Source organism: Panthera uncia, chromosome E3 (genome assembly GCF_023721935.1).
Source record: "Panthera uncia isolate 11264 chromosome E3, Puncia_PCG_1.0, whole genome shotgun sequence".
NCBI classification, from domain to species: Eukaryota; Metazoa; Chordata; class Mammalia; order Carnivora; family Felidae; genus Panthera; species Panthera uncia.
The window spans coordinates 17,632,847-17,693,897 of record NC_064815.1 but is presented as its reverse complement, the minus strand read 5'-3'; the positions used below and the strand labels follow the sequence as shown (position 1 = coordinate 17,693,897).

Sequence of the window (61,051 nt, the reverse complement as noted above, 5' to 3'; positions counted from 1 at the left end):
AACAGGGCTCGCGCCGCGCCCCCAACAGGGCTCGCGCCGCGCCCCCAGCGGTTAGGGTAGGTCGATCAGTTCCTACGCTCCCGCCTGGCAAGGAGCCCTCAAAGGTCCCGACACTTGAGCCCCTCCCGGAGTAATCGCCCAGGGTCGGCGCGCGGAGATGTGCCTCAGCCCCCGGAACTCTGAGATCCCAGGTTCCCTGGTTATTGTCGTTCAAGCTGCGCAGCAAGCCCAGAGATCGGGATCCAGGGCGAAGACATTCTTGAGAAACCTCGGCCCAGGGCCGGCACCTCGCCAAAGCCGCTGTTGAAAAGGAGGACTGGACTCAACAGGTGACCTCCAAGGAGCCTGCCCAGTCTGACAGGTCCTTTTCTTCACGGAAGTCCCTGGACTTCGACTTCCCCAAGTGTAAATGAATAGGCATCGGGGAAAACCAGAACTGGCCCCAGCTCTGGCACTCACTCGCTGTGTGGCCTCGGATAAGTCACATCCTATATCTAGGCTGGTTCCTTCATCCCACCCTGAAAGGGATTGGACTAGATGTCCTCTGCTGTCCCGTTTTGTTCTTTCTAGTTATGAAGCAGCCTTGATAACAGGCTGTAAAGTTTCTTTTTAATGTTTGACGTGTACCCATATTGTGAGCGATTCACTCTGCTCTCTGTTCATCCACCTTCACTTTCTGTGCCCAGAAGTTCCAGGAATGAAGAGAAAAGTCTGGAAGAGCATCTAGAAATAAAATAGGGACTGTCAAGAGATACTGAAGGGGTGATAGCTTGCAGCTCAAGAGGCGATGCTGAAGAGAGAATGAAATAATCCTCTATACTTTGACCCCCTCATTTTACAGAAGAGAAAACTATGAGTAGCTAAGTCAGCCTAATAGGAAGAACCCAGGCTTTCTAACTTGACTGCATGATCAGCCCCTTTATACATAGTGTCGGCAAACAGAAGGCGTAAATATGTAAAAACAGATAAAGAAATTGTCCACAGAAATAAAAACAATTTAGTTTATAACTTTAATTCAATATTTTTCAATTAATTAGAAACTTCCCACTTTCATTTTCTTAAGATTTGTATCCTGCCTACATTTGGGGTGACCTACAAAGCAGAAACAGAGCAATAAAAAATAAGACCGAAGCACATTATTTCCTCCTCCTGCTTTTCCTTTCTGTCACCATTATCTCCCCAGAGGAGCTTCTCAACTTCTGATGTTCCAAAACCTCCTCTGTAATATTCTTCAGTGGTCATCCACACCCACACAAAGCCAACTAAAGCCAAAAACTAAATGTGACATTTATATGAAATGTCCAGATGAGGCAAATCTTTAGAGACAGAAAGTACATTAGTAGTTGCCTAAAGTGTGTATTTGGGGGGGGGAGGGGGGGAGGGGAGTGGAGATTGAGGGGAAACAAGAAGTGACTCCTAATAAATATGAAGTTTATTTCAGAAATGATGAAAATGTTCTAAAATTATGGTGACAGTCGCACAACTCTGTAAACAGATTAGAAATAACTGAATTGTGCACTGCACTTTAAGTGTACACAGTATGTGAATTCTATCTTGATGAAGCTGTAAGAAAAGAGACTGACCAGGACGCCTGGGTTGCTCAGTCCTTTAAGCATCTGACTTTGGCTCAGGTCATGATCTCAGGGCTCGTGAGTTTGAGCCCCACATCAGGCTCTGTGCGCCCGCTTAGGATCCTCTGTCTCCCTCTGTCTCTCTGCCCCCTTGCCCGCTCTCTCTCGCGCGCGTGCTCTTTTTTCCAAAAATAAACATTAAAAAAGAGAGAAACTGACCAGAAAGCAATAGCAGGGACACCTGGATGGCTCAGTTGCTGGAGCATGCAACTCTTGATCTTGGGGTTGTGAGTTCAAGCCCACACTGGGTGTAGAGATCACTTAAAAATAAAAGCTTCAGAAAGGAAAGAAGGAAGGGAGGGAGGGAGGGAGGAAACGTGTCTTTGCTTCTTCCCTGTGTTCTATGTGTATATATCCCCACATTCTTAGGAGAGCTGAGCGGCTATTCTGGGGTATTTACTTCTGCAGACACTTCCTGAGTCTCAAAGTGTGTCACCCCCCAGGTTGCCTACCTCCTGCTCCAACCACCACTTTACGCTGTGCCTGGCACTGTGCCCGGCTCCGTGTAACGGAAGGAAGCATGCTGATTCCCCTGCTCACAGGACACCTCATTTCCTGCCTACCCTGGATGGAATTGAGATAAAGAAGGGAAGGATATGGGGCATCTGGCTGGCTCAGTCGGTGGAGCATGTGACTCTTGGCCTGAGGTTGTGAGTTCGGGCCCCACATTGGGTGTAAAGATTACTTTAAAAATCTTAAAATAAAAAAAAAAAAGGAGGGGGAAAGAATACACATGGCAGAATAGAGGTGTCTCGGGGGGAGATTGAAGAATTGAGACAAAGAGAAAATCAGAAAGAACAAAAGGGAATGTTGAGCAGGAAAAGAATGTCAATCCTTTGTGATTTTTCCCCCTCCTGGGCTACTTCGAAAGATGGCAGATAGTGTTTGAGTAGCTTTCCTCATGGTTTTGGTTGCCTTCTTCCCAGAGGAGTTCTCGGAGGGAGAATCATGCAGTAGATTGTATCACATCTCCTCCCTTTAAGTCTTTACTAAAAGTTCACCTTCTCAGAGAAGTCTTCCTTGGCCTCCCTATCCAAAACTTCAACGTCTTCCTTGTCCTTGACATTTCCTGTTATACCCCTTTATTTATTTTTTTTAATTTTTTTTAACGTTTATTTATTTTTGAGACAGAGAGAGACAGAGCATGAACAGGGGAGGGGCAGAGAGAGAGGGAGACACAGAATCTGAAACAGGCTCCAGGATCTGAGCTGTCAGCACAGAGCCCGACGCGGGGCTCGAACTCACGGAGCGTGAGATCATGACCTGAGCCGAAGTCGGACGCTTAACCGACCGAGCCACCCAGGCACCCCTATCTTTTTTTTTATTACAGTCTTTGTTACCTGTCTTCCTTAGAATTTAACCTCTATAAAGACAGAAATTTTTGGTTTTTTATTTTAGTTTTTAGCTGTTTTGCTCACAAGTGTATCTACAGTGTCTCGAAGAGCCCAGAGTAAGCACTCAACTCTTATTTATTGAATGAATAAATGGATGACTGAACTACAACATGCTGCTGGGCACTTTTTTTTTTTTTAATGTTTATTTATTTTTTGACAGAGAGAGACAGAGTGTGAGCAGGGGAGGGGCAAAGAAAGAGAGGGAGACACAGAATCCAAAGCAGGCTCCAGGCTCTGAGCTGTCAGCACAGAGCCCAACGCGGGGCTCGAACTCACAAGCTGTGAGATCATGACCTGAGCTGAAGTCAGACGCTTAACTGAGCCACCCAGGCGTCCCATGGGCACTTTTGTAATAAAAAGGGAAAGTCTTAAGAGAGTATGTTTTAAATCTGACAGATTCATAGCTCTGAGGCAAAGACAGAAAGAGGCCTTTTTTTTTTTTTTCTTTCCCATTTGGACCCATCTTAAAAACAAAACAAAACAACAACAAAAAAACACAACTCTGGAGTCAGAGGAGAGAGGTGCAGGATGACATTTGGGTGGTGCAGGATTAGCATGATGAACTCAAAACTTGTAAGTTAACAGTTTCTTTGACTGGATCATCCATGCAGAGATGATGAATGCCAGTCACTTTTCTTTTCTACTATTTTATTTTTAAAAGTAATCTCTACACCCAACATGGGGCTCAAACCCACACCTCGCAATCAAGAGTTGCATCTCCCTCTGACTGAGCCAGCCAGGTGCCCCTCCAGTCACCTTTCTGACTACCAGGACTGGTTTCTGATCCAACACCAGTTCTCAGAATCAGTTTAACGTTTGCAAAATTCCGTAACATTGTGAAGCTTCACTTCCTTCTTCTGCACACTAGGGTAATACCTTCACAGTGGTAAGGATTCGGGGAGATAAAGTATGAAAGTGGCTGTCGGTCCCTGGCATGCAGCAGGTATGTGATTATTGTTTTCCCTCTCTGCCCTTTTTTGGGAAACTACTTTTCTCTCCTGTGATTTTTTTCTTCCTGCAAACACAGGCTTGTTCCTCAAGAGTTTAAAGTTACATTGCCAATTTTTTTCTTTTTAATCTCAAGTTTTCTCTTCAGGTATGTATGTATGTATGTATTTATAAATGTTTATTTTTGAAAGAGAGAGAGACAGAGAGACAGAGAGCGAGTGGCAGAGGGGCAGAGAGAGAGGGAGACACAGAATCCGAAGCAGACTCCAGGCTCTGAGCTGTCAGCACAGAGCCCAATGTGGAGCTTGAACCTATGAACTATGAGATCATCACCTGAGCCGAAGTCAGCTGCTTAACCAACTGAGCCATCCAGGTGCCCCATTCTCTTCAGGTTTTTAAAGAGTTTTGAAGATCTATATTAATTCTAAAAGTATAACTTGGGGCACCTGGGTGGCTCAGTCGGTTAAGCATCCGACTTCAGCTCAGGTCATGATCTCACGGTCTGTGAGTTCGAGCCCCGCGTCGGGCTCTGGGCTGATGGCTCAGAGCCTGGAGTCTGCTTCCGATTCTGTGTCTCCCTCTCTCTCTGCCCCTGCCCCATTCATGCTTTGTCTCTCTCTGTCTCAAAAATAAATAAAAACGTTAAAAAAAAATTTAAAAGTATAACTTTTAATTACTTAGGGAGGCAGTTAAAGAAGGACATGAGAGAAAATTAGTGAAGGGTAGTTGGGTTTGGCATTTGCTTCAGGTACACTACTTGGCATATTACCCAAAACCCCAATAAGAGGAATGCTGAGTTCCTGGATCCTGCCCCAAATCCCTCTTCGGCCTCAGAGTTTTATTTTTGTTTTGCTTTTTAAAATTTGAATTAAAGCACACATAACATTTACCGTCTTAATTTTTTTTAATGTTTGTTTATTTTTGAGAGACAGAGCACAGGCAGGAGAGGAACAGAGAGAGAGGAAGACACAGAATCCGAAGCAGGCTACAGGCTCTAGCTGTCAGCACAGAGCCCAATGTGGGGCTCGAACCCATGAGCCGTGAGATCATGACCTGAACCGATGTCAGACGCCCAACCTGAGCCACCGAGGTGCCCCTACCGTTTTAATATTTTTAATGTACAGTTCAGTGGTGTTCAATATAGCCTCAGATGTTTAGAAGGAGCACAGAGCTAAGCATGAGCCTTAGATTCAGCCCACATGGACTTGAACTCCTGGCTCATCCTGTTACTATGTGGCCTTAGGCAAGTTACTTGGGCATTGGAGCCTCAGCCTTGTCATCTGCAAAGAGACACAGTATTGACTCCACAGCGTTGTGAGGCTGGAAGGAGGCCATGGGTATGAAGCCCTTGGCAGTGCTTGGCTCACAGAGTGCCTCAGTACATGTTAACCATTGTTATTCTAGAGCTTGGAATTCAGAATCAGAATCAGGTTGGGTTTCACTCACAAGGTCACATGGATACAGCTGGGTCCTAGATGTAGCTTCGGCTGAATCCTGAGCAGAGCCACCAGGTCGAGGGGTCTGTGAAGTGCTCCTGGCTTTCAGGACTGAGTAAGGGCTCTGCTCTCTGTTCTCTGGGGCTGCCTCTCCACTCCTCTGCATCACTCAGGGTTGGGGGAGTGGGGGTGCTGCTTCAGACATAGGACTGGACTGAAACTCGGTATCTATTGCTTCTCTGGGGCACTTTCTTACGGCACGTATATCCTCAGATATTACCAAATGCCTGCTATGTGCCAGGCAGTGTGCTAGCTGCTAGGGCAGTGCAAAGATAGATATGATTTGGACCCCTCCCTCAAAGATCTTATAACCTAAGGGGATAATACATGTGTGACTATGCCACTTACCCAGCTGGTAACTATTTCTTGATCATCTACCATGTGTATGTTGTATAACAGGCCCAGAGCGTGGCCTCCAGACATGCTGATGAGATGCATGGGTGGATGGAGCTGGTTACTTGGCTGGTTGTCAGGAAATGTTCCACACAGCAGGAGATCTGGCCAAGGACTTGCTGAATGGAATTTACTAACGGAGAGGGTGTGCGAAGATATGGTCCTCAGGTTCATTTGAGAGGACTTGAGGTCATTAGTCTGGCTGTATGTGAGGGTTCTTGTAGAGCCTTGAGTGGAAAGTTCAAATGGCTATAGGGTCCAAGAAAGAACAGGAAATGCATGGAGGCCGGGTGCTTACTCTTCTGTTGTCTTTACACATGAATGCCTCTTGGCTTACGATCCATTTGTGCACTTTTGATAGAGACACAAGAACCCATTACAGGAAAAACAGTGCAGCTGGTACTCGGGCTCAGAGACAGAGTGTACTTGGGGGTGGAGAGTGAAGCCCAGGGGCACAGTCCTATCTGAAAGGGGAACCCACTTCTCAATCTGAATCACTTGCTTAGTCTAAGAACATAAGCCAACAGTTTCCAGCTCTGCCGACGCATCAAAAGCTAGAAATCTGGTTGTTACTGTTTTTTAAATGAAATTTCCCAGTTTTAAGGTAAATAGCAACTCGAATTTTGTAAAGAAATTGCCCACCAGTTGAAATACGCTTTCAAATTGTAACTACCAGTCTGTAACTTCTAGTCCGGGAACCAAGAGAGAGATCAGGTTAGAAGGATGGGCTGAAGCCAAGTTTTAAGTGGCCTTGAATGTTGTGCTAAAGCGTTTTGATTTGAGCTTACAGACGGTTTTAGTTTTTGACCAAGAAAGTTCTTGGGACAGGGGCGTGGCTTGATGCAAGACCTTGGGGACCGGTGGGGTGTAGAGTGACCTATGAAATAAGAAAGAAGCATTCTGGATGTAAGGTGACTGCAGTAAGGCGCGTTTGCGACAATGAAGTTGAAAGATGGTGGCAGTGGGACTGGAAGGACAGAATGGACAATAAAAAGATGAAGTCTAAAAGGAGAGGATGCGGGCAGCGGAGGGGAGTGGCAGGAGAAAAGATGGCTCCAATGTGACCCACGTCTGCCTGCAGAAAGGGAAGGGCGGGCCAGGTCGGGTGCAGCTTGCTGAGATTACAGAAACCAGCCCGACGCTCCGCTCCACCGCGGAAGGGGTCGGGAGCGCAAGGGCCTAACCAGCACCGCGCAGTGCGGCTCCGCTCCGGGCCCGTCGAGCGCCTGGAACAAGCCGGTTTATGAAACAGGCCGTACAAGCGAGTCGCCTACGAAACGGGGATGATGCCTCCGGCTTCTCCGGGCGGCTGTGGGGATTGTGGAGAAGGCGGACGGGCCGGCACTCGGGAGGGGCGGAATGAGCGGAGGCTTTCTTACCCCGGGCTCTGCAAGGTTCGAGGTCCCTCGGGGGACCAAGCTGCCGGCCCTTCCAGGAGAACCGCCCGCCCGCCTCGTGCCTCCCCCGACCGGCCACCCGGCGGCCGCGTTCAGAGCCGCCGCCTCCCCTCCCGGCCCGGTGCGCCCCTGGGCTTGCGGCATCCGGCCCTCCCCGGCCCAGCGCGCGCGGCGGTCCTTTCCGGAACTCTCCGGGCAGGAGCGCCCGTCGGGGGTCCCCTCTCCGCCCCGAGGCCCCGGCCGAGCGCCGCGAGCCCGGAGCCGGCCTGTGGGATTCCCGGAGTCCGGCCGCGGCCGGAAGTGCGCTTTCCTCCCGCCCCCGGCGGGGCCGCTCTAGCAGCCCCGGGCGCCGGCGTCTCAGTGGGAATAACCCCTTCGGCCCCAGCCGGCCAAAGCCGCGTCTGGCGGCATCCGTCCCCTTCTGCCTGCGAAGCGCTGAGTTGTCTTGTGTTCTCCCCGACAACGGTTGGAGGATTCTCGTGCCCCTATCAAGAGGACAGCGCCCAGCTCGCTGGGTTCATGTGCCCTGGGCGAAGGTGCTGAGCCACCTCGGACAGGTTATTGAACCTCTCTGAGCCTCGGCTTTCCTATCTGTAAAAAAGCACCGTAACTACCTCAAAGGTTTGCTGTAAGGATTCAGTGAACATGTAAACGACCTAGGAGAGGGCCATTCGCATAACAAGTGCTCAGTAAATGTTAGTTGTCATTGTTTCGATTTTTACTACTACCTCTGGAAAACGGACAGGTATTAAGAGGGTCAGTTTTGTGGCACGAGAATGAAGAACATGATAGAAATGATACTAAGAGCTACTATTTATTGAGGGCCTTCTTTGTGCTAGGTTCCTTATACACCTATCTCTATAGCCTTAGGGCAATTCTGTGAAAGCAGTACTATTATTCCCATTTTATGGATGAAATTAGGAAATGGGTGGATGTCAGCGTCACATTTGAACTCAAGGCCCTTCTGACTCCAGAGTGCATGCCTTTCTTCTCCACACTGCAGCTCTGATTTTGGAAACTTTTTCTGGGAATTCTGAACTAAACCATCAAAGCCAATAGTGCTGTCAGACATGGATATCCCATTAGTCCAGAGCTGAGGAGGCTGTGCAAAACCACCTAACTCCTGCAACAGGCTGAAAATAATGAACAGTGCTGGGGTGCCTGAGTGGCTCAGTTGGTTGAGCATCTGACTTCCGCTCAGGTCATAATCTTGCAGTCCGTGAGTTCAAGCCCCGCGTCGGGCTGTGGGCTGACAGCTCGGAGCCTGGAGCCTGCTTCAAATTCTGTGTCTCCCTCTCTCTCTGCCCCTCCCCTGCTCATGCTCTGTCTCTCTCACTCCCAAAAAATGAATAAATGTTTAAAAAAAATAAAAAATAATAATAATAATGAACAGTGCTGCCCCAGTATAGACACTATCCTTGCTTAAAGAAAAGGATCTTGTGACCTTCCAAAGAAGCAAGTTGTAGGCATCCAAAGAAAGGCACTGAGTGTATGTACAAATTTTTTTAAATTTAATTTATTTTTTTATATTTTTAGTCATCTCTACACCCAACTTGGGGCTTGAACTCACAATCCCAAGATCAGGAGTTGCATGCTCTTCTGACTGAGCCAACCAAGTGCCCCTATTTTTTTAAGGATAAAACAAAACCATGTTTTCAGGTGCAAAAACAATTACCAAAGAGCCCAACCTTTGACACAACCTGTGGAAACCTCAGTGGCCAGTCAGACCGGCCATTTCTTCCTGCTTCCACTCTCAGGGTCCCTCTGGGCAGTTTCTAGTGGGCTCCAGCATTTAGTACTAAAGGTCTTTTGAGTTGGTGGAACCCTGGAGAATACAGTTATTTTGTCTTTGTCTTTCATTCCCTAGGGATTTAGCAACTCTGACAGTCATGCAGGAAGGCAGCCCCGGGGGTGGGGGTGGGGTGGGGTGCAGGCATGGAAGCTCTGAGGAAAAGGGCTGGCCGGCCACGGGAGATGAGGAACCAGAGAGTTTCTCACCTCCAGGCCCTTGGCCACGCTGCTCCCTCTACCTGGTTTAAGCTTTGAGCAGGCAGGACATTGTGCATCTTGTATTCTGCACCCTAGAAATGCCAAGAAAGCTTTGAGTTTTCCCAGAGTCATTCTGCAAGTTAGTGGTTTAGTCACAACAGGGCACCGGGTGTCTCACATAACAAACCCAAGGGCAGAATGTGGACTATGGGGCCACCCTGGTCTGATGACCATACACGCTTCCTCCAGTCTTACAACACAGGGTAGATGATTTTTAATCAGATTTCTTTTATGTTTTTCTTTTTCACTTCTTTTTATATTAAAAAAAAATTTTTTTTTTTGAGAGAGAGACAGAGCACGATTTGGGCAGGGGCAGAGAGACAGAGACAGAGTGGGAGACACAGAATCCAAACTAGGCTCCCAGGCTCCAAGCTGTCAGCACAGAGCCCAACACGTGGCTCGCACTCACGAACCATGAGATCATGACCTGAGCCGAAGTCGATGCTTAATCAACTGAGCCACCCAGGCGCCTCAACTTCTTTTTGTATTCTGAAAAAAAAAAATCATATGGTATAAAAAGACAAAAAGGAAAACAGGCTGTCCTCCTGCCTCTGCTTGTCCCCAGCCCCTTCCATCATCCCCTGAGCACTGTGACCAGTTTCTTGTGCGTCTTTCTAAAGATAGTCTATGCATATGCAAGTGTCTCCTTTCAGAAAAACACAAATATGGGGCGCCTGGGTGGTTCCGTTGATTAAGCATCTGACACTTGATCTTGGCCTCTTGATCTTGGCTCGGGTCATGATCTCAGGGTTCATGGACTCGAGTCCAGCATCAGGCTCTGCACTGGCAGAGCAGAGCCTGCTTGGGATTCTATCTCTCTCTCTCTGTCTCTCTCTCTGTCCCTTCCCCACTCACACTGTCTCTGTCTCTTTCAAACTAAATAAATATACGTAATAAAAATCACAAATATGACAACACGTTGTAGTCACTTGCTTTTCCCCCTACTTCTTTCATATAACAACATATCTTGGAGAATGTCTCATGTCAGTTTGTACATATCTGCTTCATTTTTTTTTCCCCCCACGGCTGCTGAGTATTTCATTATATGGATATGCCATAATTTATTTAGTCAACTTCCCTGTTAGTGGACATGTAGGTTATGTTCAGTCTTTTGTGATGGAAACAACACTTTGCTGAATATCACTGTGCACACCATGCCTGTAGGATCTAGAAGTAGACTTGTCAGGTCAAAGGGTGTACGCAATCTGAATTTTGATCAGGGTTGCCAAATTTTCCTTTTCCCAAAGAGGCAGTGCAGATATATGCTCTTACTAATAATGTTTGAGAGTGCCTCTTTCTTCCACACAGTCCATAAGCAAACTATATTTGCAAGCCTCTTAGGTTAAAAAAAGTATTTCATGGTTGTTTGTATTTGCATTATGAGATTTCTTTTGTAACAAACACTGGTAAGAGGGAATTGAAACCTACCACTGGAGGTGTAAAAATTTTTTAAAGTTTATTTATTTATTTTGATAGAGCGAGTAGAGGAGGGACAGAGAAAGAGGGAGAGAGAGAGAGAATCCCCAAGCAGGCTCCGCACTGTCAGCACAGAGCCCAATGTGGGGTTCAAACTCACAAACCATGAGATCGTGACTTGAGCCAAAGTTGGACACTTAATCGACTGAGCGACCCAGGTGCCCTGGAGGTGTAAAATTTTTAAAAAGCACTGTGCACCTTGAATTAATCCTCATCTCCTGATCTGACTTGGAGAAGGAAAAAGAAAATGTGCCAATGAACGCTTTAAGCCACGTGACCCATTGAAGAAAAGACACAAAATCTGGAGACAAATGAAGTCTTAGTTTTCAAAACAAGAGAAACATACTAATAATACAAACCAAAGGCCAGAAAACTTGATGTTTAACTCAACGGGAATCTTAAATCAGACCATTAAACAGATGATTGGTAAGGCGAGGGGAAGAATAAGGGTCTGGAGTCCTAAGGACTGCATTAAATCACAGCTTTTACTAGCAGGGTGACCATGGGCAAGTAATTTCATGTATCTCTGAACTTCTATTTCATCAGCATAAAGTCGAGGGAGAAATAGCCACCGGCGGAGTTATTGCAAAAAGTTTAAAATAACTCACATCAAATGCTTGACACGAGAGATATTCATTAAAATGGAAGGAAGAAGGTCAAATCCAAGCCCTGTGGGGCTACAGGCCCTAGACCCCTGAGCAAAAGGAAGATCACCTGGACACAGAACAGCTGGAAGCAGGCAGAGCTTGATCGCCCCTGTAAAAAGCAGGCTTGTCCAAACCTAGTGGTCAGATCTCAAGGGTGAAAAACCAAACAAACGGCAAAACCTCCACGTATTATCCCCCTTACGATAATGTGAAACAGAGCCATCTTCTTGCCAGTTGTGTATTTCTAGGGCCACGGGGTTTCATTCTTTGTGAATGCCCGCTGGAGCTGGCTAGGAGAAGATAATATTGTGTATCTACCAACCCCCTAAAGCCAAAAGATACATGTCGTAGGTAATCCCTTTACTGGGATTGCTTAAAGTGGGATGTGTGATTTATAGCCGTGCCTTTAATTTTTTTAATGTTTATTCTTTTTTTGGGGGGGGGAGGGTAGAGACAGAGCAGGATCAGGGGAGGGGAGAGAGAGAGGGAGACATAGAATCTGAAGCAGGCTCCAGGCTCTGAACTGTTAGCACAGAGCCGGACTCGGGGCTGGAACTTACAAACTGCGAGATCATGACCTGAGCCACCCAGGCGCCCCGTTAACAGTGGCTTTAAAAGCTGGACTGGCTGAATTTATGAACTTTGCACAACCATGAAATATCTCCTACACCACTGGGGCTTGGTTTCTTCATCTGTCTCTGTGTTGGACTGGATTCAGAATTAGGGGATGGGGTTGAAGATATGGTCCTCTGCATCGCAAAATGTCATTTTGATGAGGACTCACAGAACTTTCTCCTAAGCCTCACATGGACTATGTACCCATATGCTTGGATCTCTAGAAAACTCAGCAAATCTGTAACACTTGTAGCAATAGCCTTATGTCATGTGTTTTCTTACCCACCTGGATTCATGTCATCATTCTCTCCTTTATACTCCCTTTGGCTTTGTTTGTTTGTTTGTTTTTTGTCTTGTTAATGACATTTACTACTTCCGCTACTATCAGTGATCATAGCCAATGTTGAGCAGCTGTGAGTCTTTTTTTTTTTTAAGTTTTTTTTTTTAAGGTTTTTGTTCTGTTTTTTAGAGAGAGAGTGCAGGAGGGGCAGAGTGAGAAGGAGAGAGACAGAATCCTAAGCAGACTCCTCATTGCCAGTATGGAGCCTGAGGGGGAGCTCGAACTCACAAACCATGAGATCATGACCTGAGCCAAAATCAAGAGTCAGAGGCTTAACCAACTGACTGAGCCATCCAGGCACCCCAGGGGCTGTGAGTCTTACTAGATGCCAGGCACCTGTCATAGAATATGTGGCTATCTATAAATGCCTCAGGTCCTTTTCAAAACCAAACAAGGTATAAATAAAGAAACAAACACAACTGCCAGATCCCCTCATCTCCTTTATGGTAGCCACTTAAAAATGTCTTTTTAAATTTTAATTAAACTGGGTTTCACGCCCCACATGGAGCCCAACACGGGCTTGAAGTTATGACCCTGAGATCAGGACCCGAGTTGTGATCAGATGCGCTTAAGGGCGCCTGGGAGGCTGGGTTGGTTAAGTGTCTGACTCTTGATACTGGCTTAGGTCATGATCTCACTGGTGATGGGATCGATCCCCGTGTGGGATCAAGACCCACGTTGGGCTCTGTGCTGACAGCGTGGAGTCTGCTTGGGATTCTCTCTCCCTCTCTCTCTCTCTAAATAAATAAATATAAACTAAAAAAAAAAAAAATCACCCAGGTGCCCCAAAGGTATCTTTTTAATATCTGAGGCCGTATATATTAGAGAAAGGCTGTCCATCTTTGACTTCATGGTCCTCTTTATGGACCTTTATTTGTAAATGAACAAATCTACAAAGCAAAACAAAACCTCTTAGTAATCAGAAGCCATTATTCAAGTGTTAATAACCTTAAAAAACTCACACCCTAAGAGCCTGTGAGGAAAGCAGGGAAGGCTAGAAGGCCACAGAGAACTGCAGTCCCAGAATAGTCTTGCCTCCTTTACACAGTGAAAACAAGAATAGGGACTGAGTGCTCCCTCATGCCGGGCCCTGGTCTAAGGCTTGTCATGTGTTAATGCGTTAATCCTCACACCCACCCTATTATGTAGGAATTGTTTTCTATGGTTATAAGGTTACTAGGTTCACAGACGATGGAAATTTTCTAGATTTCATTTATATGGATTTCAGCAAGGCATGGAATCAAATCTCTTCTCACATCCTTGAGACAAGATAGATATAGTCTGGAAATCCTGCATTTGGAGTCACAACTAATTACAAGATTATGCACCACCAAAGCCAGGGAAATGCTCATAGATTTGACCCACTGTTTCTTTTTCTGGGACTGTCTTTTAAGAAAATGATCGAAATTTCGGAGATATACTCTCAGAGATGTTCACCAAATTTTATTTGTAAGAGCAAAAACTAAAGGCAGTGTAAATATTCGACAACAGGGCAATGACTCAGAAAAATATGGTGTATCTAGCAGGAATCATACAAACAGCCATTAAATTTTTTTTTTTAATTTTTGAACGTTTATTCATTTTTGAGAGACAGAGAGAGACAGAGCGTGAGAGGGGGAGGGACAGAGAGAGAGAGGGACACAGAATCTGAGAATCTGAAGCAGGCTCCAGGCAGGCTCTGAGCTGTCAGCACAGAGCCCGACACGGGGCCCAAACTCATAGACTGTGAGATCATGACCTGAGCCGAAGTCAGATGCTTAACCGACTAAGCTGCCCAGGCACCCCTAGACAGCCATTAAAATTTTGGCTGGGAAGACATTAAAGCACCAAAAACATAGAACTAAGTTTTTAAAAAAAGCTTAGAAAAAATATATAGGAAGGAAATACAGCAAGGGGCAAAAATAATTGAACTGGGAGCAGATGAAAAATGAGTAATTTCGCTTTTTAATATGTTAATTAGTATGGTTATGTTATTTTTTATTTTATTATTTTTTTAAAAGTAGGCTCCTTGCCCAATGTGAGGCTCGAACTCATGACACTGAGATCAAGAGTTGCATGCTCTACTGACTGAGCCAGCCAGGCGCCCCTACTTACATTATTTTTGTTAAAATTTTTTATTTAATGTTTATTCATTTTTGAGAGAGAGAAAGAGAGACAGAGCATGAGCAGGGAAGGGGCAGAGAGAGGGGGAGACACAGAATCCGAAGCAGGCTCCAGGCTCTGAGCTGTCAGCACAGAGCCTGATGCGGGGCTCGAACCCAAGAACCATGAGATCATGACCTGAACCAAAGTCAGACGCTCAACCGACTGAGCCACCCAGGTGCCCTTATATTATTTTTCTAGTACAAAAAAAAAAAAAAAAGTATTTAAGCCAAAGGTGAAAGCTAAAGCTAACTACTGGGGGAAAAAACGAACAGTCAGTATGTACACACACTTCATTCAATCTTCACACTCTTTGGAGCGGTCGTTTCCCTATTTTACAGCTGAGGAAACAGAGATTCGGAGAAGGTCCGGTGATTAGAACAAGGTCTCACAGTTGAATGTGGCAGAAACAAGAATTGAAACAAAGTCTGACTGGCTTTCGAGTTCGTCGGCTTTCACTACCAGGTTTCTCACCATATGGGACAGCTGCCAATCTATGGTACCTTCGGGTGATTTACGGATGGGTGCCCCCTCGGGACAGACGGGCTGCTGAAAGTTTCCTTCTCTGGGCAGGCAGCCTCTACAACATGGCCTTTGGCTTTTGGATGAAGCCAGGGTTGAAATGCGATCATACCTGTCCCCGTCCGGCGCCTTTGTGTACAACGTAACCTGTACCAGCGCCCGGGGCAGCATGCAAGGTGGTGCCCAGGTGCTGGGACAGCCCCGGGAGAAAGGTGGCCCCCCCTGTTCTCCTTCAGGCCCTTTGATTCCACCCAGGGGAGAGTCTCATCTTGGTACTAGGCCTTTATCCCCTCTCAGCTCTCTCTGTGCCTCCGCCTCTGGCACCTTCTCACATACACACAAAAGGAACCCCTTAGGGGCATCAGTTAAGTCTCTGTGGCTCGGGTCATGGTCCCGCAGTTTGTGAGTCCGAGCCCCACACCCGGCTCTGTGCTGACAGTTTAGATCCTCGACCCTGCTTTGGATTCTGTGTCTCCCCCTCTCTCTCTGCCCCTCCCCCCCTCAAAAATAAATAAACCTTACAAAATAAAACAGAAACAATGCAAAAACTGAGTCCCTTAGACCCAAAGTCCTCACCTAATTATGCAACAATATATCAATGGTATTTATTAACATAATTTAATATTGATTGAATTTTGTACTGTAAAATTCACATAACATTTATAATTTCAACCATTTTGAGGTATGCAATTCAGTGACATCTAGTACATTCACACTGATGTGCAACCATCACCTCTATCTAGTTCCAGAACATTCTCATCACCGCAAAGGAAATATTGTACCCATTAAGGTGCCACTCCCCAATCCTCCTTCCCCCCACTCCTGGCAACCATTAATCTGCTTTGTGTCTCCATGGATTCGCCTGTTCTGGATACTTCATAGAAACGGAATCATAAAATATGCAGCCTTGTGTATCTAGTTCCTTTCACTTAGCATAATGTTTTCAAGATTCTTCCGTGTTGTAGGACATATCAGTAATTTATTCCTTTGTATGGCTTAATTCATTGTATGAATAGACACCACATTTTGTTTATCTGTTGGACACTTGGGTTGTTTCCGCTTTTTGGCTATTATGAATGGTGTTGCTATGCGCATTTGTATATAAGTTCTGATGTGGACCTATGTTTTCATTTCTCTTGGGTACAGACGTGGAACTGCTGATAGTTCTACGTTTAACTTTTTGCGGACCACTAAATTGTTTTCCACAGTGGCTGCGCCATTTTCCGTTCCCACTGGCAGTATATGAGGGTTCAATTGCTCCACCTCCTCTCCAACACCGGTTACTCTCAGGTTCCTAGAAAATATTATTATTATGACTGTTCTTGTGGGTGCGAAGTAGGATCTCATTGTGGTTTTGATTTGCATTTCCCTCATAGCCAGCGATGTTGAGCATCTGTTCATGCGCTTGTTGGCCATCTGTAGATCTTCTCTGGAGAATGTGCAAGTTATTTGCCCATTTTTTAATTGAGTTGTTTGTCTTTATTGTTGAGTTGTTACAGTTCTTTATATATGCTGGATATAAGTCCCTTATCAGATACATGGTTTGCTAATGTTTCCTCTCCCATTCTGTTGTTGTCTTCACTTTCTTGATAGTTTCCTTTAATGTACAATATGTTTAAATTTTGGTGAAGTCCAATTTACCTATTTTTTCTTTTGTTGCTTGTATTTTTGGTGTCATATCAAGAAACCATTGTCAAATCCAAAGTCATGAAGATTTACCCCTAAGTTTTCTTCTAAAAGTTTTCCAGTGTTAGGTCTTTGAACCATTTGGAGTTACTTTTGCATTGCATTCATTTTTACACTTACGATTTATAAGGAGCAATTTCCTAGTCATCACACTGACATTGAGTTTCCTTCTCAGATATTTTTCTTTCAGTGAAGGAAAATGCACTGAACAGAGGAAAAATATCAAATAAATAACAGTGCAGGGGGTACCCGGATGTGGCCAAGATGGCGGGTAAAACATAGGAATCCCTGCAGTCAGATTGTGACAAAAGGTGAGGGAGGTTCTCTAGGAGACACTGTAGTTCGGGAAGGAAGGGGTAGGATTTAGCTGGATTTTGAAAAAGGGAAGCCCCAGACCCGGAGTCAGAAAATCCAAGACCTACAGATCCCAAGTTCTCACAGTTGCTCTGTGACTGGAACATGTTAACTGACCTGTCTGAAGTCCGAATGTTCCCTTATGAGTAAAAAAAAAAAAAAAAAAGGGTGAGAATAACTGCCTTGTATCAAGAGAAACAAATTCTTTAATGTGAATGAGAGTACACGTTATAAAACAGTCAATGGGGGTGGATATCAGGGCCGAGACTCACGTTGGCTGGCATTTGAACAGGACCCTGAGGACAGGTGAGACTTGCCCCTGTGGAGAGAGAAGGGGAAGCATTCTAGAGAAGGCTGGGGTGGAGCCTATGACCCAGTGTGTCGGTGGGATCACATTAGAGGGCTCTGAGAAAGGAGGCAGAAAGGCTGGTTTCAGACGGGACCCAACGCTCTGGGGGTTTGGGGCTTCATTTTTCCAGCCACAAGTCTAGGTTCCCTAGGGTGTGGCAATGGTGGAATCAGGCTTCAAGTGTTTGAGAGCTTACTGATTTAAGTGTTGTAACCTTGTGTGACAATATAATCCTCTCCTCCATCTGTCTTCAATCTCCTTTCCCATGCTTAGGCTACAGTAGAGCATCTGTTCCAAGGGTGCTGGAGACCTCTCTGGAAGGTTAGCCCACGTGTCACATATGGGTAGGAAATCATTTGAATTTGATTTAACGTGACTTGGATCAGGACAAACCTGAAAAGGAAATCAACGTGTTGTTTTAACCCCACGATCTCCATTCCAACCTTATACTCAATATTTACCGTTTAAAAAGTGATTTTGAGGGGGGTCTGGCTGGCTCAGTCAAAAGAGTGTGCAACTCTTGATCTCAGGGTCAAGCCCCATGTTGGGTATAGAGATTACTTAAAATAAATAAATAAATAAACTTAAAAAAATAAAAATGCATCCTTAAACAAAATAATATATATTCTGCAAGAATTATAATTATAATAAATAAACAAATAAATAGTAAAAAGTGATTTTTAAAAATTGGAAATCATCAAACAGAACCAAGAATCCAAAGGTAAGCCTTCCTCTTACCCCAGATCCTCAGTCCTCCTGCCCAGAAACCACTATCGTTTATAGGCACATATGTATCCTCCTCAAATAGTCAAACATACACAAAAGCATTTCAGAGAGTAATACCCTTACCATTGAGAACATTTGATCGTGTCATTTTGCAGATGAGATAACTGAGGCCCAGAATTGTGATGACTAGAGCTATTTCAGCTCATACCTTCATGCAGATACTTGGTAACAAAACTGTATACATATATTTATGTGCTTTTATTTTTTATTTATTTAAAAAAATTTTTTAAGCAGGCCCCGTGCCTAACACGGGGCTTGAACTCACAACCCTGAGATCAAGAGTAGCATGCTCTACCGACTGAGCTAGCCAGGTGCCCATATTTACTTTTATTTGTATTTAAATTATATATATCTACATTTACTTACCCAACTATATATGTGGTTTCCTATAGCTTAATCAAAGTTATTGTCAAAATATAAAAATCTATTGGGGCACCTGGGTGGCTCAGTTGGTTAAGTGTCCAACTTTAGCTCAGGTCATTATCTCGAGGTCTGTGGGTTTTGAGCCCCGTGTTGTCTGTGCTCCAGCTCAGAGCCTGGAGCCTGCTTCAGATTCTGTGTCTCCCTCTCTCTCTGCCCCTTCCCCACTCACACTCTGCCTCTCTCTCTCTCAAAAATAAATAAACATTAAAAAACATAAACAAAAATAAAAATATAAAAGTTCTTAATTTTCAAAAATTAAAAAAAACAAACAAAGCCCGCTATTGATCATGAGGCCGGAGGAGAGGCATTCTGAGGGTGAACAAAGCGATGCTTTTCAGAAGAACCGTGGGGGACCAGGTGGGTGGGAAGAAGCCAGGGGGACAGGAGGCTGGAGAACCTGTCAGAAGTCACTGTGGTAATTCAGGGATGAGAACCAGGGGGTGACAGTGGCCTGGGGCAGGGGGGACAGAAGAAGTGGGCAGAGTCAGCAGGGGTGCCGTATGCCTGAGGACCTACTGAGGAACGGGGTTCGCAGGACGGCCCTTCAGACCTTGGGGAGCAGATGACTAGGTATCGTGTAGAGAAATGGAGCTGGTGAATCTGGACAACTGTGACGTGGACAGGGCTGGCAGGCAAATGGAGAGAAAGAGCAAGCCTGCAATGACAGGAACAGGGCTAGCCACTGACACGAATGATTTTTGGTACTGACCACGTTGAGCTGGAGATTTTTGAGGAAGAGAACATAAGGGAAGGTTGTGGCTCTGAGCCTTAGGGACATGGTGGTTAGGAGGCACCAGGAGGGTAGGACTTGATGGGAGCAGCCTTAGGGAGCCGCTGTAGGTTCTTGAGCAGAGGATTGACTGATCCTGGCATCTCAGAGGTAGAAGGGATCTCCTAGCCCTGGGACCCTGCTCTTGTTCCACATTTGAGTTCCACACTCATAAAAAAGCAGCCCCCAGTACACCCTGTGGGCGTGCACATCTCCAGGGAAGAAGCATTTCCTGCTGGCATCTGCCGGAGCCTCCCCTGCCGTCCTACTGAGCAGCCTTCTCAGCTCCACACTCTCAGCCTGAGAGTGGCCCCCTCCGTACAGCAGATGGTTGGAGCCTCTGCTCAAGGCCCCGGGTCGTCCCAAGTTACACACTCCCTGTGTCTCTCAGGACACGGTTTCCAGGCTCCTGATTCTCCTTCCTGCCGGGCAGAGGGCTGTGCGCTCTGACGAGAAAGAAGGAGGCAGCCCTGGCTAGAGTTGATCACCTCTGAATTCTTGTATCATCTCATTTACCCCTCCCGTCCCTTTGGGAACCAAGGCCCATCTTTCTAAGGAAGAAGCCAAATCCCCAAGAGACAAAGTGATTGCCCAAGACCACAATGAGCGGTGAGGACAGAGCAGGGTGGGGACCAGGGTCCGCCTCTAGGACCTCACTGTTCTCACAGCAACTTGGACCTTGGGATACAAGGGCGTGCGTTCAGGGGCCATGTGGAAGGCTACTGAGCCCTGACCGAGAACAACATGGTGGTGGGCTGTCCATGAAAGGCAAAGGGGGGTAGGTATCATCCTCCTCTTTCTAGGAGTTCCCCTGCCAGGAGGGTCTCCTTTCGGGCCGCTGTGCCAGCTGCCTGTAAGTAACAGGACAGCATACTGTCACCTACAGTCAGAGCACCTTTTGCTTTCCTAGGAGCAGGACAAGCAAACTGTTGCTGGAGGAGGACGGCTTGGACTGACCAGGTGTGCTCCACCCTGCAGATTCCTCTCTTCAGCTCCTGGAGCAAGATGAGGGAGAGGACAGCAGGGCTGATTGGTTCCAGACACACCTGAGCCATTCGGAGAGTTGTGGTTAGGGGCCATGTGACCCTAGAGTCAGCATGCTTAGGTGTGAAACCAGCTCTGTCCCTCGTAAGCTATGTGCAAGTGATTTCCTCTATCCTTGGGCTGATAATACTGGTTTCATGAGTTGTGAAGTTTCATGGAGCCCTTGGGATAGGTCTGGCGTGCAGTAAATACTCAATGAACGTAACTACTCAGAGGACATCATCCTTGGATTTATTACTCTAAACCTGGCGGACATAGACCAAGGGGTACAGAATCAGTACCTACAGTCAAATGGGTGTTGGAGCATCCACAATGGATGATCACTGATAAACTGAGACCACCTCTCAGCTTCATGGTTGGAGTCACAATAGGAGCCACAGGGACTGACAAACTAGAAAGCCCGTGGCCTTGTAAGGAAGGAAGCTACTGCCCAGCCAGTTGCTGTCATGTGAAAATTTGGGTCTTGTTGCCATATCTTTGGATTTTCCAAAGAAGTGGGAAATTTGGATTTGTATATGAAATGTACTGATTTTTAAACTTGTTGGGTTTTTTTAAGTCATGTATTTATTTTGAGAGACAGAGCAATTGGTGAGGAGCACAAAAAGAGGGAGAGGGAGAGGGAGAGGGAGAGAGAGGGAGAGGGAGAGGGAGGGAGGGAGAGAGAGAGAGAGAGAGAGAGAGAGAGAGAGAATCCCGAGCAGGCTCCACACCATCAGTGCAGACAGAGACTGACGCAGTGGCTGGAACCCATGAATCGCGAGATCATGACCTGAGCCGAAGTCAAGAGTCGGATGCTCAACCGACTGAGCCACCCAGGTGTCCCTAAAAGTACTAATTTCTAAAAGTGGCAATTAATTTGGTTTAAAAACCGCACACATAACAAAAAGGGTGTAGGCCAATTTAAACTCTTCTGTGAGCCTCCAGGGCACGGCTTTCCCATAAACTCACCGCCCCCCCAGGCCAGGTCAGGCTTCTGCAGCCCTTGGAGGGGAGGAGACGGTAGTGACGGTTGGATCTGCCCCGCAAGCCACTCAGATCCCAAATCCTCCTCTTCTGCACCTGTCTCAGAGCAAAGGTGTCTGAACTATGAATGAGATTGTGCAGCCAGAGCCCAGCTTTGCCCAACTTTGCCACATCTGACCCAGAAACAGCTGGAAGAGATGGGAGGATGACCATCCCACGTGTTGTGTGAATTGAGCACCTAGTACATGTCTGTCACTGTTCCAGGAGTTGGAGAGACAGCAGTGAGTCCAAGAGGCCAGCCCCTCCCCTGGTGGCACGGACATTAAGGTGCGTGCGCACAGGAGGGAGGCACAAGTACAGACAGACGCAAACATGCAAATGTTCCGTCAGGGGTGATGCATGCTGTGCTGCGAGAAACAGAGCAGGGAAAGGGAGACCAGGAGGGGCGAAGGCCCTGAGGTGAGAGTGAGGTGTCTGTCAAAGGTGATGGGAGCCAGAGATAAGATGCAGACATGCCTGAACGGAAGGTGCGTGAAGGAGTCAGCGCTGAGAAGTGAGCAGGGGCAGGGCCCAGTGGGGCTCTCTCTCCTGGTGACCACATTCTCTGAACCCCAGATGTAGGCCCAGAGGAGCTGCCGTCCTCTTTAGTGATTTCTGACATACAGTTTGTTCCCGTGCTCGCTCCCTCACATCCCTGGGCAGATAACCCTGTTCACACTCTCCTGTGAATCTTTTGTGTCTATAACATGCACACTATCAGATGTCTTCTTGAGGGTGGAAAGCCCGATTCTTGTTCGGCTCTGAGATCTCTCCACCTCTATGTTCCCCACAATACAAACGTGTGCAAGTGAAATAATGACCTGATCTTAAGCATGTTACCGCACTTCTCACATCTTAGTTTCTTTTGCTGCAAAATGGGAATAATCATGGACTGTGGTGAGGAGGGAGGAGATGAAGGCTTTAAAACCTGGGAGCCCAGGTAACCTGGGCCTTGGGAGGCCACTAGTGTTCTCAGGTTTTTAAAGGTCTCTCTAGCTATGAGCTATGAAAGGCCCTCCTTGGTCAGGGAATCCCCATTGACTTCCCTCCTGCCACTAGGGCAGCTAAGGGGGAAAGAAGCATGCTAGAAATCCCTCCTGGCTGCGCTTGTCCTTTCAGCCCAAATTCTTGTTGCCATGACTTATGATTTCATTTAAGCCATTTTTAGTCTGTAGGATGTTCCCTCCCACACCACAACCCAGGCTCATCTGAGCCCCATCCTTGGGTCTGAGTCCCAACAAAGGCAGGCCCAGGGGACAAGCAGCCACCAAATCCAAGATAGGGCTTTCTGGGAGTGGCTGGCAGAGTCCCTTGGAGATGGAGAGTGGCCAGCAATCTGGAGACCCCCACTGGCATCTGGGTTCCCCCGAGATTCTCCCGCTAGAGACAGAGAGAGGGGCGTCGCCTCGGCCACCTCCCCGCTCCCCGTCCTCTTTTTTTTTTTCCCAGGCTGCGGGAGGCGAAGGGTTAAATCCCATAGAGCTGATGCTCTGACTCCAGGCTAGAGGGGCCCGGGAAGCTGGGGTCACTTCCTGCTCCGTCCCAGTCACCCTGAACTGGTCCCCGGGTCCTCAGCCTGGGATCACCCCTTGAGAAGGACCCCAGAGTCCTCGGCGTCCAGCCCGCCCCCCGAGGCAGGGCATTCAAGGGGTTAAGTCCCCTGGGGCTGGATTCTGCCTTCCGGCCTTCCCCAGACCCCAGAGCCGTGAGTTGGGGACGCCTGGGTTCCTGGGGGGTGGCCCGGAGGGCCCGGGACGGCCGCCGGGAACAATGGGGCGCGGGAGGCGGGGGCGCGCGGGCCTGCGCCCCCTCCCCGCCCCGGGCGCCGGTGGGGTGGGGGCCGGGCCGGGGCCGCGAGGGGCCGAGGATTCTGGGAAGAGCGCGAGGGTCTGGCTGTGGGGGAGGGGAGGGAGGGCGTGAGCATTCTGGGAAGAGGGAATTGGGCCGCCGGCGGGCCGGGGCGCCGCGGAGCGCCGGAATCCTGGGGGCCCCGCGGGCAGGGGAGGCCGGGATGCCGGTCTCCGGCCCGGGAGCCGGAACAGGGTCGTGGGTACCGGCCCGAGCAGAAGTCCAGGGTCCGGGCTGGTGCGGGCGTTGGGGTGGGGGGGTGCCGGGGCCAGGGCGGCTGCATTCCCGCAGCTGCCTCCATGTCAGGGTCACCCTGGGCCGCTCTCCGCACCTCTGTGAGGCAGCCTCCTGCTTCTCTCCTTCCCTCTCTCCTTCCCTCCGCAGCTTGGCTGGAGCGGGGTCCAAGGCCGGTGCCCTGGGGTCTGGGCCTGGGTGGGCTCTCAGCACTTCTTGTCTCCCTTGGTGTTCCCACTTTCCTACTCCATGGCGGCCTTGGCTTTAACCCTTTCCCTTCTGCTCTGGACAGCTGAGCTTGAATTTCTCGGGACATTCAAGGTACATGAGCTCTTACCTGTCCTAGGCGAGCACAGCAGGCCTCTTCAGAATAGGCAGCCCCCAGCTCAGCGGAGGCTCCCTGCCTCCACCACTCCAAAGACACTTACAGATGGGGGAGGGGGCATCCTCATAGCCTACGTTGCTGCAGAGATGAAGAAATTAATTTACTTCCCAAAATCTAACTCCCATCCCTCCTGCTGCTGTTTGGCAGGGTCCAGCTAGCTCCTGCTTCACTTTGGTTGTCTCCCAGCTGCCTCCTCATGAGTCTTTGCCGCGTCTTCTTGCACCACTGCCCCCATACATGCAGTGCCCATCCCACACAGCCACTTAAAGCCCCGGGCCTCCCCAGGGACTCTGTTCAGGCTCTAAACATTGTGGGAACCTAGAATTTAGCTCCCGTGGCCTTATGCCCTCATCCTGGAATCCTATCACCCTTTTTGGAGTGATAGCTACCTATGTTTTACCTGGAGGCCACTCTGGACTCCTGTTCCTTTGCTGCCATCCCCTTGCAAATTGACCTTTAAAGGCATTAGGCCACCCAGGTTTTCCAGGAACAGGGGCATCTCATTCATCTCACCTTCATTCATTCAACAAAACTTAGCAAGCACCTCTTTATGTGTCAGGCACCGTCCTAGGCATGGGATACGGCACCAACAAAACAGAGCAAATGAAATAGAAGAAGGGGTGCCAGGATGGGCGTGATAATGGCAGGCTTCGGTGGGGAGTACTGTTTTGAGATCACAGGTGCAGACTGTCAGGCCTAGTCACTGGATTCAGCAAGTCACGGAAACCTCTTGGTCCTGGGAGTTTCTCTATCTCATGGCCAGCAGGTTCTGTCTGAGCTGTCTTCACCATCTCCTGCCAGCAGCCCACATTTATGAGTTTCACGTGACTCCCAAGGTCATCTCCCTCTCGGAGGCCAGGGCAAGCCAGACATAGAACCTTGCATTTCTGGTCTTAGTGCTGCCACTTCCCAGTCTGTGACCTTGGAGAAATCTCCCTGCGTGTTGATTTCCTGATCTGTAAAATGGACAACCTGATTCCTGGGGCCCCTAGCGGGCCTGTGGGGAGGATTGGGAGAGATAACAAGGACACCACAGACACCGTGTCAGCTGCTGGGCACCCTCCACACACCTGTCCCTCCTCCCTTTGCCTTTCCACTTCCCTCTCAAGGTCATTCCTGCTGAAGCCCCGATGGCTTTTAACTGCCACCACCGCCCCCCACCCCTCCTCCCCACCCCGGCTGCTCTCCCCCTCCCCGGCTGCTTGACTTTCTTTCTGTGTGGATAACAGATAACGGGAAAATGCCCCAGTGCTTTTGGAGAGCCCCTGTCCCCTCAGGGAAATCTGATTGCCTTTTTTTTTTTTTTTTTTTTTTTTTTTTAACTCTTCAAGTGTTGTGTTCCAGGCACTGTCAGTTCTCTGGGCTCATAAGGAAAGTTTATTGGTCCCAATTAGCAGCCCCATTAAGGAGGAAAATTAGAGTCTTAATGAGCTTCCTCTGATTAGCAAAATAACAGGTTTCCCAGCCTCTGGGCATCAGAGGGGTTGGGTGAGAGCCTCCTTCCCCTGTGGGTGTCAGATACTTCTCTAGCCCCCAGTCTGGGTTCAAAGGGTAATGGCTGATGAGCTTTTAATTACACTCCTAAACTCACCTACTGGCTTAGTTGTGCGCTGAAGATCTGGAGCAGGAGTCAGGCCTGCAGGAGTAGGGGGCCCACGGTGAGAACTGAGAACATGAGAACGGACGCCCAGAAAAATGGGGAGGTGGGAAGCTGAAGTTCACACAAGGAGTAATAAGGCCTGGGGCCGGCGGGTGAAGGAGTGGGGACTTGGGGAGTAAAGAAAAGCAGATGAACTCCATTGTGTGTTCCTCTCTCCACCCCCACCCCCACCCCTGCCCCCACCAGGGTCCCTGGAACACTGGGCAGTCCTGAGCTCTGGGATGGAGCCTGAGGCGGCGCTGTGGGGCCCAGATCTGCAGGGTCCTGAACAGAGCCCCAACGATGCTCACAGAGGTGAGGGGCACAAGAAGGGACTGCGGTCCTGACAAGACAGCGGCCCCAGTTCAGGGAGGGGCCCAGACTCTGGGGGAAACCCAGGGGAGGGAAGAGAGACCCGACCCCGCGTTCTGAAAGGAGATGGGGGCTGGAGACTCCCTTTCTCTCTGTAGGTGCCGAGAGTGGGAACGAAGAGGAGAGCCCTCAGCAGGAAAGTTCTGGGGAGGAGATCATCCTGGGAGATCCAGCTCAGAGTCCAGAATTCAAGGACCCATCAGAGATGCCCCTGGAGAGACCCTCCCAGGATCCCGCAGTCCCCGGGGACCCCCCGACCCCACCGGGTCACCCCAACCCTTTGGACCACCAGACCCCCCTGGACCCCCCCGCCCCCGAGGTAGTCCCTACCCCGTCTGACTGGACCAAGGCCTGTGAGGCCAGCTGGCAGTGGGGGACTCTGACCACGTGGAACAGTCCCCCGGTGGTCCCGGCCAACGAGCCCAGCCTGCGGGAGCTGGTGCAGGGTCGCCCCTCCGGGGCCGAGAAGCCCTACATCTGCAACGAGTGCGGCAAGAGCTTCAGCCAGTGGTCCAAGCTGCTGCGCCACCAGCGCATCCACACGGGCGAGCGGCCCAACACCTGCTCGGAGTGCGGCAAGAGCTTCACGCAGAGCTCGCACCTGGTGCAGCACCAGCGCACGCACACGGGCGAGAAGCCCTACAAGTGCCCCGACTGCGGCAAGTGCTTCAGCTGGAGCTCCAACCTGGTGCAGCACCAGCGCACGCACACGGGCGAGAAGCCCTACAAGTGCACGGAGTGCGAGAAGGCCTTCACCCAGAGCACCAACCTCATCAAGCACCAGCGCTCGCACACGGGCGAGAAGCCGTACAAGTGCGGCGAGTGCCGGCGGGCCTTCTACCGCAGCTCGGACCTCATTCAGCACCAGGCCACGCACACGGGCGAGAAGCCCTACAAGTGCCCCGAGTGCGGCAAGCGCTTCGGCCAGAACCACAACCTCCTCAAGCACCAGAAGATCCACGCCGGCGAGAAGCCCTACCGCTGCACCGAGTGCGGCAAGAGCTTCATCCAGAGCTCGGAGCTGACCCAGCACCAGCGCACGCACACCGGCGAGAAGCCCTACGAGTGCCTGGAGTGCGGCAAGAGCTTCGGCCACAGCTCCACCCTCATCAAGCACCAGCGGACTCACCTGCGCGAGGACCCCTTCAAGTGCCCGGTGTGCGGCAAGACCTTCACGCTGAGCGCCACGCTGCTGCGGCACCAGCGCACGCACACGGGCGAGCGGCCCTACAAGTGCCCCGAGTGCGGCAAGAGCTTCAGCGTCAGCTCCAATCTCATCAACCACCAGCGCATCCACCGCGGCGAACGGCCCTACATCTGCGCCGACTGCGGCAAGAGCTTCATCATGAGCTCCACCCTCATCCGCCACCAGCGCATCCACACGGGCGAGAAGCCCTACAAGTGCTCCGACTGCGGCAAGAGCTTCATCCGCAGCTCCCACCTCATCCAGCACCGACGCACGCACACGGGCGAGAAGCCCTACAAGTGCCCCGAGTGCGGCAAGAGCTTCAGCCAGAGCTCCAACCTCATCACCCATGTCCGCACCCACATGGATGAGAACCTGTTCGTGTGCTCCGACTGCGGGAAGGCCTTCCTGGAGGCGCACGAGCTGGAGCAGCATCGGGTGGTTCACGAGAGGGGCAAGACCCCAGCCCGGAGAGCTCAGGGCGACACCCTGCTGGGGTTGGGCGACCCTGCCCTGCTGACGCCACCCCCCGGAGCCAAACCACACAAGTGTCTTGTCTGCGGAAAGGGATTCAACGACGAGGGCATTTTCATGCAGCATCAGCGCATCCATATTGGAGAAAACCCCTACAAAAATTCAGATGGCCTCATCGCACACCCAGCCCCCAAGGCGCCTCAGTTCCGACCCCCCAGGCTCCCTTTCGGAGGGAATTCCTATCCAGGTGCTGCGGAGGGCAGAGCCGAACCCCCAGGACAGCCCTTTAAAATGCCTGAAGGGCAGGAGAGCTTTGGCCAAAGGCTGGGCCTGCTCTCCTCCAAGTCCTACATTTGTTCCCACTGTGGAGAAAGTTTTCTGGATCGGGCTGTGCTCCTCCAACATCAGCTCACCCACGGCAATGAAAAGCCCTTTCTCTTTCCTGATTATAGGATTGGTCTAGGGGAAGGGGCAGGGCCCAGTCCCTTCCTAAGTGGAAAGCCCTTTAAATGCCCTGAATGCAAAAAAAGCTTTGGCCTCAGCTCTGAGCTGCTGCTGCACCAGAAAGTGCATGCAGGTGGAAAACCCCAGAAGAGTCCAGAGCTGGGGAAGAGCTCTTCTGTCCTCCTGGAGCACCTCAGGAGCCCCCTGGGGGCCAGGCCCTACAGCTGCTCAGATTGTGGGGCCTCCTTTCTCGATCGCCTGGCGCTCGTCCGGCACCAGGAGACCCACACCCAAGAAAAGTCCCCCACCCCCGAGGAGCCCCTTCCAGAGCCAGCCACCCTGCCCACAAGCCAGGAAGATGAGGGAGAGGCCCCCACCCCCACAGGGAGCAGCAGCCATGGGGATGGGGAAAACCCCAAGACCCTCTCGGAAGAAAAGCCCTATTTGTGCCCTGAGTGTGGAGACGGCTTCGCAGAAGTCGCGGCCCTCCTCCTCCATAGGAGCTGCCACCCAGGGGTCACCTTGTGAAATGAGTCTGGAGACCAGGGGCCTCTCTCTCCTGAGAGGAACACTGGCTCTCCCCAGAAGTTATGTGGGGAAAGGAGGAAAACCCTATCAGATTGTAGAGAAACGGAGCATAAAGAACCCTGGGTATAAATAGTGCTTTTACATCAGTAATGAGAAACCCTATAAAATTGTTGGTGGGAACCACTTATAAGAGGCAGTAGAGAAAAACTGTTGGGTTAGAAACCCTATAAATATGTAGGAAAAAAAAAAAGCCCTTTAAGTCTGTAGCAGAAAAACCCTATAAACCATAGTGGATAAAAGCCCTATTAATTGTAGGAAGAGGTCCTAATATGTCTCTAGACAACCCTATAAAACTGTTATCAAAATCCTTGTGAAACTATAGGGTCGGGGAAGTGCAGGGAATCCAATGGCATTGACTCGAGAGGAGTGACCCTCAGAAGGTGTAGAAGAGCCTCCCATGAACTTGTTCCACAGTGTTCTCTCCCCCTGGAGTACGGGAGGGAGCCTCTCTCACCAGAAGACTTGGACAGTGACACTGAGGAAAACGCTCAGCTGGGGACTAGTGTGGGGAGAGGCGAAAAATAAGTGATGCGGAGCCCCCAGACCCTCAGAGAAGAAACGACCCAAGAAACTAGGAAGAGAAAGTCCAGCTTGCCGCACTGAGGGTTCCTTGGGATATGAGGCCAATCTTAGGTGATTGTGTGTTAGAGGAAGAGGCCCGTGGAATTCCTCATCGGGAAGAATCAAAAAATGGGGAAGGAAAAAAAAGTGATGGCGAGCCTTTTTAAAGGCTGAAATTTGGGGTGCATAGAAACTTTAAGAATACTGGGAAGCCACCGCAAAGATTGGGGGGCAGGAGGGAGATTTCTGTTCGTGCTTTGAGGAAAGCAAACCAAGGTGAAGCTGTGGATGGAACCCAGCCAGTTTGGGGCTGCCCAGTCCTCTCTGTTTCCGGGAGCTTGTTAAACTACAAGTGCAAGCAGATCCCAGCTCAGGCCGCCAGGGCTCCCCCCAGCCAGGCAGGATGGGGAACTTCTAGTCTGAGAGGCCTCCGGGGCTGGAGGTTCCCTCCTGCCCATTCTCAGGTCTCACTGTCAGGAGGTTTCTCCTGAAATCTAACTGCTACCAGGTCTCACTTCCTCGAATTCTGTCCTTAGTGGAGAGGGGGAACCGCTGCTAGTCGACCTCCAAAGAATAAAGCCCTTCAGAGACTCAAGGCCTATGTGTGGTTAAATCCTCCCTAGACGTCTCTCCTCCAAGTCAGTGAGAGTCATGTGTGGGTTCTCTGTGGCAACGAGGGACAGCAAGTCGACGGAATAGAGCGCTCATCACCCAGCAACCTGCTTTTAAACCTCACTTATTCATCTGAGCTGCTGGCGAGGCTGCTGGCGGGATGAGCCAGCCTGCACGTAGTGGTGGGGGTCCAAACACCCTCCCAGACTGGGCCATGGGTCCCTGAAGGGCATACGGAGGCCTGGCCACCTTCCTCCCCCTGGTACTTGGAGCTCTCTGAAGTCGTGACGCCCCGGCCTGATCGTGGTCTTGGATGGGGACAGATCCCACCCACTTGGCTCCTCTCCTCCTCAGCCAGCAACCTTCGGAGGGAAATGGGAGGATGAGAAACACATTCCCTGGCCCGACCCATCTCCTGTCTTCACACACCACATAGTTCCACTCTTTCATTAACGCCGCCAGACCCGCTAATGTGACTGTGTGTGGCAGGGGAGAGAGACTGCTGCCCTATAAAATGGTTGAGTGAAAACTCTTCAAACATCTGTAACAAGAACCCCACAGCGTCACCCTGGAGACCCTTAAGGAAAGCGAGGACTCTGTCCAGTGCTGGGTCTAAAAGAAGTGCCCACTGACCCACGCTGGTACCACTAACGCACTGTGGTCCTGGAGTCAGAACTGAGATGCCGGGTGAGGGGGCCCTTCAGGAGTCGCATCCCTGGAGAGGGCAACTGGACTCCTCAAAGCTGTGGAAGAGACCTCTAATTCCATTACCCAAAAGCTCAAAAGGTGAAAGCCCTTCACCCTTCATCTCTCCTGCCCCCAAAGGGATGACCTTGAATTCAAAGGATCAAAATCTAGAACACTGCAAGAGGAAAAACCCAGGCCTGCTGGGGAGAAGGAAAAGGCAGGTCTTGGATGATTGTGGGGAGACCCTTATGCCATTTGTGTAAAGCCCCACCCCACCCAAGTGCCAGGTCAGAAAGCACTACTGAGAGGGGAGAAGGAGCCTGCCTGCCGAATCTCTACTGACAGAAGCGTCAACAAAGGGGGTGTCCCTATGAGACTGAGGAAGAGGAGACCATTCTCCAAGTCAAAGATTTTTTGTTAAGGTGATAGTAGAAAGAAACTTCAGTTGTAGAGACAAACCCCTTGTAAAGCTAGAAGCAGCGCCCCTCGGAAACAGGTCTGAGGAATCTGTCTCCAGGAGAGTCCTGGAGAGCAGCCTTTGGGGCTCAGGGGCCGGTCCCGGGGGGGAGGGGAGGTGGTCAGTATGGTCAAAGGCCAACTGTAGGCCTATTGAGGACTAGGGTGTAGCACACGTAGTAGGATGCTCGCATGTTGTAGGGATGGGTGAGGGCCAGCGGTCTTGGCTCCGGTACTGAATGGATGATGTGGACACGATTAGGTGGGGTCTGGGGTTTCGTAGCAGGAAAGGGGCAGAATCAGAGACCTCTGGGGGGTGACCTGTTCTCTCTTGCCCACCTCCCCAAACGCCTTTACCCAGGTGCTTCCCTCCCAGAGCGAGCTACATCTTAGGAGGAACTAAGCAGGGAGCTGGCTTGGGGAGGTGGCAGTGTCCAGAGTCTCTCTGACCAGAGTAGGCAAAGGTCCAGGGGTCGGTCGTGGCACTTGCCCACCAGAACTTAGTCCGGAAGGCGTGGTGTCCCCAAACCCTTCTGTCCAGCTCCACGCAGGCCTGACTTCAGAAGTGCCCTGGGGGAGGAGCCCAACAGACAGGGTCACAGAGTCACTGGTGAAAGCAAGGGGGGAGAGGGGACATCGATCTGAGCTTAGGGTACAACTTGGAACTGCTATGGCTACGGAGGTCACATGGGAACTCAACAGAAGCAGGAATGAATCCTGAATGGTGGGGAAACTTGAAACCATCACGACCAAGAGGTGGGATCCCATGACACCCGCTCCTCAGGTGAGCAGCCCCCAGACTCTTTTGCCCCCATTAGGGAAGCCCCACTCACCTGACTTGTCTCCATGGAGTGAAGAGAGGCCCCACTTTTGAGTGTTGTGTGTCAATAACAGTGTTGTGTCACCGGTGGTCATGTTGATTAGTTGAAGAGAATAAAGGGAATAAGATTTCCCGGGTGTTTTCTGTCTTCCCTTTCGAGCCTGGAAAGAGCTGAAGGAGCCTGTCCTCTCCCAGAGCCCGGGTCCGTTTGTAACCTCAAAAGCTCAGCCCAGCCCAGGCCACCCTTGCACCCTTCATTCAGATGCCCTCAAATCCCTATCTGGTGCTTGCAGATAGGAGCCTGAGGGTTTGTGGATTTCAAAAATCCATATCCTTGGGAGAAAGGGGGAGAAATGTGCTGAAATGGTGGCAGAGCCAAGCAGGTCTTGGTGCCTGGCTTTGGCACCAGCATGACATGCTGACTCCTGGGTGGCTGCCTGGTGCGTCCGGCACTGGTGGGCTCCCATCCAGCCATGCAGCCCCAGGGGGGCCTCTCTGACCATGGCAACCGCGCTCCTCCCAAGACTGCCACAAGGGAAAGCTCCTAAGCTCTGGTTCCAAAAGCTGGCAGCCACCTCCCCTGGTTCGCCTGGGGCCCGGTCAGCCCTCCTCTGGGCCAGAGCCTCCTAGACCCTGAAGAGACCTGGATGGAGACCTGGCTTGTCCTCTCATCCCCAGGAGGTAGCCCATAAGCCCTCACTGTGTGAAGAGGCTCAGAGAAGGGCAGCCACTTGCCCAAGATCCACAGGATGGCAGCGAGGAAAACCAGAATGACCGGGAGTAGGCTCTGCACCCAACCAAGCCTCTCCTCCCCCAGCGCTGGGCCTGCCTGGGCCTGGCCTGGGCTCCACATTGTCTGGCCAGGTGGGGCTGCTCTAATGAATCCTCAATGCCAGGCTTGCCTCAGTGCTATCTCCTGGGCCTAGGCCTGGCCATGGCTCCCCGAGCAGCCACCTGAGGTCAGCACTTGCTCTAACCTGTAGCCTGCCTCTGTCCCAGCCTGCAGGGAGCCTCCTGCCCCAGCCAAGAAGCTTTCTCTCCACTTTCTCCATGCCTCTCTGACCCTGACTCGCAAGGCAGGCTTACTGTCTCGCCTTCCCTTTCCCCATGTAGAAAACGAGGAGTAGAGTAGTAGGTAAGGGAGGAGGGTGAGGTGAGCAATGAAGGCTCTCCTGGATTCTGTGTTCCCTGCCCTGGTTCCAGCGCAGAGGTCTTCAGTAAAGTGAGGGGATTTCGGGGGAAAGAACAGGCACTGGAGCACAGTGATTGGTTCAGAGACTTAGCAGAAGGGGCTGTGGACCCAGACGTGGTGCCCACCACAACAGAGGGTCAGGAAACTGGCTGGAGGAAGTGACCTGAGGCATGAGAACAGGGGCCAGGGGTGGGTGGGGTGGGGGATAGAGAGTATATAGCAGTTATGTGGCAGGGAGTGGGTGGTTAGATCACAGAGGGGGTAGAGATTAAGGTAAGGTAGAGAACACAGGCCAGGGTATAGAGCATCTTGTCTGAAGAACTTGGGGGTAGAGCACCACTGGGATCTTTAAGGAGATTATAAGGAGAGTGACATGACCTCACCCCCCTCCTGCTCCCCAACAACTGGTGGTGTTTTTCTAGGTCTGGAGCTCAGGAAAGAGAATTGGGCTGGAGGATTGGGTCTTAGCGCTTAGCTGTAGCCAAAACCATGGACGAACACACAGGAAGAGTGGCAGAGAGAGGAGAGGATGTAGCTTAGGGGTGGAGGAACAGGACCCTGTAGCCAATCACACAGTAGCCCCAATTCTGGTTAAAACAGGCACCTTCCCCACTGAGGCCAATATCTGCTCACCCATAAGAGGCCAGCTAAGGTCAGTGTTGGTTCAGGAGGAACTTTGGCCTGCCCATCCCAAGGGCCCAGGGTTTCACAGCCACTGAAGCCACTTGGGGCTACTGGGAGTTGTAAGGGGTCAAACTTCCTGAGTGGAGAGACCTGACCAACCCCAAAGACAGAGTTTCCCAGCACTGGGCAAACTGATTGCAAACCAACATTCATGGGGAATACTCTTTTCCTCCCACCACATCAGTGCTTGCTCCTGCCACTGAAATTCTGGCATCTTTATCCCACACATTGGGCTTGAGCAAGTGGTTTGGTACCTACTTTATTAAAGACTCACAGAGTTTTTACTTCTCAGGGTATGGAGACTGGTCAAGAAGAGACTTTTCAGAAAGTGATGTGTAGTTAGCTTGTATTTACTTAAAAAGCCCGTGTGGAGGGGACTCCTGAGAAAAGCGAGTAGTGCTCACAGAGGATTGGCTGACCCCGACCTCTCCCGGGCGTAGCCCTCTCAGAGCCGGCCCGCGTCTCTATGATGCAATATGCTGCGTTTTTCCCATCCTGGCGTCCGCTGCCCCTAGGCGGCGGACACTTCCTGGAAGGCCCGATGCCATCCCCCGCCGCGGCCCGGGTCTCCGCCAGCGTGCCCACCGCGGCCAGCCCAGCGCCGGAAGTCACTGTGGCCCGCGTCTCCGTCTCCAGTCCGACCTGGTCCAGCCACTGCAGCCCCACCGAGACGCTGGACGCCAGGTGGGGCCCAAAGGCTGACAAGGCCGCGAGCCCCCGCGAAGGCGGGACTGCTGCCAAGCCTGCGGCCACTACCGTCACCCCGCGCCCAACTCCAGCACCCAGCCCAGTCGGCACTGGCCCCGGCGCGAGCCCCGCCACAGCCGCAGCGATGGCCCCAGCCGCAGACCTCACAGCAAGCTGAACCCACAGACGCCAATCGACACACGGTTCCCCAGAACACGGGCAGCAGCCAGAAAAAGTTACAGTGAAGGAAGTCATCCGCCGCGCTGCTCTCCTCTGTCCGCCTGAGGGGAGGGGCGAGTGAAGCCGCTGGGGAGGGATAGCCCGCAGATTGCGTCCAGGTCTGCCTTTGGCCGGTACAACCCTAGAACCGGCTCTCTCCACGGAGGACCTTGTTACCAGATGATTAAGGGACTACATTTCCCAGGATGCAGTACGAGACCCCCGGCATCCCAGCGACCAATTATTGAGAGGGGCGTGGCGAGAGCGTGCAGACAGGGCAGCAGGGACGCCGGGATCGTGGGAGTGCCCTCCTCCGTAGCAGCAGGAGGGGCAGGCCGGTGACAGTGGAGAACGATGCTCTCTCCCTGCAGACATGCTCCTCCCACGAGCCCAGTTTAGGATCCACAAAGGCAATCCAAATGTAACTAGATGCTGGGGGTGGGAAACGCGAGGTTGCTGTGCAGGCCCTTGGGGGGGGCGGGGGGGGGTTACCTGCCAGGCAGGACAGCGCCGGAAGTGTAGCAGCTAAAATCTGGGACCACGTTTAGGGCAGGAAGCCTGGCTACTTGGACTGCATGCAGGCTGAGGGTTGGATGTTTATTCATAACATTAACAGCCTATACAAGACATCTCCAGAGCAGGGCTTGTGGGTCTGAATGGACCCTTGCACCTGTCAGCAGCTCCATCTTCCAGGCCCCTGCCTGCTGCCTTCACAACCATGGGAGTTTGCTTGGGCAGACAGCACAGGTAGCATCATGGGGACAGGCTCAGTCACAGGGTGTTAGATGAAGCTCCTCTACCTGGAATGATCGGAAGTTGGCCCAGCCGCTAGTCTGTCCCTTCCCCTCCTGGGACATAATGCCTCCATGAAGTTAAGGCCACCAGGATGAAAGCAGGGTCAGAGTTTGGGAAGCATGAGGTGGGGTAAGTGGGCTTGGGAGAGAAACAGATTGGTGGGGGGAGGCTGATTAGGATAAAGACGGATGATCTTGGTTCAGCACCCCTGAGATGAGGGCAAGGTGACTGCAACAGCCAGAGTTTCCCAGAAGAGGACAGTGCTCCCGCCCCCCCCCCCTGCCTTACAGGGGGGTACCTCCTTCAGCCCTTAGCATAAGGGTCAGACCAAAGAGCCCAGTGAATCCACAGGAGGGAAGTCCCACCCAAGTGTGGAAAAGTCTCCGTGGGCCCAAGAGTTCAGGAGGTGGGGAAACTGGCCCACCCTTGGTCCTCATTTGTGGGTGTATAAGCAAGCAGGTAGTGAGCCTCCTCTTGAGTGGGAGGTCACAGCCTGGGGGATTTCACCCTTCGGACAGGGATGGGCCCAGGGAGACAGCTGGAGAAGGATTAAGGTCAGCTTCCAGGAAGCTCAGTTGAATGCTCTGGACCCTCAGGCCTCTCACAGCTGACCCTTCCTGCAGGGCAGATGCCCCTTAGGCTGTAGCCCTGTGTGGAAAAGGTATAACTGAGCTTGCCAGATCTCACTCCCACTAGCATGCACTGGGACCCCCAAACCAACTAGGTGGAGAGGGGCTGGGCCCCCAGGGTCCGGAATGGAGGGTAAGGGCCACTGAATGTGGGGCAGGGAGGGAGGGACTGGAGGCACAGCCCCCAGGGTCCATGGGTGTTCCAAAGTCCCCTGAGTTACGGGTTCAGCTGATGTAGACACGGTGGAAGTCGTGGGCACCAAAGGCTGCGTTGCACTTGGGGCACTTCCTCTGGCGGGCCTCATAGCGGCCCCGCACACACTCGAAGCAGAAAACGTGGAAGCACTTGGTAAGGACTGCATCCTTCTTGCGGGTGTTACAGCAGGGGCAGGTCAACCGCGCCTGGGCCAGGCAAAGGCATCAGCTCGGGACAGTCCTGATGGCCCCCAGACCCCAAGCTGACAGCAGGAGGTGGTCCAGGCTAAGCCCACCACACAGCAGACTGCATCTAACTCTCACCATAACCCTGAGAGATGGGGATGGGCACTCTCCGGATGAGGAAACTGAGGCTCAGAGGCCAAGGTCTCAAAACCAGAAAGTAGCAGAATCTGGATTCTAACCCAGGCAGTGGTGGCCAGTGGGCAACATGTTCTCCCCGCCCTGCTCAAAAGCCAATAACCCAAAGGCCCAGCCGGGACTCCCCTGCCTTGGGGCTTTATCTCTTGCCACTCTGGCCTTCTCTGGCAAAAGCCCAATCCTGGCTGAAGCTGACGATCTACCTTCTCTTCATCTGCACCTGCTGGGCATAGCAGTGCCACTAGAAATCTCCCATCTCCACCCTCAACTGGGCCCACCCCTGGTGCTGCCCAGAGATCCTGCTGGGTCCCTGGACTCACTCTTCTCTACCAAGAGTGAAACATCTACCGGCCACCAGGTCTCATGTCCAACTCCAGGAACTCCCTCAACTCAACATTCCCCGACATTCTCCCTCTGCCCCGCTTGAAAGCCCAGGCCAGCCCACACCCCAGCATCACCTCTTCCCTTAGCTGTCAAACCATCCCCATCAAAGTCCATCTTTTCTGGAGAAACCCTCCTCTGCCTCCCCATGGCCTCCCCCAGCTGCCCCTGCCCCTTCAAGGCCAAACTGCAGGCTTCTCTTCCTTTATCATTTAAGCTTTGAGATTCCTAAGGGAAAAGAATGACCCATCCCGTATCATATCACAGACCCTCCCTGGGTGACCACAGTTCTATTTGGCTTCCACCATTGCCTCTGCCTGCAGACAATCCTCCAACCTCATCATCCAGAAAGTCCTTCTGCTTCGAATGCCTTCCCAGCCAGCCTCCCAAAGGCACATTTTCAACATCCCTGAGATACAACACTGTCCACCAACACCTACTCCTTTGAGGTCTTCCTAATCCTACCACATGCCACTAGTTTCTCAAATCAGGAACCCAGGAGCTCTCAGGATCTCCCTCTCCCTCACTCCATGAATCAATCCATCCCTGAGTCCAAGCACTTCTGCCTCCTAAATATCTCCTCACCTCTTCTACTTGTCTCTAACACCCGAGGCTAGCTCCCTACCAGTTTTTGCCTCAATGACTGCAACTGCTTAAGAGATTTCTCTGCCTCTAGTCTTTACCCCCTCTAGCCCAAATCCAGCCATATAACTCTCTGGTTTAAACCCCCTTGATGTCTCCATACTACCTACAGGATAAGCCAAGCGTCTCAACCTGACTCACCACACCCTTCAGGATCGGACACTGTTCAAGACCCTCAGCTTTCCTGCTCATCACAAAACCTACGTTCTGTCTTCCAACTACAGTGTCCAGCAATCTGTGCTCCAGCACACCACTCTCAGTGAAGGACCTCTACCTTTCCCTTTGCTGGAACCCTCTCATCCTCATTACTCACAGTCAACCCTCATTCTTCAGGTTTCCCTTGGAGAACATTCCTTCCAGGAAACCTGCTAACCCCCAGAGCTGCCGTGGGGTTAGCCATCATATCGCTCATCACTCAGAATATTGGCTACTTCCTTCAACAGACGGTCAGTTTCCAGAAATCAGAGACTAGAGCTAGTTCCTAGCCCTCCCACACCTGGCCAGGCACTGTGCCTGGCATGAGCACATGTACATTCGTCAGCTGTTTGATTCTCCACAACTAGGGCCCTGCCCACCTTTTCTATCCAACCTGATTTCTGGGGTCCCCAGGCTATCCACTATAGCCCTCGCCAACTCCCCATCTAAGATTCCTGGGTTGTTGGGGCACAACTCAGCCCCACGGCCCCACCTTGTACTCCTTGATCTCCTCCTGGAGAATTTCATCGGCATCTGCGTAAACCTCCACCTTCCTCTGCTTCTCCAACTTGCGCCGCAGTCGGGAGATGTCCTCCTGGGGCAGGAGAAGGGCTAGGCTAAGTGCAAGGGTCCTCATCTCGAACCACCTGCCCCTAGGCCACATCAGTGACCCTGAACAACCCTGTCCCTACCCCATGCACACACCTGAGCCCTCTTGAGGTTGAAGCTCTCTTTCTCGCGAGCGGCCCGGCTCTCGGCCAGGCAAGGCTGGATCTCTCGCAGCCGCGTCTGTACGTGCTCCAGCTGCACCTTTAGGTCCTCGGCCAGCTGGGCTGCTTCCACAGCCTGGGGTAGGTGGAACAGGTTAAGGGTGGGCTCGCCTGAGCCTGGCGAGTCAGGCATGTGGAGCCATGGTCTACAGATGCCTATGTCCGACATTCCAGTGATTCCTGCTCTTGGGATCAAGTCCAGGATCTTCACTGGAGCTAGTTCTGCCTCCTGACCTCTCCACCTTCACCTCTATCTCTGCAGTTCCTGACACGCTCACTTCCTACCTGCATAACTCTCTCTCGTATCTCTGAACCTCCACAGGGCTCTTCTCTCTTCTCCCCTCAACACCCCCAACATACAGGTTTCTTTCCAGTGGCTCCCTCAGCCCTCAGCTTACATGTTGGTTCTGGAGACCGGCTCCCCCTATTTTTCTTTCACAGCACCTTAGTTTCCTTCACAAGGTTTATTGGAATCTGCAGTAACATATTTTACCTGTGGGATATCTGGCTATCTACCTCCTCAAGACTGAAGTTCCCATTCCCGGTAGGACCCTCTTATTCCAGGTTCTCTCTAGCACTCAGTGCCGGGGGTACATGGCAAGGGGATGAATTATACTGCTTTAATGAATGAATTAAATGTGGGGGGGGGGAAGCACAGTAGGGAAAACAAACTAAAACTAACATTGATCTTAAGCCTTTCCCATGACCTAGACATTCCAGAACTTCAATTCAACTATGTGACAGGAACCAGCATCCCTACTTTACATCTAGCCAACTTAGTGCTCAAGACGCAAGTTCTGGGGATGCCTGGGTGGCTCAGTCAGTTGAGTGTCAGACTCTTGATTTTGGCTCAGGTCACGATCCCAGGGTCATGGGATCGAACCCCACATAAGGCTCCATGCTCAGCATGAAGCCCGCTTAAGATTGTCTCTCTCCCTCTGCCCCTCTCCCCTGCTCACGTGCTCTCTCTTAAAAAAACAAAACAAAACAAAAAAAAAAAAAAACGTGTGTTCTGGAGCCAAGGAGATCCAGGCCCCAATTTCAGGTCCACTCTTTCTTGAGTAAGTCAGTTGCTCTGCCTGAGCTTATATTTCCTAAGTTATGAAAAACAGATAACAAATACCATCTTACGAATGTTATAAGACCAAAATGGAACCCAGCATAGACAGGCCTCAGCACAGGAACTAGAACACAGTAAGTATTGGAGACGTGAGCTGGGCCGGGAGAGGAGGTAGAGCAGGGCTTTAGCTGTGAGCCACCATCCCAGGTTGCTTTCTGCCCTCGGGCCTGGCCTCACCTTCCTTTTGTTGAGCTCCAGGGCCTGGCTGCGCAGCGTCAGCTCCTTCTCTACACCCCCGAGGCTGCCCTGCAAGGCCCGCTCTTTTTCCTCCAGCTTCTGCACAGTCAGCAGCTGGGCATCCACCTGAGGTCAGGGGTGGAGACTCAGTGCTGGGGAGCTGGTGCCTCTCCAGCTCCACCCTACAGCCCAGGGCTGCCATACCTGGGACTTGAGGCCAAGAACTTGCTCGCCCAGCTCATCCTTCTCCTCCCGCAGTAGCTTGTGAATCTGGTTGGCCTTGATCCGTTCTGACATCAACTTAAAGTTGGCATCATCCTTCTCCCGTAACTGCTGTAGCAGCCTCCCATTTTGTTCCTGCATGTCCTCAAAAGCCTGACCCGTCACATCCATCTCCGACAGCAAAGCCTCTTCTTCCTGCAGCAGGTGGACAGGGACAAGATGGAAAACGGAAGATGGACACGATGATCGTGGGGAAACCACAGGAAAAAAGGACTGACCACAGAGTGATCCCAGAGCATCTGCTAGGAGTACCCATCAAGGAGTTAAGGGTATCCCAATATTCAGAAGCAGGGGACCACAAGGGGGTCATACCTGCTTGGTAGCACCCAACTTGCGCTGCAGGTGTTCGATCTGTTCCTCGGCTTGCCGAATGCGCCGCAGGGCATCCTCATCAGCAATTTTCTTGCTCTCTCTTCGGTCCCTCTCCTCCAATTCCCGAATGCGGCCTCGTAGTTCATCGACCTACAGCCACCAGAAAGAGCTAGCTCTCCTCACTGCTTCCTGCTGACCTAGGGCCCTGCTCTAGTCAGAACCCCCCAGGGCAGCCTCTGTGTATGCCCCACAGGCCCTACCTGCCCTCACCTCAGCCTTGGCCTTGCGTTCGGCTGCCATGAGCTGCACCTTATCCCGCTGTTCCTTGGGTGCTGACTTGTACATGTCCAGCAGCAGCTTCATCTCCTTCTGGCTTTCCTGGGCCTTCCTGGAGAAGCACAGGAGGAAGGCTTGGTGACTGGGGCCAGAGGCCACTTTGGCAGGGGTGGAAAGGAGACAAAAACAGGGTCTCACTTGAGCTCTGCTCGGAGACCTTTAAGGAGTTCTGACTCCTTCCTCTTGGCCTCCTCCACCTTGGCCTTCTCCCGATCAGCTCTTGAGAGAGCTGAGGCTACAGATGGGGGTCCCAGGCCAGGCCCTTCCCGCTCCCGAAGCTCCCGTTTGGGCCTGGCCTCAGGTTCTCGGCTCCGGGAGGAGGGGCCCTGGGACCCAGGAGTTAAGGCCTGGGAATCTTCCTCAGAGGGGGCCAGCTCCTCTTTCTTTGCTGAGGAGGCAGCAGTGGTGGCACCAGGCACTGAAGCCACCTCCTTTCTGCTGTCAGGGGCACTGACAGGGCCTGGCCCACCCTCTTCTTTCCCTGGGGTTGGGGCACTGAGGCCAGAGTCCTCTGGGTGGCCCAGGTTCGGAATGGAGTGGGTTGAGCCACTGGCCTGGGCCCGGAGCTGCAAAGATAGAGAACAGGGCTGAGGTGAGACAGTGCTTACTGGGGTCTAGCCAAGGCTTTTCCGAGGCATCCCCTTCCTCACCTTGCCAATCTCAGCCTGCACTTCCCGCAGCTTCCGCTTGTATCGCTGGGCATCCCCCTTTAGCTGGTGGTTGTGGTTTTGGAGGCTGCTGATCAGGTGGCGCATCTCACGGTTGATGGGCCCTGGGGGAGGGTTGGAAAGTAAGGGGTTAGACTGGCCTCTGGGCTAAGAGCCCAACTCCTCAGTGGTGGGAGAAGGGGAGCCAAAGCCATCACTCCCATTGTGAAGGAGAGGGAAACTGAGGCCCTGTACGGAGTGTGACCTTATCAAAGTAATAACCTAGGCTTAGAAGAAAACTCTCGAACCTCCTGTTTATGTTATTTCTGTTAACGTAGACTTTTTTCGGTATTTCCAAATTTCCTTCAAAGGAGCACACGACTGTAACATTCATTGAAGTAAATTAGTCTGCTTCTTTCATATTTTTAAATAGATGTCATCTTCTGAGTTCCATTTCTCTGACCTCCCCATCCAAAACCACAATCTTCTAACACTTCATATCTTTCTCCCCTGCTTTATTTCTCTTGATATATTTGCCACTATCTAATATACACCTTCTATTTTTTACTTTGTTGTCTTCCCCCACTACGCTACTAGGCCACAATAGCAAAGATGCTTTGAATTTTGTTTACTACTATAATCCCAAAGCCTGGAAGAGAGCCAGATTTAATACATCCACAAATGAACGAATACCTCCAAGAGAAAGACACTGTAAGGCCAGATAACCACAGACAGGGCCAACAGCTCATCTTCTGGCTGTGCCTGCTCCATCAGCCACCTCAGCTGGTTGTGACCCTCACTGTGCCCTTGAGCCAGGTGCTATGATCCCTGTTTTGGCCAGGGACAGGAGGCTCTGCAAAAGGAAGGGGCTTAACCCCTTGCATCTGGATAAGCAGTAGCCCCCCACCAGGGACCGGCAATCCCAGATAAGGCCCCACCTCCACCCCGTCTTCACCACATACCCGCCTGCTCGTTGGCCGCCAGGTTCTGTTCAAACTCGATGCGCAGCATCTCGTACTCCTTGCGTACCTGGGCCAGCGTGTCCTCCAGCTGGATAACCTCTGTGCGCAGCTTCTTCTGTAGCCCCAGCTCATCGCTCTGTAGGTTGAGGTGTTAAGGACCCACACAACCCTTTAGCCTCTGGCAAACCCCTCTCTTCTTCCCCCCCACCTCAGGCCTCAGTGGCTTAGGAAGAATTTATTCCCAAGGGATCCCTGGTAGCACACAAGGCCTCCAAAGGCCCTGACCCTAAGTCTGTTCCAGGGCCATACCTCCATGTGCTCAATGTGTCTCAGGTGGGAATTCTTGGTAGCCAGCAGCAGCCCCCGGGCCTCATCAAGCTGGGTCTTCACTTGCAGAGACTCATTATAGAGCAGTGAGAACTGGGCCTGCAACATCCGGTACTCCCCCGTTTCCCGCACCACCTCCTCAGGAAGGCTCCGCAGGGCTACCTAGGAGCAAGGTGCCCAAAAGTGATCAGCAGGAGGATTCAGGGCCCAGCAACTACCTGGCAGGCTCAGGCCCTACCAGGCCTAAATACAGCCCACCTTGAGGCGCTCATTGGTCCGCACAGCCCCCTGAAGCTCGGCCTGTAGCTTCTCCAGCTCTGCCATCCGGCTGTTGGCCAATTCCTGGTTTTCTTCCAACTCTGCATTCAGCATCTCAAACTGTGGAGCGAGAGGGACTATGGCAGGTAGGGCCAGGCCAGAATGCATGCTTCCCTCCCATCCCCACCACACAGGGACAATGATGGATTCTGAAGCCCTAAGGACAGGCCAAACCCAAGCACTTTCCTAAGGGCTCCCAGGTAAGTGGGAGAAAATACTGCACGGTCAGTGCTGGCAACCAAGGCTGACAGGGAGTCAGGGAAGCCTTCCTGAAACACCTGAAGAAAAAGCTGAAATAAAGAGTTCACAGGAAACAGTGACCCTCACAGCACCACAAAATAGCGCAACGACCAAGAAGTCACAGAGCCCGCTCAGTGAGGCCCTTCTTCAGCTACCCAGCTAAGAACGCCAGTCAGCTCCAACATATTTCCATTGGTCTCTTTTCTATGCTTTTTCTTTGAGGCACTTATCGCCACCTTATGTACTACGTACTTATTTGCTCCCTCAACCAGAACCCAAACTCCAAAAAAACCTCTGGTTTCTGTCTATATTGTCCTCTGATATGCCTGCTTCCGAGCAGTCCCTACCATTTAGCATTCAACAGTATTTACTGAATATGTAAACGAATGAGACAAAGCAGCATGAGTACAGGCAAGGGCCTCAGAGACCATGTGGGTGGTCTGTCCTTAATTCTGAGGGAACGTTCATGGGTAAGGTAGATAAAAGGTTACAGGAGGGGCTGCCAAGAATGGCGGCTGCTCACCTTCTGCATGCTGAGTGTGATCTGGCCCCCCTGGAAACCCGAGGAGCTCCCAGACACATAGTAGCCAGAGTTGAGCTGTAGAGAGACAGATAGATGGGAGTGGAGGAGAGAAGCAAGGACTCCAAGTATTTAGCCCTGACTCCATCTGACCCAGCACCCTAGCCCCACCTGCTCCAAGGCCTCCGCCAGATGCTTATTGAGCTTCTGCTCACGCTTGCGCAGCTTCTCGATGTCCCACTGCAGGTCCTCCACCGTCGTCTCCATCTCTAGCACCTTGGTCTCTGCTGATGTCACTTTATCCTGGAGCTCAGAATACTAGACAATGATAGGGAAGATGCTTAGAGCAAGAGACTTGGCTCCCTGAGAACCTGGGTGCCCATCTAACCCAAATCCTGCCCCGGTTTTAATCCCACCTCCAATGAGATGCGGTGGTGCTTCTCCTGTAGCTGGGTGGCCAAGTCCTGCAGTCGCCGGTTCTCACGACCCAGCTCCCGGGTGCGCGCCCGAGCCACCTCACTGGGGGGCTCGCTGTCCCCTGGGAAGGCAGGGCTCGGGTAAGAGCGAAGTCCAAGGCAATGGGGCAAAGTACTAACTCATTCTGTGAGTGCCCATGTGATCCACCAGCTGTCTTGCCAATCTCTCATGACAAAGCCAGGAGTCTTTATCCCCACTGTACAAAGGAGGAAACCAGCTCAGAGAAGAGAGCCATTTACCAAGAACGCCCAGGCTAGAATGACAGGACTAGGGCTGGGAGAAGCCTGTCAACCTGCAAAGCCCAGGCACTTGCTACTATGCCTTGCGGATCAACAACTGCCACCAAAATTTGCGCAAAGTGTTCCAAAGAGGTCTCCAGCTAGAAGGCAGGGGCCCCATAAGCATCGACAACTCCTCCCACCCATCTCTCTAGAGTTCAACCCCAGGAATCAGAGCCAGGGCCCCATCTACAACCCACCCCTTTCCCTGAGAACGTGGCTGATTTATTCCTTGGAGAATTATGGCTGCCTCTGGGCTTGGGGCATTGAGGGGATACAATCAAGATGCAAATGGGGGTAGACACCTGTGTGATGGGGAAGGAAGAACCAACCTCGGCTATATACTCGCTGACAGAGTTCCTCCACCCGGCGTTGTAGGCGGTCTGAGGCCTCTACGACCCGGGACACAGCTGCCTTGGAGAACTCCATCCGGCCCTGCAGCTGGAGCTCCACCTCCTCACTGCTGCTAGCGCCCAGTGCTACCACAAAAGCCAAGGCTGGCTCGCTGAGAGGGGGCCGCGGCTGCACCGGCAGAGGCTCTGCGAGGGATGGACAGACCTTTGTGAGGATAACAGCAGCAATTACCACCACTCCGTACGATGTTCCAGCCTGAGCCCTTCACTCTACGGCTCACTGAATCAACATACGCGATGCCTGTAATACACTGGTATCCCCATCCTCAAAGTGATACAACTTTATTTCAGAGAGATAACTTACTCAAGGCCACAGAGCTCCCAAATCACTCTTCAGGGAAGCCTTCTCCATCTAAATTAGAACCACACACATGTGTGCATACACTGATTCCCTCTCAAGGGCCCCTGTACTTTTTACTCATGGCTTAAAATCACTTCCTCCCCGAGGGCAGGGCCAACGTTTCTTCCTGTCTTTGTTTCTTCTGAGGCTGTACTCAATGTTAATTGATCCAGTTAATTGAACCAGTTAATTGAACCAGTACTCAATGTTAATAGTTTTCAACTAAATGAGTGTGAAACATGACACGCACTATGAACCAAGTCACTCAGATTCCAAAGCCCGGGGCCTGGGGTCTTATCCACTGCACTTTTGCCACCCAAACATGAAATCAGGTGTGTGTGTGTGTGTGTGTGTGTGTGCGCGCGCGCGCATGAGTGAGAAGACCGGCGGGAAATTTGAGAGACTAATGTAAAAGTCCCCTCCATTCCAGGACCTTTCTTAGCTTAACTGAGCTCCCCAGATCCTAGGGCTCCGGTCCTACCCCTCAGCTCTGATGTCCCTGGCTCTGTGACAGGGGTCTCATCACGTGTCAGTCCCTCCTGGGTCCCAGGGGCCTCTGTCCCTGAAGACAGCTCCCCCTGGCTCTCATGGTGTCGGAGAAGGGCTTCCACGGTTTCATCCAGCTGAAGGGAGAAAGCACCAAAAATGTTACAAATCCCTCAGGTGCTTCCCAGCATGATACCCCTTTTCCCAGCAGAGGAGTCTGAGGATTGGCAGCAGGATCAAGGCCAGGTCTTGGAAAGCAGAGGGGCGTCCACCTGGGCCCAGTAGCGATTGACAATGAGAAGTGTGGCATCGTCTGTGGCCTGCCGCTTCTCCAGCTTCTCAATTCGTTCTCGGAGTTCATCTTCACAAGCCTGTCGCTGTTCCAACCGCTCTGCTAGTTTCTTGTTCTTGAACTGCAGAACCTTCAGGTCCATCTCCTCCTACCAAGGAAAACAAAGGGACCAAGGAGAGGGTCAAGCAGGGCCCAAGAAACCAATCACAGAGAGAAAGAAAGGAGAGCAACTGGAATGGAGAAGAGAAAATCCCCAGACTAACCGCTAACAGGATTTAAAGAGGCTCAGACACCCACAGAGAAAGCATCTTGGTTGTGAGTTCTGCTACTACCTGTTTCTAACTCTCAAGTCTTTGACAAGTCATATGCCCCCTGGGAACATGTTTCCCTTATCTGTAAAAGGAAGGCAAAAATCGTGTCCTCCGTTTCCTTCAACAGTGTGTTCTGTAAAGTGAACCGTGCCAAGCTTGGGCAACTGGGAGTAAAATTCTGGACGATTTGGACGCAAAACAGAGATGGGAGTCTGGCAAGTTGTGAGGACTGAGGCAGGAGCCACGAACCGTGGAAGAGATGCCCCCAAGACGAATGGGCTCTATGAGCGTGGTTGTGGTCTTCTCTTCACGGCTCAGCTTCTTCTCTGGGGGCCCTGAGCCCCCGTCGCCGGCGGCGCGTTTGTTGCCGGGTCCAGACATGGCCGCGGAGACGAGGAGCGGCGCAGGGTCTCCCGAGGGACGTCGGGCAGGCGTAGGTGGCACTTCTGTCACCTGCAGAAGACAGAGAGCATAGATGTGGAGGCTGCCAGCGCTCCGCAGCCCCAAGCACCCCAGCACACACCTGCTGGATCTCGCCCCCGCCAGCCCCGGGCCCCTCACCTGCAGCAGGATCAGCCTAGCGCCATCTTGGACTTCACCGGACGTCACCGGCCTCTTCAGCCCAGAGCGCAAGCGCCGCAGGCAATGCCGGATGTGGCGAAACTTCATTTCCTGTTTCTATTGGTCGCGCTTTGTCCCACCTCTAGGGTCCCGTTTGGTTTCTTTCTGAACACCTCCTCTTTCTCTCGGTGATTGGCCAGTAAACAGTTCCCGTGGCAACTGACACCGCACTTACATTCCCTAGTCCTAAAGGCATCGCCTGCCTCAGGTCAGCCACTTTGAAGGGAGGGCGCGGGGGCGGTGCTTGAAACTTATTGCGCATGCGCATTCTCTTCTTACTCATTGGCGAGCGCCCTACACTTCCTCCCTCCCTCCACGAGCTCCCTTAGCAACGGTCGCCGTTGAAACGGAGGGAGACGCCCCCTGCGGATTGGCTGCACCCGGTCTTTCTACGGCGCCGATTGGCTGAGGCGTCGCTAGAGGGCCAGGCCTTGGCAGTCGCTGCCCGAGAACCGGCGTTCCCAGGACCTGGGCGGGACAGAGCCAGTGGTGACCCACGGCAAAGAGGAGCGACGAGATGATCCGTCAGAAGTCCAGCCAATTCCTAGGACTGAAGATGCAGTCGGAGCTTGAACAGCCCTCCGAACTGCAGCGGGAACCCGAGAGGGAACTCACTTCAGTGGATGAGTCCGTCATGCGGATAGCAACAGGTGTGCGGCCTGAGTCCGGCACCGCGGCCTCGGTAGATGCGGATGAAGATCCTGCAGCCAACTTGTTCCCGGTGAGGGCGGGACAGAGTGGTCCGCTCATGAATGTTTGTAAAAGGGCTCCCCGGCAGGGCGCCACCCGCCGTTATGTTTATTAAAGTTCAAGACGTTTCCTGAGTGCCTTGGTGAAGAGGCGGGGGTGTGTAACTCCGACTGTTAAATGCTCATGAATGGTACTTAGGGCCTATCAAAGCCTGGCCTGCCGGCGTTGCTCGTACATAATCTTTAAGATGAGAAGGCAAGTTAGCGGGTTCTTAGGCCAGCTGGAGATCCGCAACAGGTCAGGGACTGGGGCCAGGGACAAGCTCTGCCTGCCCAATCCGCTTTCTCTCCGCAGCCGCCACTGCCCCGGCCCCGGATCTGCATGTGGTGAGTGTGAAGAGCCTTGGGGAAAAGTTACACTTTACATTTACATTATTCTTCCCCAAAAGTTCTGTCAAACAGCTAGAGCATTACCCATTTTACAGATGAGGAAACTGCAATTACCCAAGATGACTAGGTCTCCAGCTTTCCTGCCTCCCCAGTCCAACGAGGGAGGATGGGAAGAAGGGAGCCAAAGACTAAGGATGTAAATGGAATATCAACTGCTGTGGAGCACTGTATAAATGGGGACACTGAAGCCACATGAGGAGTGGCAGAGACAAGAGCTTAAATTTCCTAATCCTTGGCTTTATAAACGAAGAGGACCAAAGGAGTTCATTTAAGCCATATTCCTTATTTGAAGGTGGAGAAAGTTGGATCCAGAGAGAGTAGTGGAAGGGCTAATCCTCAAACTCAGGTCTCCTGATTCCCAGTTCAATGCTGTAGCCATCATAGCCCTGCCAGGAGACTAATGCACAATGGCCACCAACCTTTTCACCTCTTTTCTTACAACAGGAAATACCTGGACATCCATTCCATGCACAGGCTGGAGAAGACCACCAACACTGAGGAGATGAGGGAGTATGGGGGGATGAGGGAAGGGCAGAGAAGCTGTCTCCTGGGGAGATTGAGAGGGCTGGGCTGGGAGGGCGGGAAGAATGCCCAACTCCAGAGCATGTGGTGCATCGGTGTGGGGAGGCTCGCTCATTCCTTCCTCTCTCCTAAGGGTGCTAGCTGAGCTGTTGGGGCTAGGCTCTCCTGAGCAGAGCCTGCGGGATGCCATCATCCTGGACCTTTTCTCCCATGCACTCATCTTCTGCCGCCAGCAGGGCTTCTCACTGGAACAGACATCAACAGCTTGTGCTCTGCTCCAAGATCTTCACAAGGCCTGTGTGGGTGAGAGGGTCAGGCTACCTAAGGGTTTGAGCCCAGGGGACAGAGGAGACTGGGATGGCAAAAGTGACCAAGGGAAGCAGTAGTTCCCTTGGAATCTTTGTTCTGTCATTACACGCAATATGACCACACACAAGTTGTTTCAGCTTTGAAACCATTTCTTCATATACAGCACCAACTTCATGAGACTGTTCTGAGAAATATTGTGTGTAATAGATGTAAATATACACACAGTGCTCAATAAAACAGCTCCTCCTCCACCCCCCCCCCACTTTATTCTTAGAACTGTGTTTTTCTGCACAATGTTTAACAAGAGGTGAAATTACATATTTCTCGTTTGATTGTATGTCACTTACAGACGGGACCTTGTTTGTTTTGTTCAGTGCCCTAGAACAGTGCACAGGGTACTCGGTATTTGTTGAGTGAATTACTGAAATAAGCCAGGACTTAAACCTAGATTTGCTCACTTCTAAAGTGCAATAAGTAGCTGGTGAGTGAGTGAAATGAATGAATGATTATCAGGGAGGGGACTCACTGTCACATCTTGCTTTCCCCCCTCAGCAACCCCCTTGGGCAACGTGGAGGAATGTTACCGCTACTTCACCAGTGTTCTTTTTTGCCATGGACTCAGGGTCAGTTCCTCTGGAATGGAATCTTCAGTCTCCCCCCAGATAAAGTCTAGCCCAGTCTCCTGCCCTCTCTCACACTCGTCACCCTCATCTTTCTCTGAAGGCTGCAAGGGGCTCTCCCTGCTCCTGGACTGCCAGGCACTTGGAGAAAAGGTCAGGGTTCCTGGGGGTGGTCAGTCCCCTAACTCCCAATCATCCCCACAGCGGCCTCCCTTCAGTATCAACCTCTTTAGGGAGGAACAGCTGCTTGCCCTGGCAGATTATGTGGTCAACACCTACTTCCGCCACTTCAAGCTCTACAAATATGTCTTCACACCCCAGGTACAGAGGCCACCTCTCATCTCCCCCTTTCACTCAGTGCAGATGCCCTCCTCTCAGCCTCCCTCCTCCTCCCTCTTCCCAGGTGAGGCTGGACCTATCTTTGACTTACATAGGGCTACAGCCGCCTGAGCTCTGGCCAGAGGATGAGACAGGTGAGGAAGAGGGCTGGGGCTGGGGCTGGGGCTGGGGCTGGGGCTGGAGCTGAAGCTGAAGCCTCTTCCTGCTTCTGGCCTGCAGAGAAAGAAGGCGAGGAGGTGGGAGAGCAGGCAGTCACCCCACAGGAGGAGGAGCTGGAAACAGTGGTCCAGCCAGAGCAAGAGCCAAGTGAGGAGCTGGAAGGGTTAGGTTCCCCTGTGACTTGGAGCAAGTATAAAATGAAGGGGTTAGACCACATCAGGACTTCAGGTCTGTTTTAGGCACAGTGTCCTTTCTCCAAATGATTCCTTATGCAGAAATTCAAGATGACAAACCAGGTAATAAAAGTGCGGGGGGGGGGGGGGCGGAAGAGGAGCTCCAGAAAAGGATAATTATAAAACCAAACAGTAACAACCAGCACACATTTAGCAGTAACAGGGTGCCAGGCAGGCCCTGTGTTAAGCATCTTACATTTAACCCTCCCTCAGTCCTAGGCACTAGGTGCTAGCACTATCTACATTGTACACAGGAGGAAACAGAGATATGCAAAGATTAAATCACCTGTGTAAGGCCACTTATCTGCTCATCAGCAATCCAGAGAGTCCAGCATGACCAGTCCACCCTCCTCTCTCCACAGAAGGGCTAGTTGACCTTTCCTGAACTGAAGCCTTTCCTGATTGCTACCTGTGTAGCCCCAGGCGCACCTTGGAGGTTGTGTTTGCCCAGCTAGGGGCAATCCCTCAGCCCCATGGCATCTCTGCTGACCTGCCCCTTCTTCCTTGCCTCTGCAGGCCAGGTCTCCATCCTGCGAGCCTACATCAAGACCCAGATGAGCAAGGAGCTGGGGCAGCTCCAACAGCTGATAGAGGAGCGGCTCAAAGCCAGCGAGGAAAGGCTCAACAGCAAGTTGACCATCCTAGAGCGGCCCTTCCAGCTACCTCCTGGCAAAGGCAAGAACAAGACCAAGTGACCCCCAGCATTTTCCCCAATAAAGGCCTGGGGCAGAGCAGCCCCATCCCCGCCCCCCCACCCCTCCTGAGCATCTTCTGGGCTTCCCCGCTGAAGCCAGACAGCAGACATAGGGCACTGGCTCTCTCGGGCGTGCAGCAGATTTTATTGCAGGTGCAGCACAGGCAGCATTGACAAGGCTAGGCATGGTGTTGCGAGCAGCAGCGCCCTTCCACCTTAGCTCTGATCCCAAAGCCCTGGCTGGTGGGGACAGGTGTACAGGGCTGGTCTTTATGGTCATATATCAGTGGCGGCATGGCCAGGCAGGGGGGCCTGAGGCCAGAGCCCGTAAGGGCTGGAATGATAAAAATCCTCCTCCGGGAGAGTCCTGCTTTCTGGGGTTCCCCTGGGCTGAGGTGCTAGCCCAGTGCCAGCATGGTGTCATCCTCGGTGATCGCAGCGGAGTCCCCCTCTTCTTCAGGGCCCATGACGGGAAAAGGCCCAGGGGGCTGGTGCTGGAAGAGGGCTGCTCGGTTTTGTTGCTCACCCTTCTTCACCCAGTGCCCATAGAGCCGGAAGGCACAGTTGTCGATGAGGCGCCGCACTGGCCGCAGCGCGTAAGGGTCCCTCAACAGTGCACTCTTGGTCAGCGGCCGGACACGCTGGGTGCTTAGGGCCACTCGTCCAGCAGCCAGCACTGTCCACACTGCCACCTGGGAAGAAGAGGCAATGTGAGCTCCAGTGGGGCATCCACCATAGGAGAAAGATCATGGGACAGAGGAACAGGCCCAGACGCTGACACTCTCAGGCTTACCCGGAACCGCTGGCGGGGGGTGAGGTTCCAGGGTTGGCTGCCTTCACAGCGCTCAAAGAAGGGATGCTGTAGGGCTTGCTCAGCTGTCAGGCGCTCCTCAGGATCTACCTGTAGCAGCTTTGAGATCTAGGGGAAACCCCAGAGCATGAGAGGCAGCTCTTGGGCCTCCTTCCTCACCCTCTCATGGCCCCAGCTCACCAGGTCTTTGACGGTGTCCGAACGGTCATCCCACTCAGGTGAACTAAACTGGTACTGGCCCTCCATGATCATGCGTAACATCAGGATCTGGCGTCGGTGCCAGAATGGTGGCGAGCCAGCCAGGAGTGTAAACAAAATCACCCCACAGGCCCAGCTGGGAAAGAGACCAGAGTCAGACAGGGCTAGGCAAATGTGTTGAAGGACAAGACACAAAGGAGAAAGGAAGTGGGGGGAGACCATAAACTCACAGGTCGACCTCCTTGCCATAGCCGGGGTGGGTTTCATCCATGGAGCATTTAAGGATCTCCGGTGCTAGGTACCCTGGGGTCCCACACAACTCTGGGGAGAGAGAGCTGAGATTGATGGATGCCACCAGACCCCTAACTCAAGGGCCTGTTCAAGGGCCCCTAACTCCAGACCTCTGCTGGAGCCTCAACGCTGCCAGGACCATAAGCGTTCCCATTCTGCTCCTGCCTGCCCTCCACTGAGGGCAGTACTAGACCCTAACCTTGCTGCACAACACAAATACCCACCGAGGTTCCTGGTGGCCTTCCTGGGGAAAACCTCATTTTTGGATGGACTTCAAAGTCTTCCCCAAGCATATCATTTGCCACCTGCAACCCAACCTACCCACTCCTTACACAACTTTGTGCCACGTTTTTACATGTATAACATAAATGGAAAGCAAAACTTCAATCTTTTCTACGTTCCTTTCTGCCCAAATGGACTCCTCCTCCTATAAACTCTATTCTGTGTGGCAGAATCACCACTCAAACCAAGGAGAACGAGTGGGAATATAGGATTTCTTAAGGCTCATACTGAGTAAGTCCCTTGTTTAAAAGCCTTCCTTGGCTCCCCGTTGTGGTCTCGGGCTCAAGTCTAGACTCCTAAAGCACAGCCCGCCATGACTTGATCCTATTATTGATCCTATTATTTTTAGCTGCTTCTATCACTTCAGGTACCAATTCTTTCATCCCAGCAACTGCCAAACTGTGTTCCATGGCATACTTCCAGGAAATCTTAGGCCTACCTCATTTGAAAATGACTCTCCACCCACCCCCACCCCAGATCAGGAAGCCCACTGTGAGATACATACAATGCTTTGCACCTAGAGGATACTTGGCAAATGCTCACTGTCTTCTCCTCTTTGCTTGGTTACCTGGGTACTCAATTATCAGACCCAGCTAACCAGCCTCAGGTCTGGGTCTCCTTCCCTCCCAAGCCTTTTAGGGCACCAGGACCCCTCACCTCGAAGCTTCTCGCCAGGTTCCAAGTGGCAGGAGAACCCAAAATCTGAAAGTCGGATCTGCATATTGTCATCTAGGAGAATATTCTCAGGCTTCAGGTCTCGGTGCACAATGTTGTTGGCATGGAGAAAGCTCACTGCTTCCAGCAGAGACCTCATGATGGACCTGAGGGAGGTGCAGTCTCCTCCTCTGCTTCTCCCTGCCCGGCCCCACCCCGCCCCCTGCTCACCCCACCGGCCTCAGGCTCAGCCATTACCTGGTTTCCTTTTCTGAGAGGGCCACCTTCTCTGTGAGATAGTCAAACAGCTCTCCCTTCCGCATCCTAAGGGATAGGAGGGATTGGGAGGTAGGTGTACCTTACAAGCGGCTGAGAAAATAAGCCAGTGGCTCATAGAAAATACCACGGAAGAGGCCAGTAAAGAGATTCCTCTTAGACAAACAAAGGGTCTTGAGACAGAGTGCTCCAAGAGTGAACTGGATGCCCGGGGCAGCTTGGCCCAGGGGATTGGTAGTTGAAATATATGCACTGTGCCATGAGAGGGTTATTTTAGCAAGAATAAGTACCTTCTTGCAACAATTATTTTATAGGAGGTCCTTATTATGTGAGAGTAAACTCGAAGAAGACCTTTTAAAGTGAATCTAGACCATGACCAAAATTTTACAGTTAACAGTAGTAAAAAGTTGAATAGGACTTTATTTTGAATTTTGCTTATTTTATATTGTCTTTAAAAATTGAGGTTATTAACTGCAACTCTGCATCAGTCCTTGAAATCCGGAGTTGACTGGGGGCATATCAGTGTTTTGCAACATTGTGTGATGAGGTAACAGACACTTCCTACCTCCCCCGGCCAACTTTTGCAGAGGGTCATTTCTGTATGAAGACTTTGTGAATTTTTTCCAAGGGTCTCTCTTAAATATTTGCTATTTAAACCATTCTCTTTTGAGGTACCTTTGCGCTGCTTTACATTATATTTTCTAACATCTCACACTCAGATTCAGACTACCCAGAAAACGAAATGATGGGCAGAGACAAACACCATGTAAGGTGGTAGGGTGTTAAAACAGCGAGAGACAGATGAGCAAGAACCTGCTGATAAGTGGTCAGCTCTTAAAACAGCCTTTTCTTCCCTGCTAACCTTTCGACCATGGGGGACTGGGACAGTGGCCCCTTGGGTCATGAAGACCCTTTTAAATTGGCTGGTCACTAACATTCTGGAAGAACCTGCCCAATCAGGGCACCCAGGGAGAGGGGCCAAAGCCAGGAGTACAGGAAGGTGTGAGCAAGGTAGTCTTAGCCCACTGCGCTGTCAGGCTGGGGCCACGCGTGCAGGGGAGGAGGAGGCTTCTCAGATCAGGGCAGGGAGATACTCACAGATCAAACACCAGGAACATGAAGCTAGAAGACTCGTAGGAATCGATGAGAGTGACTGGGAAAGAGGCAGAAAGGTAGAAATACGGAGATGGAAAGGAGCGGATGCATGTTATAGGGGCTTTCCACCCCAAGGTGGCAGTGGGCTGTTACTGGGAAGGAAGGAGAACCAAAAGGAGGCAGTAGGGACCCAAAGGCTGGCCACACTTTGAGGTGGAGCAGAGCCATGACGAAGGGAGCAGAGGCATGGAGGCAGTGTGGGGGGAACGGGGCTATGGGCAGGGCCAGCAGGAGGTGGCTGTCAGCTAACAGGAGCAGGGAAGGCAGCCTCACTGATGTGGGGGTGGCCGGCGACCTGGCGAAGGATGTGCGTCTCTCGCCGCGTGGCTTCTCGCACCTCCTCTAGCTGTTCGGGGCTCAGTCGCTCAGCTGTCACCTCCATGATCTTCACCGCAAACTCATGGCCAGTAGCTCGATGAACACAACGGCGCACCACGGAGCTCACTCCTCTGCCAGAGTGAGACAGCACAAGAGTCAGGCCTCCTGCTCTGTCATTTTCACGCAGAGTGGTGCCTCGGCATCCTCTTACCCACTGCACCAGATTCCGAAGATCCATCTGGGCGACAAGGCTGCCTCCCGAGGAGCTTGTTCTGATCTACAGTAGCTTCACAGTAGCCTCAGCAAGCAACCTGGATACCCAGCAAGGTGCAACACAAATCTCACAGAGAAGGCAGGTGGAGGTCCTGGGTTTGAACCCAGTTTCTGCCACTCCCTCCGTGAGTAAGTCTAGGCAAGTCTTTTCCACACTGAGCTCCAGAGCCTGCCTCTTGCTTGCCCTGGAACCCCACAAGGAGAAAGTGGGAAGAAATGACCTAAACCTCACTCCAAATTTTACTCACACTTCCCTGATTACCCCACCCAAATCCCAAAGTTCTCCTAAAATACGTCAAGTGCAAGGGGCTCCAAATAAATATTGGACCATTGACTGGAAGACCAAAGTTGTGAATTAGGAGACCTTGGTGTAGGCCCCAAATTTGCCACTAATTAACCTCCATGTAACCTAATGACCTAAGGTCTCTGGGCTTCCACTTTGCCGGCTCTGAAACGTGGCCAAAAACATCTTGAAGAGATGTTGAAAAACATTAAGGAGATAGAAGCAGAAAAGCCCATTTGGCATGGTGAAGAGAAAGTCCCAGACAGGTATTTCATTGCTGGGAATCTGTCACCAATTCCATATGACCCTACAAGTACCTCAGGCTAAGTGCAAATCTCTCCAAGATCGGCCCTCACACCACATTTCCTACGTTGGTTCCCTGGCTGCCCTCCACATAACTTTACTGCCGTGCTCTCAAGGCTTCCTTGCCCTTACGTAACTCCCTTTGCTTAGAATGCCTGTCAACCACATCTCTAGTTCCATCGAGAGATATAAACTATTGACCCTCTGGCCAAGTGCGCTGTTTGGTCAGCGTATTCTTGTTCTTTTCAAAACGAATTCCCATCTTAAGTGGGACAAGACCCGTCCAGCTGCCGCAGTGCTCCCCACACCTACTGCCTTACTCTTGGCCACTTCACAGTTTCACTTTCCTGATCTCCACTAAATGGCAATGCCATTCAACCAGACTCCCAAGCTAGAAATCTTGGTACAGTTCTTGGCTTCTTCCTCTCCTTCACAATCCACCACATGCAACCAGTCCACTCCATTCTGTGTTTTTTTCAATTCTGTTTCCTACTTCTCCACCCCCATAGCTGTTAACAGCCTCCCCACTGATCTCCCTGCTGCCAGTCTCAGCCACTGCAACCCATCCACCACACTGCTTCCAGAATGAGCTGCTTATGACAGTCCTGTCATAAGAATCATGTCATTCATTGCTGAAAAGTTTTCCAGCTTAAATTCCCTAACAGTTCCCTCATTCCTTAGTGGGACCCCCTAGAACAACTGTGCTCTTTTGAAATGAGACCTAAGAATTCCAACCTTATAGTGCACTTAAAATTGTTTTCTCTCCATACTGCATCCCTATTACCTGCAAGATAGAAGTCAAATCCCAGTTCCTTCACCCATCACTCAGAAATGGTCTCAGTTTCTGTTCAGCCTCATCTTTGGCTATTACTCTGCTATTCAATATTTATTTCAGTGACTTACAACTTATCAATTTCTAGAATGCATCAAGCTCTTTTAAAGCTTCATGCCTTTATACATGAATAGACTGGTACTCTGGGAAAAGTCATTCAGTAAAAGTATGCAGGTAATTTACTATGCAGGGAAAAGACAGTGGAGACCAGGGAGGATGCTACTACTGTAATGCCAGAATGAGATGACAGGGGCCCTACCCTCTGACCTGCTTTCTCCAAAATGGGTCTTTCTGTACTCTGTGGCAGTGGAAACACTGTCCTTCCCTAAGGGTTCTTCCCAGCCTCGGTGAATCCTCCCTTATCTAGTCCTGAAACCCTATGTCAGCTTAGGACTTGGATTTCAGCTCACTTCTCTTCCAGACACTTTCTCCCCCCTGATGACCTCCAACCAGTCCCAGGGGACTTAAATACCAACTGTGCAATTGGCTCCTGCTGCAGTGTCTCAAACCTTGAGTCCTCTCCAGAATTCCTGATCCCAAAGGCCTTTGTGACATCTCCATGTGATATATTTTAAAAGAGTCTGAACAAATCTAATAGCCACACCCCTGTCTGCTTTCCTGGCCTGGGCGGCATGGGTCACAGCAGACCATGCCAACCTTCCAGAGGCACATTCTTTTTGTGCTTTTATTTCTAACTCACAGGTGCTATCTTATATCTTAGTCTCCCTTACTGACTCCTCCTTCTGTAACCCCTTAATGGTGACAGGCCTCAGGGCCTAAGCCTAGGCCCCCTTTCGTTTCTATTTTCTCACCAACTACTATCTATATGCTAACGCCTCTGATTTATTGCTCTAGCCCAGCTCTCTCTCCAATTCCAGACACATGTACCCACTTGACAGCTCCAGGTAGATATCTCAAAACTTAATATTTCCAAAATGGAATTCCTGACTTGCTTGCCCCTGCCAGAAATCTGATCTTTCTCACACTTCTTCATTTCAGTAAACAGTACTCAGGCGCTCAAATCCAAACCTGAGACGTTACTCTTGTTTCTTTTCGTTTCCCTCATGGTCCATAACCAGTCTTTCAGGAAACTATCAAGTCTCTCTTCAAATCATCACCTAAATCTATCCACTTCTCCCCATCTCTACCACCGCTCCTCTATTCTAAACATCACCATCTCTAGCCTGAATCCATCAGTAGCTTCCTAACTGATCTCTACACATCTACTCTTGTCCTTTTCCCATCCATTCTCTACACAAGAGCCAGAATAACCTTTTTTAAATGTAATAACACATTTGTGTTGAGCACTTACCATATGCCAGGAAGTGTTCTAAGAGTATCATACTAAGGGGCATGTGAGTGGCTCAGTCAGTTGAGTGTCCGACTTTGGCTCAGGTCATCATCTCACAGTTCATGAGTTCGAGTCCTGTATCAGGCTTGCTGCTGTCAGCACAGATCCTTTGTCCCCCTCTCTTTCTTCCCCTCCCCTGTTCGCACACTCTCTCTCAAAAATAAATAAAACATTAAAAAAAAGCGTATCAGGGCACCTGGGTGGCCCAGTCGGTTGAGCATCCGACGATGGCTCAGGTCATGATCTCACGGTTAGTGGGTTTGAGCCCCGCGTCGGGCTCTGTGCTAACAGCTTGCTCAGAGCCTGGCGCCTGCTTCGGATTCTGTGTCTCCCGCTCTCTCTGCCCCTCCCCCACTCACTCTGTCTCTCAAAAATAAATGTAAAGAAAAAATTTTTTTTTTAAAGTGTATCATATTCTTTCCATCCTCACAGCAACCTACAAGGTAGGGTCTATTTTTATAGCTGAGGCATGGAAAGTTTAAGTTCCTACCCCCAAATCAAAAATATGTAAATCAGATCATGTTACTGCCCTGTTTGAAACCACCAATTTCACTAGAATAAAATCTAAATGTCTTATCATGGCATAAATCCCTACATAATCTAATGTCTATTTACCTCTCCAACTTAATTTCCTCCACCTTGTGCCACTCTTACTACATTCTAGCCACCATGATCTTCTATCTATTGCTTGAACAGGCGCTTTCTAGCCTGAGCCTTTGCATGTGCTGTTCCCTCTGCCCCAAATATATCCTATCTCAACTCACAAGCTGTTCATTCTCATCCTTCAAGTCTCAGTCCCATTAATTACTCTCATTCCATCATCCCAGCATATGATGACCTTTATCTTGTTTTTGTGTTTATCCTCCATCTCTACCACTAGCATATACTCCAGGCAAACAGAAAACCTGTGGGTCTTGTATTCCTAGTGCCTCACACAGTGCACCCAGCACACTATACATGCTTAGGAAATCTTTGATGAGTAAGTGTATCTGCACTGTCTCTACAAGTGAGGCCTTCCTTCTATTCTCTGCATGCTGAACTCCTATTCATCCTTCAAGACCCAAATATCCCCCTTTGGGGGGAAGCTGTGGTTTTATCAGCCCCATCACACTATTTACACAGCCTGATACTACTTGAACGTTTTTTGTGTCTCTTTCAGTCACTTCATTTGGAGGACAAACAACTCTTCTACCCTCCCTGTGCTTAGCTTCATGTCTGGCCGACAGTAAGTTACTTCAACTATGCTTGCTGAACACATAAATGTGTGAATTTGGAAAAAATGGAGGTTGGCTCAGAAAGAGTTTAGTCACCAAATGTTGCTCCACTAACCACTGTTCCTTCCCATTTAGAACTATCCAGCCCTCAGGTGGAATCGTGTATTCTGGCTAGGACCTCATCTCTCTGGAACTCTGTCTCTCTGGCTGAATGAAGCCTCACCTGCCAATGATGTCCTTAGGGTCGTACTTCTGGTAAAACTCCTTGGCCGCTGCCCAGTCGGGCAGCTCATCCTCCGGCCCCACGTCCAGCGTCATTCTGAAGGTGGTGGGGGCCTGTGTGGAGGAAACGGAGGGCAGGGAGGGCAGTGAGGCCCACAGGCTCTGGGAGGACACACATCGCGGCTCGCGGAGGCGCAGCCCTTGCGGCTGGGGCGCCAGGATCCTGGGGGATAGGGACGGGGTGGGGGAAGGATCAGGACTGGGGAGACCCTGCGAAAGGGCCTAGGGGGCGGGAAGGGTGGCAGGGCAGGGAGGGGGACGGGGGAGGGGAAGGGAAAAGGTGCTAAGGAAGAAAGGAAGGGGCACACGGGCAGGTGGCTGTTGCTGCGCAGGCGCACTTGGGCGGGCACTGGGAGGGGTCGTGGGGTCTCGCGCAGTCTCACCGGCGGGTGAGGAGAGAGAAGCCAGGGTCGACGCGAAGCCTCTCTGTCCCGGGTTCGCCTCCAGTTCCTTACCTTACTCCCAGGGCGGCGCCGGCAACGACCTCAGGCCCCGCCCCCATCCTGTCGGCGAGTGGTCAGCGCCGCCTGAAGACTGAGCTTCAAAGTCCCTTCCGATTGGAAGTTCGTAGTCCAATAGGAAGCGGGGAGTCCCTAGGCTGGCGCGGGCGTTGGAGCTCGGAGTTACCGAAGGCTAGGGCGCTAGGGCGGGGCTTCAGATGCAGCCAATTAGTGCACAGGATCTGCTGGGGACAGCAGGGGGCGGAGCTCGTTGTCTAGAGGGCTTGGAGGCTTCCAACGGTACCCGGAAGTTAGGTTTACCCGGAAGCGTGGCTTCTGAGTATCTGGGTCGCGGGACTAGCTGCATCTCAGGTTCCCGGACTTGGTCATGGCCCCTTCCTTTCCTCCTAGCATCACTATCTGAATTTGGCTCTTTTTTAAACTTTTATATTGGCAGCCTGGCAGCAGGAATGCCTGCTTTGAGAAGTCACTTCCCTGCTTTTAAAAGGCTTGGAGTGGGCGCCTGGGTGGCTCGGTTGAGCATCTGACTTCGGCTCAGGTTATGATCTCAGGGGTTTGTGAGTTCAAGCCCTACATTGGGCTCTCTGCTGTCAGTGCAGAGGCTGCTTAGGATCATCTGTTTCCTTCTCTCTGTCTCTCCTCCGCTTGTGCACTTGCTCTCTCAAAAGTAAACACTTAAAAAAAAATGCTCAGAGCATGCAGCTTGGACCCCCACGTGCCACTAGGTGAGGACTTACACGAGTCAGAGCCTGTCAACCAGAAGAGGCTTCCTAGTCCTCTGGTTGCTGCGCCTCTTCAGTATCTCCAAAGCCCTCGTGCTCACCATTTGGGGTTATACATTTCCCAGTCTTCCACCACCGCCTCCTAAAAGCCTTGGGGGATTATCACACTCTGTTCTAAGCTTGCCAAATTGTGTGTGATACTGCCCGGAGCAACTTACTTCATAAGCCTTTTCAGTGCATAGCTCAACCCTGGCATTCACTTACTCATTCAATAAATATTTGCTGAGCGTCTAAACGCTAGACTATCAGCAGTGGGGGGGGGGGGGGGGGGG

The 61,051-nt window shown here is 51.4% G+C and overlaps 4 protein-coding genes and 1 long non-coding RNA gene across 14 annotated transcripts; 2 read left to right on the top strand and 3 right to left on the bottom strand.

Annotated features, from left to right (window-relative positions):
- Positions 1–5,412: 5,412 nt before the first annotated feature.
- Positions 5,413–29,789, top strand: ZNF629 (zinc finger protein 629). The gene is made up of 3 exons (XM_049638654.1): positions 5,413–5,524; positions 25,777–25,884; positions 26,040–29,789. The coding sequence occupies exons 2-3, from the start codon at positions 25,812–25,814 to the stop codon at positions 28,571–28,573; spliced, it is 2,607 nt and encodes an 868-aa protein (XP_049494611.1). The 5' UTR covers positions 5,413–5,524; positions 25,777–25,811; the 3' UTR covers positions 28,574–29,789.
- Positions 29,790–29,914: 125 nt separating this feature from the next.
- LOC125928096 (uncharacterized) lies at positions 29,915–33,513 on the bottom strand. Its single transcript, XR_007459557.1, has 2 exons — positions 31,783–33,513; positions 29,915–30,168 (listed from the first exon to the last, which is right to left on the bottom strand). It is a non-coding gene; the product is annotated as an uncharacterized LOC125928096 (long non-coding RNA).
- Positions 33,514–35,134: 1,621 nt separating this feature from the next.
- On the bottom strand, positions 35,135–47,323 carry RNF40 (ring finger protein 40). The gene is made up of 20 exons (XM_049638653.1): positions 46,939–47,323; positions 46,627–46,830; positions 46,047–46,214; positions 45,770–45,911; positions 44,868–45,074; positions 44,197–44,318; positions 43,952–44,098; positions 43,784–43,858; positions 42,961–43,080; positions 42,685–42,864; positions 42,376–42,511; positions 41,417–41,538; positions 40,905–41,332; positions 40,701–40,818; positions 40,431–40,580; positions 40,041–40,253; positions 39,837–39,962; positions 38,475–38,615; positions 38,263–38,364; positions 35,135–36,377 (listed from the first exon to the last, which is right to left on the bottom strand). The coding sequence occupies exons 1-20, from the start codon at positions 47,044–47,046 to the stop codon at positions 36,201–36,203; spliced, it is 3,186 nt and encodes a 1,061-aa protein (XP_049494610.1). The 5' UTR covers positions 47,047–47,323; the 3' UTR covers positions 35,135–36,200.
- A 70-nt stretch (positions 47,324–47,393) lies between these two features.
- On the top strand, positions 47,394–51,073 carry CFAP119 (cilia and flagella associated protein 119). 9 transcript variants are annotated; one of them, XM_049638660.1, is made up of 10 exons: positions 47,415–47,719; positions 48,043–48,074; positions 48,582–48,647; positions 48,793–48,962; positions 49,521–49,591; positions 49,692–49,741; positions 49,822–49,909; positions 49,992–50,061; positions 50,147–50,233; positions 50,836–51,073. In XM_049638660.1, exons 1-10 carry the CDS (start codon positions 47,516–47,518, stop codon positions 51,012–51,014), a joined length of 1,017 nt encoding a protein of 338 aa, XP_049494617.1. In that variant the 5' UTR covers positions 47,415–47,515; the 3' UTR covers positions 51,015–51,073. The 9 variants fall into 9 exon arrangements, 8 of the variants coding, with proteins under 8 accessions (XP_049494620.1, XP_049494616.1, XP_049494617.1 ...); XM_049638661.1 differs by lacking the exon at positions 49,692–49,741 and having other exon boundaries at positions 49,793–49,909; XR_007459555.1 differs by having other exon boundaries at positions 47,403–47,719; positions 49,521–49,909; positions 50,147–50,382; positions 50,836–50,921.
- A 64-nt stretch (positions 51,074–51,137) lies between these two features.
- Positions 51,138–60,091, bottom strand: PHKG2 (phosphorylase kinase catalytic subunit gamma 2). Of its 2 annotated transcripts, none has more exons than XM_049638655.1 (10): positions 59,992–60,091; positions 59,478–59,590; positions 54,954–55,129; positions 54,624–54,678; positions 53,508–53,573; positions 53,253–53,416; positions 52,253–52,343; positions 52,005–52,158; positions 51,807–51,932; positions 51,138–51,705 (listed from the first exon to the last, which is right to left on the bottom strand). In XM_049638655.1, exons 2-10 carry the CDS (start codon positions 59,570–59,572, stop codon positions 51,412–51,414), a joined length of 1,221 nt encoding a protein of 406 aa, XP_049494612.1. In that variant the 5' UTR covers positions 59,573–59,590; positions 59,992–60,091; the 3' UTR covers positions 51,138–51,411. The 2 variants fall into 2 exon arrangements, with proteins under 2 accessions (XP_049494612.1, XP_049494613.1); XM_049638656.1 differs by having other exon boundaries at positions 59,920–60,001.
- Between the last annotated feature and the right edge of the window lie 960 nt (positions 60,092–61,051).

What these genes read in the sequence shown, in the direction of transcription:
- ZNF629 (XM_049638654.1), top strand. Translation starts at nt 25,812, where the DNA reads ATGGAGCCTGAGGCGGCGCTGTGGGGCCCAGATCTGCAGGGTCCTGAA. An exon ending in CCCCAACGATGCTCACAGAG is followed by an intron (nt 25,885 to 26,039) that starts GTGAGGGGCACA and finishes TTCTCTCTGTAG; the next exon opens with GTGCCGAGAGTGGGAACGAA.
- RNF40 (XM_049638653.1), bottom strand. Translation starts at nt 47,046, where the DNA reads ATGAAGTTTCGCCACATCCGGCATTGCCTGCGGCGCTTGCGCTCTGGG. An exon ending in TCAGCGAGTATATAGCCGAG is followed by an intron (nt 44,319 to 44,867) that starts GTTGGTTCTTCC and finishes CTGCCTTCCCAG; the next exon opens with GGGACAGCGAGCCCCCCAGT. An exon ending in TGGCGGAGGCCTTGGAGCAG is followed by an intron (nt 43,859 to 43,951) that starts GTGGGGCTAGGG and finishes GTCTCTCTACAG; the next exon opens with CTCAACTCTGGCTACTATGT.
- CFAP119 (XM_049638657.1), top strand. Translation starts at nt 47,516, where the DNA reads ATGATCCGTCAGAAGTCCAGCCAATTCCTAGGACTGAAGATGCAGTCG. An exon ending in CTGCAGCCAACTTGTTCCCG is followed by an intron (nt 47,720 to 48,042) that starts GTGAGGGCGGGA and finishes TTCTCTCCGCAG; the next exon opens with CCGCCACTGCCCCGGCCCCG. An exon ending in CGGCCCCGGATCTGCATGTG is followed by an intron (nt 48,075 to 48,581) that starts GTGAGTGTGAAG and finishes TTCTTACAACAG; the next exon opens with GAAATACCTGGACATCCATT.
- PHKG2 (XM_049638655.1), bottom strand. Translation starts at nt 59,572, where the DNA reads ATGACGCTGGACGTGGGGCCGGAGGATGAGCTGCCCGACTGGGCAGCG. An exon ending in CTCTCAGAAAAGGAAACCAG is followed by an intron (nt 53,417 to 53,507) that starts GTAATGGCTGAG and finishes CACCTCCCTCAG; the next exon opens with GTCCATCATGAGGTCTCTGC. An exon ending in CGGACACCGTCAAAGACCTG is followed by an intron (nt 51,933 to 52,004) that starts GTGAGCTGGGGC and finishes GGTTTCCCCTAG; the next exon opens with ATCTCAAAGCTGCTACAGGT.